The sequence below is a fragment of the Bufo gargarizans genome, chromosome 8, assembly GCF_014858855.1.
Source record: "Bufo gargarizans isolate SCDJY-AF-19 chromosome 8, ASM1485885v1, whole genome shotgun sequence".
NCBI lineage: Eukaryota > Metazoa > Chordata > Amphibia > Anura > Bufonidae > Bufo > Bufo gargarizans.
This window is the reverse complement of record NC_058087.1, coordinates 10,405,574-10,466,593: the sequence shown is the minus strand read 5'-3', so window position 1 is coordinate 10,466,593 and position 61,020 is coordinate 10,405,574. Positions and strand designations below refer to the sequence as shown.

General features: G+C 46.5%; 2 protein-coding genes across 6 annotated transcripts; one reads left to right on the top strand and one right to left on the bottom strand.

Annotated features, from left to right (window-relative positions):
• Positions 1-6,499: 6,499 nt before the first annotated feature.
• Positions 6,500-33,982, bottom strand: LOC122944808 (FAST kinase domain-containing protein 1, mitochondrial-like). Its single transcript, XM_044303466.1, is given in 17 exon segments — positions 6,500-6,635; positions 7,655-7,769; positions 10,542-10,683; positions 11,575-11,688; positions 12,351-12,482; positions 13,947-14,075; positions 14,330-14,444; positions 17,096-17,470; positions 17,472-17,586; positions 18,868-18,999; positions 20,074-20,184; positions 20,947-21,236; positions 21,238-21,346; positions 21,764-21,889; positions 26,716-26,784; positions 26,864-27,352; positions 33,805-33,982. Coding segments are annotated over 16 exon segments (2,502 nt in total). The 5' UTR covers positions 27,199-27,352; positions 33,805-33,982; the 3' UTR covers positions 6,500-6,542.
• A 207-nt stretch (positions 33,983-34,189) lies between these two features.
• PPIG (peptidylprolyl isomerase G) lies at positions 34,190-53,244 on the top strand. Of its 5 annotated transcripts, none has more exons than XM_044303775.1 (14): positions 34,190-34,410; positions 37,196-37,264; positions 38,095-38,169; positions 38,595-38,702; positions 39,074-39,118; positions 39,826-39,913; positions 40,272-40,301; positions 40,389-40,534; positions 42,013-42,199; positions 44,485-44,652; positions 45,065-45,134; positions 48,763-48,899; positions 50,199-50,751; positions 50,869-53,244. In XM_044303775.1, the coding sequence occupies exons 2-14, from the start codon at positions 37,204-37,206 to the stop codon at positions 51,439-51,441; spliced, it is 2,241 nt and encodes a 746-aa protein (XP_044159710.1). In that variant the 5' UTR covers positions 34,190-34,410; positions 37,196-37,203; the 3' UTR covers positions 51,442-53,244. The 5 variants fall into 5 exon arrangements, with proteins under 5 accessions (XP_044159710.1, XP_044159708.1, XP_044159709.1 ...); XM_044303773.1 differs by having other exon boundaries at positions 50,791-53,244; XM_044303774.1 differs by having other exon boundaries at positions 34,191-34,410; positions 50,199-50,928; positions 50,968-53,244.
• Positions 53,245-61,020: the final 7,776 nt, after the last annotated feature.

The window sequence follows — 61,020 nt, the reverse complement described above, 5'->3', positions numbered from 1 at the left end:
AATGCACCGTTTGTCATCCGCGTCCGTGATCCGTGGTTCTAGTCCGTCAAAAAAATATAACCTGTCCTATTTTTTTCACGGAAAACGGTTCGCGGACCCATTAAAGTCAATGGGACCGTGAAAAAATGCAGAGGCGTACAAGATTGTCATCCGCGTCCGTTTTTTCCCTATCATTTGCATGGCAAACTTGTCTTTTTTTTTACTTTCCTTCATGTCTGGAGATCCTCCAAAAATAAAGGAAGACACACGGAAACGGAACAACGGAACCCCATTTTGCGGAACGGAACACAAAAAGGTCGTGTGCATGAGGCCTTAGGGCTTGTTCGCACGAACATAAGGGCTCCGTGCCCATGCTGTGGATCGCAAATTGCGGTCCGCAATGCACGGGCACCGACCGTGGGGCAGCCGCATGCGGATCGCAGACCCATTCACTTGACTGGGGTCCGAGATCCGTCCGTTCCGCAAAAAGATAGAACAAGTTCTATCTTTTTGCGGAACGGAAGCACGAAACGGAACACCACATAAGCACTCCGTAGTGCTTCCGTGGGGTTCCGTTCCGTGCTTCAAGTGAATGGGTCCGCATCCGTGATGCGGAATGCACACGGCTGGTGACCCGTGTATTTCGGAACCACCGTATGCAGCCCGCAGCACGGAGCCCTTACTTTCGTGTGAACAAGCCCTGAAGCAGTGCATGCTGTGTGTGCAACATTCTACCCTGAGGCTGGGTTTGCATGTAGCTTTTTTTTTTTGGGCGCAGTTAAAAAAAAATCAACAAAAATGTATTTTTGCAATGTAGTAATTGCACACGCACACAAAAAATGCAGCATGTAATAAGCCGAGCTTTACACTCTGCTCTGTTTATATAGAACATGACCCCAAAACGAATACAGACACCGGATCCTAATAAGGCCACAGATCTAAGGACCCTCTAAATATAGACCCCTCAGGCCCCCGAGACTAATATACAATGCAGACTCCAGATATTCACTTCTCCTGCCGTTCTCTTCACTCCCAAGCTGGACCCCACAGACAGGAATGAAGAAGACGGAAGGAACAAGGAGGGACGAGTCAAGGTCTCAGGCAAACAACCGCAACTGTTTTGCGGTCAGCAAATTGCAGATCCATAAAACATGAAAACCGTCCCTGTGCGTTCTGCAGCTTCTTGTTCCGCACGTCCTGCCCGCTGTTAAGAATGCCAATACTTGTCTGCAAAGCGGACAAGAATAGGACATGTTCTATCTTTTTTGCGGGGCCACAGAACGGAACTACAGATGCGGACAGCATGCGGTATGCTGTCTAGGTTTTTTGCGGCCCCATTGAAATGAATGGGTCCACATCCAACCCGCAAAAAATGCAGGTCAGATGTAGATGGTCTTAGGGCTGGTGTTTTTTATTTATTTATTTTGAAAAAAAATTTTGCATTTATTTGGACTTTTTATTTACTAAAAAAATGAGAGGTGGAATCTGATTGGTTGCTGATCAGCTCACCAGCGTTTCCCCTTATAGAGAAGGTAATGTGAAAACTCCTGTGCAGAGGTCATTGTGCAGGGAGGGTGGTGAGGTAAGCTGTGGCCATCGCCTATTGTCAATGGTGGCTCCTGCCTCTAGCTTTATAATCCTGGTTCCGTTTTTTTTAACCTGCTATCACTGCGTTATTTAGAAACTATATGCCCACCCCTCTCCAGGTTACATATGAAAAGGAGGAGGGGATCGCTAATGACATTAAATGGTCTGAAGAAGAGATTGTTAAATTCTCATTTCAGGATTGCACCAAACTCTGCACTAAAGGTGCTTTATGCAACTTCATCCTCGGAGACAGCGCCGCGGGATCCTAGCTTTCCCGTCTCCGTTTACATTGTTGCTCCCTTTCCAACTCCGTTGTTATAAGATAACCAGTGTTATTCACTGCACCGGTCAGGAATATTAAAGGGCTTTTCCATTTTAATATTGATGACCTACCCTCAGGATGGTTGGAGAGAAGGCCGCTCTTGGGATCCAGGATCCTCGGGAATTAGCTGGTTGAAGAGACGGCCGTGCTCCGTGCAAACGCAGGATTCCCTTCATTGTTTACCTGCTCGCTGTCGACATCGCAGCGATGAGCAGTGTAATTATAAGAAGCCGTCCCTTTCACTTCTATACACTTGAATAGGGACCGAGCCGCCCTATTGAGATGAATAGGGTAGCTTGTAATTACACCTGCCCACCGCTGCGATGTCCGACAGCGAGCAGGTAAACAATGAAGGGAAGGCTGCACTTGCACAGAGCGCGGCATTCCCTCCAACCAGCTGATCGGCGGGGGTGCTGGGTGTCGGACCCCTGCCCATCTGAGGATAGGTCATCAGTATAAAAATCCCAGAAAAAGAAACCTTTAGGCCTCTTTCACACGACCGTATGGTTTTGCGGTCAGTTTTAAATGGATCCGTTTTTCCGTTTCAGTAGTGTTTCCAGTTCGCTGGAAGCGATGCCGGCGTCTTCTCTTCCGGGTGTATGCGATGACGTCATTGGTGCAGGCGCATTGAGGATGAAGCGCCGAGCAAGCGGCCGCCTCTCAGTGCGCCTGCACCGATTGAAGACAGGTACGGCGCAGGCGCGAAATTTGGAATTCAAACAGGGCCAGCAGAGAACGATTCCGTTCCCTGGCCCTGTCAATCACACTGCGGAGGGGGCGTCATTAGGATCGGAGGATGCGGCTGCTACCAGCAAGTAGCCGCCCTACTTGCTGGTAGCAATGTAATTTACATATTATAAAAATAGATTTTTAACAAATTCTACTGAACCAAAATGAATATTTAGCATATGTATAGGGAGCTCGCAGTATAGGGATTAATATTAACCAAAAAAAATAAAAACAGTTTAGTGGGCTGACAGAAGCCCTTAAGCATCCCATAAATTCTTGACAGTAATCCCTGTTTGCACAAGGAGAAAGTAATAAACCGTTCAAAGGGGGTGAAGTCTAAAGTTAAGTTCTGAGAGTAAAGAAAGGAGAATATTTGGTTAGCATTATATGACTCATTATCTGGGAGTGCGTATTTGTCTTTAAAGTCACTTAGGGTATCATCTTTCCCCTGATCAATAACCTATGGAGAGAGGAGAATCCATAACCCTGGGTTCAGACCTGAGCGTTCTGAAACGAGCGCTCTGTATGCGCGATTGTACGGGCGTTTACAATCGCGCATACAGAGACAGGCGTGCACACATTGTCGCGCATTCCCGAATATCTATGTGCGGGAACGCGCGACAAACGCCCAAAAAAAAGCTCAAGAACTTGTTTGAGCGTCGGGCGTTTCACAGCGCGATCGTACGCGCTGTAAAACGCCCAGGTGAGAACCATTCCCATAGGGAAGCATTGGTTTCTCCTTGTTGAGCGTTTTACAGCGCGTAGGAACGCGCTGTAAAACGCTCAGGTGTGAACTTAGGGTTAGAAATCCACCACTGAAAAGTATCTGTCCGGAGACCCGGGGGGAAAGCCGGATTTCCAAACAAGTAGAGAAGTGGTGAACATCTGGATTGTAACCTAGCCTTGAACCTAACGGACCTCCAGTCCAGAGTATTAGAGAGTGATAGGATAATAGAGAGTAGGTCCGAATTCTTGGTGGCAGGGGGGGGAGACCAGAGTAGAGCTTTCCACGACCAAGGACTAAGAAGGGATTGTTCAAGGGAGACCCACAGAGGGTGCGCTTCTGGCTGCTGATGTGTTAGGAATAACTGGGCTAAGCTCGCCACTTTGTAATACTTTGCAAAATCGGGGACTGAGAGATCCCCTTGTGATTCATGTCTACACATTACAGTACGGGAAATGCGGGCTCGTTTATTGCTCCAGATACATTTCATCACATCTGACTGCAAACTACGGATATCCTTGCTGGGTATTTGAACTGGAAGGGTCCGATACAAATATAACAGCCTGGGTAAGATCACCATTCTGACTATGTGTAGTCTACCGATCCAAGAGACTGGTAGTGAGCTCCAGGTTTTGAGGTCTTCCCTGACTTTTCGGTATAATGGGAGGTAATTAAGTTTATATAGGGTGTTTAGTTGGCAAATAAAGCAGGTGATAGAGGGCAGCCCTGACGTGTTCCCCTAAGGATCTGGATGGAGGTTGGATGTGTAGATGGGAGTTTGAGATAAGCTACTGGGGTAGAATAAAGGGAGTGGACAGCTTGTAGAAATGGACCTCTAATACCCATAGCCTGTAATACTCTATACCAGGGATCAGCAACCTTCGGCACTCCAGCTGTGGCCAAACTACAACTCCCAGCATGCACACCTCCTTGGTTGTTTTCAGAACTCCCAGAGAATTGAATGGAGCATGCTGGGAGTCGTAGTTTCACCACAGCTGGAGTGCTGGAGGATTCTGATCCCTGCTCTATACAGATAATCCCATGAGTCAAAGGCCTTTTCTATGTCTAGGGCCAAAATAGCTAACAGGAGTTGTTTTATTATTAGATACTTGTATTATAATAAGGACCTTTCAGATATTATCAGGGGCCTCCCTGTCTTTATGTATAAGGCTGGGTAGGAGAGTATTAAGACGTCTGGCCAAAATGGAGAACATTTTTGTGTCTAAATTCAGTAAGGATATGGGTCTGTAATTGGATGGTGATAGGGGATCCTTTTTTGGTTTAGGAGTGACTGATATTGGCCACCAGAAAATCTGGATGGGGAATGTTACCCTTCAGTAAATGGTTGCAGAAGTTGGTGATATGTGGGGTTAGTATGGGGGCAAATTTTTTATAGTAAAGAGCTGAAAGGCCGTCGTCCCCAGTTTCAAGGCTTGCCTTTACATCTTATAACAGGTACAAAGCCATCCTGGAGAAGATGCATCTAGGGACCAATCAGATGGAAAGAAAAGGTGGAATCGCTTTAATAGCTCCAGGTCAGATTCGTCCTGACCTCCATCTATCTTTATGGCCAGCCTAAGGCCTCTTTCACACGACCGTGTGGCTTTTTCAGTGTTTTGCGGTCCGTTTTAAACTGATCCGTTGTTCAGTTTTTTGTTTCCGTTCCGTTTTTCCGTATGGCATATACAGTAAATTCATAGAAAAAAATTGGGCTGGGCATAACATTTTCAATAGATGGCTCCGCAAAAAACGGAACGGATACGGAAGACATACGCATGCATTTTTGCGGATCCATTGACTTGAATGGAGCCACGGAACGTGATTTGTGGGCAATAATAGGACATGTTCTATCTTAAAACGGAACGGAAAAACGGATATACGGAATGCACACGGAGTACATTCCGTTTTTTTTGCGGAACCATTGAAATGAATGGTTCCGTATACGGACCGCAAAAAACGGCCCGCAAAATGAAAAAAAAAAACGGTCGTGTGAAAGAGGCCTAAAGGATATGTTCACACTCGGCAGATTTGTTGCAGCAGTTTCTGAAAATATCTGATAAGGCCTCATGCACACGGCCGTTGTGCGGCTGTTCCGTGCATTGGGGACCACAATTGCGGTACCCAATGCACGGACAACATCCGTGCAGTGGGCCAGACCCATTCAACTTGAATGGGTCCGTGGTCTGTCTGCATCACAAATAAATATGACATGTCATATTTATTTGCGGTGCAGAACAACGGAAAGAAACACCACGGAAGCACTCTGTAGTGCTTCCGGTGTTCCGTTCCGCATCTCCGGAATTGCCGACCCATTCAAATGAATGATTCCGCATTAGTGATGAGTGGTGCACACAACTGGCGGGCCGCAATACGGCCACGGCCGCCCAACAGCCGTGTGCATGAGGCCCAACTGTAATGTGACTTGCAGACATCCATGCACATGTTGTGGAAACTACACCTTTCAGATGCTGCATGTGAAAATACCCCAAGGCCATGTAGAGTCCACACTAATTTAATCACATTTCTGTCAGGTCTTTGTTTTCTTCACTTCTGTAAGACAGCAGCCATGTTTTTCTTAGGCCTCTTTTACATGACCGTATGGATTTTTCAGTGTTTTGCGGTCCGTTTTTCACGGATCTGTTGTTCCGTTTTTTGTTTCCATTGTGTTTCCGTTCCATTTTTCCGTATGGCATATACAGTAATTACGGTACATAGAAAAAATTGGTCTGGGCATAACATTTTCAATAGATGGTTCCGCAAAAACGGAACGGATACGGAAGACATACGCAGTACATTTCGTATGTGTTCCATTTTTTTTGCGGACCCATTGACTTGAATGGAGCCACGGAACATGATTTGCGGGCAATAATAGGACATGTTCTATCTTTCAACAGAACGGAAATACAGAATGCATACGGAGTACATTCGTGTTTTTTTTTGGTTTTTTTTTTCGGAACCATTGAAATGAATGGTTTCGTATACGGAACAGAAAAAAAACGGCCCGTAAACAGAAAAAAATAAAAAATAAATCGGTAGTGTGAAAGAGGCCTTATGCTGTTGAACCCCTTTAAATTTTCTTTGTACTTTCATAAAAAAATCTTGATGCTGCATCCATTTTTTAAACATGTTCTGCACACAGATCTATATATATAAATAAATGAATAAAAAACTAGTTTATTTACACAATTTGCATAAAACATTTTACAGCTCATTAGCAAAAATCTTCTTCCTGAGGTAGTTAATCCAGGCATCCTTTGTTCCTAGTTCCATTGAATTCCATTCAAAACTAGGGATCTGTAAAACAGAAAACGAACATGAAATGTGGGAGTCACAACTAGGCCCCTTTCACACGAGTTTCAGCAAGAGCACCCGTCCTGACCTCCCAGCACTGCTGGGGTCGCATAGCATTGTATTGATTTAGGATGCTATATAACCCTTACAGTTCTGGAATGTATTGGATAACACTGACAGCATTATGTTAGTGTTATAGAATACATTCCAGAACTCTAAGGGTTCCAGTGCATCATAAATCAATATAATGCTATGCGACCCCAGCAGTGCTGGAAGGTCAGGACAGGAGCTGCTGCATACTCACGCTGCGAGTCCAAAGCGTGGAGCTCGCTCGTCGGAAAAGGGCCTTAAGGTGGCCATACACATTAGACCACTGTCAGCCAGACCCACCAATGTGAGGTGTATGGGGGCCTCCTGACACTCCCTTGACAGCAGAGGTAGGGAGAATGATGGATCAGGCAGGTGGGTCAGACCTGTTGAAACCTTTTTGTTCTGGGGGGCGATAAGCCGCCAATAGAGGCGCCTGACGGTAGTTTACTTCCACCTGTCCATTGAAAACACATGGATGTTTGGTTGACCTAAGCAGGGAAGAACAGATCTCCGCTAATAGGGTATTTTAGGTATATGGCTGCCTTTACAGTATTTATCATCTCCGGGTAATTCTTATATTGATTAGTAACTGGGCAATGGGAATCGTCAGGCTTTAAATCCTGAAAGCCACAGATCCTTCCCCTGGTGAGCAGCGAGCGGCGCTGCCTCTACAGCGATCAGTGTCTGTATCTAAAGAATAAGCCAGATGCAGCTTGAGACCCAGAACGGGTTCTAAAATGATCAGCGGATCACCCGGGTGTCCATGGCCTCTGCAGGAGAAATGTGCTATTACATGGTTGTGCTAAATCCCTCCGGATACTGAGCGCGGAGGCTTTATGGAACCACACCTTTGTACTATTTACTCAGAATTTACCAAGTTACAAGACTTAACCCCAATGGTCCCAAACCGAGGACAAGAAACTGTAACCAACCTGCACTACATAGTACCCCAGAATCTCCAAATGTCTCTTCTTCATGGCATTTAACCCTTTAATCTTGGAAGAATTTCTGCAAAATGCCACTGGATTAAGAAACTCAATAGCGACTCTATAAAGATGAAGGAAAGAACATTTGTTACATTGTAACTGTAGAGACAGTGGGGGCAAGTGTCTTTGTAATACACTTTATTAGGGAAATATGTTCATTTTTATTACACAAATGTATGTAAAGTCTCCCCTCTGAGGGTTGTTAAAGGAAATCTGTCACCAGGATAATCGCTATTGCAGTAAAGCCATGGCCTAATAGCACTGAGCACCTTATTTCCAGATGTGCCTTTGTTCCAGCAATAGATGTTTGCTATCTTCTGAAAATCCAGTTTATTGGATATGCAAATGAGCCAATAAGGTGCCCAGAGGGCGTCACTCTTGCAGGAAGGAGTCCAGGCACACCCCCTGCCACAATGTGCCCACCCACCCCTCCTACATCACATTGAAGCCATAACTCTGCCCCCCTTTTCCCTGCTCCCAGCACGAGGGTGGGTTTGGGCACTAGCAGGAGGCATGTCTGGTCTCCTTCCTGCAAGAGTGACGCCCTCTGGGCACCTTACTGGCTCATTTGCTTACCAAATAAACTGGATTTTCAGAAGATAAAAAACATCTATTGCTGAAACATAGGCACATCTCGAAATAAGGTGCTAAGTGCTATTAGGCCATAGGCTTTAGTTCAATAGTGATTATCCTGGTGACAGATTTCCTTTAAGGACTACCTGTCTACTGAACATGACAAATAACTGATGCGGAGGCTACTCAGCCTGCTTCTGTTCTCCCCGTCCTAGCCACTGTCTCATTACTCCAGCCCTGCCTCCCTAAATATGCAATAATGTACTAATGTAACATGCTTCCCTGCAGACAGTTCTACCGTCTCAGAGTGTCTCTGGTTAGTGCTGGGAAGACAGGTAGAGGAGCAGGGCTGCAGCAATCCGCTCTGGCAGGGAGATGCTGAGAAGGGAGAGGGGGACACTGCTGCCAGGGCCGATCACAGTCTTCAGGGAATCATGTAGCATTACTTTAGTAACTTTCACACTGGCGTTTCTGGGTCCGCTTAGGAGATCCGTTTCAGGGCTCTCACAAGCGGCCCAAAACGGATCTGTTTAGCCCCAATGCATTCTGAATGGATAAGGATCCGTTCAGAATGCATCAATTTGGCTGCAATTGGCCTCCGTTGCGTTTTTTAGACGGTCACTAAAACGCAGCTTGCAGCGTTTTTGTGACAGTCTGACTATGCGGAGCCTACAATGTAAGTCAATGGGGACGGATCCATTGTTCACTGACACAATATGGTGCAATTGAAAATGGATCCATCCCCCATTGACTTTCAATGTAAGTCAAGACGGATCCGTTTTGACTTAGCCTTTTTTTGAATGAATAATGCAAACGGATCCGTTAACGGATACAAGCGTTTGCATTATTCGTGCGGATCCGTCTGTGCAGATACAAGACGGATCTGCACAAAACGCGAGTGTGAAAGTAGCCTTAGCTCTATTACATTTAGGAAGAAAGAGGCAAGCTGAGAAGCCTGTCTCTGCACCATAAGGTTATCTGGCATGTCCAACGTTCTGTCTGACAGTTGCTAGGGGGAGACTTTACATACAGTTTTCTAACAAATATTAACATAGTTCCATAATAAAGTGAATAAAAAAAATAAACTATTGCACTAATTTTAACTCTGATTTATCATGCCTTCACATGCCAAATTCTGGATAAAAAAAAAAAAAGTAACAAAATTTGGCTTTTTTCCACCACTCCAGTTTTGCAATATGGGTGGAAAAGCGGGTGTGGTTAGCCATGTCAAGGAGTTTCACTCCCGATTTATTATTGAGACTTTTTATTTTAAAAAAGTTGCAAAAACATTCACAATCTCTCCACAGGAGGAGGGAGGGGTAGAAAAACTGGAGTAGCTTTTTCTAGAAAAAAGTGTTAGGTTTAAAGGGATTCTGTAACCAAGTTTTGGGCTATAGAGATCACCGCTAGCATGTCCGCAATATACCTGTCCTATAGGGCTGTGTGCTTTTATTTTCTTTAAAAAAGGATTTTAGAGATATGTAAATTTGTCTTGTAGGTGCCCAAGGGGCTATGCGAACCTTCCTGGTGCCCAGCTGTGCCCGCCTGTGAAGGAGCCCAGCACCGCCTATGTCCTCTGAATCTCCTCCTTTCATCAACGATAGATTGCCGTAATCTCGCGATGCGCGAGCTCGCGCAGTTCTTTCCCTGAGGCTGATGCCAGCACAGGGAAGGAACATTATACCGGCACTGCGCATGCGCGAGCTCGCGTATCGCAAGATTACGGCAATCTATCGTTGATGAAAGGAGGAGATTCGGAGGACATAGGCGGTGCTGGGCTCCTTCACAGGCGGGCGTGGCTGGGCACAGCTGGGCACCAGGAAGGTTCGTATAGCCCCTTGGGCACCTACAAGACTAATTTACATATCTCTAAAATCCTTTTTTAAAGAAAATAAAAGCACACAGCCCTATAGGACAGGTATATTGTGGATATGCTAGCGGCGATCTAGCCGTGCATGTCCACATCTCCATAGCCCAAAACGTGGTGACAGAATCCCTTTAAGGACAAATCAAAATTATCAAATATGTAACATTTGATAAACGTGGCATAAAGTACGCCAATGCAGGTTCCAGCAAAACAGACTTCAAATATTCCCCTCATGATAAGTTCTCCCCATTGTCCCTACTGTCCCCAGAGCAATTTGGTTCATAACAATATAAGACATTGGCTCAATCAAATGGGAGGTATGGAAATATCCAAGCGAACTAAAGTTGCACTGGGATGGAGCACCATGCTTCTACACACAGAAGAATCACTAACCTCTGAGCCCCTTGTGGTAAGGACTTGTTATCCCATATCTGACTCTCCAGGCCCCACTGTACTTCTGCCACATTCGAGGAAAGCTTGTTCTCTTCCATATATGCAATAGGTTTTTTATTTTTGCTCAGTATGCACTCAAAATCTGCAGGAACCAATCACACCATGTTAGGAGATCCACAACATAAGGCCTCTTGCACATGACCGTATGGCTTTTTCCGCTTTTTGCGGACCGCAAAATACTGATCCGCAAAAAATACTGATGACGTCCGTGTGCATTCCGATTTTTTTGCGGAACGGAACAGCTGGCCCCTGATAGAACAGTACTATCCTTGTCCGTTATGCGGACAATAATAGTTTTTTTGCAGATCCATTGAAATGAATGGTTCCGTATACGGAACTTTGTGTGCAAGAGGCCTAACACCTTCAGAAACTTGTAACATTTAAAAGGGTTAGGCTAGTCTCACATTGCCGGCATAGCTCTGGCAGGCTCTTCTCTGCTGCAACTATCTGGATCCGGAATTGCCGGAATGCCTGCCGGCCCCTTTGACTATCATGGGGTCTAGCGGAGATCTGGTTGCTACCCAGCAAATATGCCAGGATTTGACCAGATCTCCACTGGACCCCATTATAGTCAAAGGGGTCGGCGAGCATTCCGGTAATTCCGGAACAAGACAGCTCTGGCAGTTCTCTGCCGGAACTGTGCCGGCAATGTGAAACTAACCTTATCTCACAGGAGGCAAGAGAAGCCGTTCTGGCTATAAGATAATTATTACAGATCTGCCTTTTGTAGTCCAATTGTCTTTGCCATACATGACAGCCAGGACCTCTCACCATAACATTAATATGCCCCAAATAATGAGCTGATCGCCGGCTGCCCTGCTGCTGGCACACCAGTGATCAGCAGTCATCTGTAGGGAACAGCAGCAGCAAGTGATAGATTTCCCTGCAGCGCCACCACAGGGCAAATGAAGCATTACACTACTGAATTTAATTTGCTGTCAATGTAATGCACACACATATTTCTAAATCTTACCTACTGTATAGTAATAGGGGGTGGTTACAAACATCTTGGCATAGTTAATTCCTCCAAAGAGATCTCCCAGAAATAGGTGAATCTGATGATATATGGATCTCTTGGAGTTGGCATCTGAGGAAAATTAAATCAGTTCTTAGAGGTAAATGATTCTTACAAAATGTAGTTTTGCAGTTATAGATATTCAAGGGGGTTATTCCATAAAAAAAAAATATATATATTCCGTATTTTTCAAACCAGCACCTGGATCTGAATATTTTTTGTAATCGCATGTAATTAAAAAATTGTGTGTAACAACAAAGTAACTCAATAAAATGTGTCTGTATAGCGCCACCTGCTGTTTGTTCTTTTTGTTATGTCTGTTCATCTCACTGAAGTGGTCGCACATGCTCAGTTCCATCTTTCAACTGCCACCATCTATATCTGCTGTTAGAAGCTGTGACAATCACAGGGTGAGAGCTACAGCAGAAAAGGCACCCCCCTCCAAGAAAGGGCACAATGCCAGCCTCCCACCACCACATGAGAAAGGGCACGCCCCCAGCACTTCAGGCATCACATAAAAAATTTTTTTCGGAAGACCGAAAAATTTTATTCCCCTAACTCAGCGCCACTCTTGGGCTTTTGTATTGAAGCTCAGCCTCATTCATTTACATAGGGATGAACTGCAATACCAGGTACAGCCACAAGTAAGAGTGGCACTGTGTACTAAAGTCATCGAACCACTTTGTCTTGTTAGCATAATAAATCAAGGAAAATCAACGGAGCTAGCCCCGCACCTCTTTGCTTCATCTGCCGGCAGTATTCTTCATGAAACCAAGGAACCTGGTGTTCAGGGCACTCGAGACAGACCGCTCGATTTAACTGCATCAGACGCATTCGTATCTTGGAGCTTCTGTCAGATGGAAAAGCTATGAAGCAAAGACAACACAGAAAACATCAAAGTGCTGAACAAAACTTCATTCATTTAGCTGTTTGTATGATTGGGTGTGCAGATCGGTCCTTCGGGTGCAGGTAAAAGCTGCCCACACACATCAAGACTGCAGACCCCGACTGTATGGGAAAACCAGGATTGAATGTCTAATTTCAACATGCCCAATCTCTCTCCCCATGGAAATAAACAAGCAAGATGAGAGCGCATTAACAGTTCTGTGGAGACAGATTTTGGAGAAATGAGACCATCAGTCAATGCTTATTCAGCCAACAGCTATCAATCTCAACTCCCTCAAACACGTGCCCGCTAGGCCGAGCATGCATGTATTTTTAGTAGTAAGTGGAAGCCGCCTCTGGCAGTTCCTTATCTTTCCGATAATAAAAGGATTGGTCTGAACCTTATCTCCTCCGACATCCGACAGTGGGGTAGAGTTAGATACATTAGATCAGGGATGGACAACCTGAGGCCCTCCAGCTGTTGCAAAACTACAATTCCCAGCATGCCCAGACTGCCTACAGCCATCAGCCTACAGCAGGGCATGGTCGGAGTTGTAGTTTTACAACAGCTGGAGAGCCGCGGGTTGTCCATGCCTGCATTAGATAGTTGGACGGGCCCACCAAAATCAGCAGGTGCAGCCAACAAATATTTATTTTCCGCACTTATATAGCGCTACTATATTCTCAAGCACTTTACAGACATTACCTTCAAGCTGTCCCCAATGGGGCTTACAACCTGCGTTCCCTATGAATATGTCTTTAAAGTGTGGGAGGAAACCGGAGAACACAGAGGAAACTCATATAAACACGGGGAGAACATACAAACTCCATGCAGATGTTGTCCTTGGTCGGATGTGAACCCAGGACCCCAGCGCTGCACGGCACCAGCACTAACCACTAAGCCACCATGATACTCTGATATCCAACATGTATGGCCAGCTTCAGGCTTGGCCCATCTAAAACATTGGTGGCCTTCAAAGTCAGATAGGTTTGGGTCCCACCTCTGGGACTCACGTCTTTCTCTAGAACAGGCCTCAATAAACATGCGCGGTGTGCTTTCCATTCACTTCCATTGGAGTTCTGAAAACAGCAGAGTGAGGGCGGTCAGCTATTTTCAGAAGTCCCATAAAAGTGAACGGAGAGCACACCAAGCATGCATGGTCACCTGTCCATTCACTTCTATGGGACTGCTGGAAATAGCTGAGCCAGCGATCAGCTATTTTCAGAACTCCCACAGGGTGGTTCTCTCTCGTTCACTTTGGGAGCCCCGTTCTACAGATAGTTGAAGTGGGACCTGCACTTATATGACATTGGTGGCATATCCTAGTGATAGGCTATCAATGTCCAAGAGGAGACAACCCCTTCAAAGAGTATAAGGCTAGTCAAAATGAATGACCTAGATAGAAGACAAGGGGGCGAAATGCAGAAAAATACACTGCACTTACTGTCAAGTTCAGAATCCAGTTTGGTTAGGAATCCAATGTTAAAAATTGATTTAATCAGCTCTTCTGGAAAATATTGTGCAACAGCAAGTGTGAATCCAACCAGAACCATGAGATGAGGAGGGAAAGAATCTGGAAGGTGAAATAAGACACCATCAGAGGATTTCCGACTTACCCCCCACACTGCACAGACACAGACAGCATGACCTTCTGGCCACGTATCCACATTGCTGCATAAAGTCATCCCAAGTGGGGGAACCTACCCTATGAGGTTTACCGCCACAGTCAAGGCTTTTCTCGACACAACCCCATTCATTTCTCTGTATTTATAAATGGGGATTTTGCAAAGGTATCCCCCCAAAAGGTGAAACCCACAGAATACTTACTCAGATTCACGAGTATATGCTGAATGCACAGATTAAAGAACTCTTCTTCTCGCGGGGGATCGTAGTTCAGATTGATAAAGGCATACAAAATTCTGTTCAAGTCAGTGGGATGAATCTGGACACAATTAGGAAACAGCAAATCAGAAGACGGTTTTGATAACGTCTCACATGTCTGTATAAAGGCTTTATACATCTTGTACAGGCCGTACACATTACGTGTTCCTGAAAATCAACTTCGAAATTCCATGAAGGTTCATATAGGGTCAAGTGGAGGGGAGATGAAGAGGAACTGCAAGTTAAGGCTTCATTCACATGACTGTATTTTTCATCCACGTGCTAGCCACAATATTTTATCGATAGCACACAGACCCGTTCATTTCTATGGGGTCTCATGCACACGTCTGTGTGGCCGTTCCGCAAATTATACGGGGTCCTATCTGTGTCCTATATTGCAGATGAGAACAGCCCTTTCTATTGATGGGAATGAGGAAAACTATGGAGCTGCAAACGAAAAGGTACCGTCTTGTGGATACGTTTTCTTGCAGAAATACTGACACGGCCGTATGGCGGCACTAGAACCAAAACTTATATTTGAATAGCAGGAAATTGCATGTACAGCAATTTCCCAAAACATTAGTATTATTGGGACTGTCCCATTGCTATACTCAGAGGAAGACTGGGAACTTAAAGGGGTTATGCAGTTTTTTTAAATTGATGATGCTATCCTTTGGATAGATTCATGAGCATCTGATCGGCGGGGGTCCGACACCCGGGGCCCCCTGCCGATCAGCTGGTTGAGAAGGTAGCGGCGCTGGCAGTAGTGCCGCGGCCTTATCGCCGTTTACCGCAGGCCCAGTGACGTCACGACTAAGTATCAATGCCCTGGGCGGGGCTAATCTCTGTTAACCTGACATGGAGCTTAGCCGCGCCCAGGCCAGTGATACTAGTCGTGACATCACTGAGCCTGCAGTAAACAGTGAGAAGGCCGTAGCACTACTGCCAGCGCCGCTGCCTTCTCAACCAGCTGATCGGCGGGGGGCCCCGGGTGTCAGACCCCCGCCGATCAGATTCTGATGATCTTTCCAGAGGATAGATCATTAGTTTAAAAATCTGCAGAACCCCTTTAACAGGGTTCTCTAACATTTTAATACTCAGGAGTTATTCTTAGGATAGGTCATCAGTATCTGATCGGTGGGGAGGGGGTCCGACACCCAGGACCCTCGCGATCAGCAGTTTGAGAAGGCAGCGGTGATCCTGTGAGCGTTGAGGCCTTCTCGCAGCTTACCAAGCACAGCGCTGTACATTATATAGTGGCTGTGCTTGGTATCGTGCCCAGTCCCGTTAACTTAAATGGGGCTGAGCGGCGCCTAGGCCACGTGATTGATGAACGTGTCATCACTCGGCCTAGGAAAAGCAGAGAGAAGACAGCGGTGCTACTGATCAGCGGGGGTCCCGGGTGGCAGACCCCCACAGATCAGATACTTATCCACGGAAAACCCCTTTACAGTGGCCCTGGAAAAAAATAAAGATGGCCCCATATTGTAGGTGGGGCCCAAAATGACAAAAGGCAAGGCCAACATAAATAGGCAGGGACAGTAAAAGTTGGTGGGGCCAGCAATACTTTGGTGCAGTAACAAAATACCGTCCCAGCAGAACCAAATACCACAGTGCAGTACAAATACCCCGCCACAGTATTCAACTGTATCACCGTCCTGAGGATGGCACTTTTCGCTACCAGTCCTGATCCTCCTAGCATTATGTAATGCTCGGAGCATCAGGTCTCTATGTACCCGGCCGGTGGAGGGCTTAGGTAGCCCCCTCCCTGGGCATTAGCCCACTGGATAAATTCCCCGTGGAGTCTATGACCAGTCTGTCCCTGTATTCAATATCAGTGCAGAAAAAGAAAAAAAGCATTAATTCCCCATCCCTGTTCTGTTAGAAGAAAGCAAGCCAGGGTTTACAGCAGACTGGGAACATCAAAGTCAGGACAAAAAAGCCTGGCAGCGAGGACAGAGCGCAACGCCGCAGAAGCACAGTAGACTGCGCACTCCTATACAAAATGCAGAAACATATGCCGTGCGGTATATATTATTGGCTAACCTCTGGCACTCCGGCTGCGGTGAAACTACGACTCCCAGCATGCTCCATTCATTTCTATGGAGTTCTGAGAACAGCCAAGCAGATGTACATCTTGGGAGTCGTAGTTTTACCACAGCTGGAGTGCCGGAGGTGAGCCATCACTGTAATGGCACAGAGGACCCTATGGGCCTCGCATGCCTCAGAGTGAAATCTGTTGGAGCCTCCTGTCGAAAATATAATCTTCCAGATGTACACCGCCAACTAAGGCTAAATGCACACGATCAGGATTGCGTGTGGATTTTGTGCGGACTTGCTTGCGGAAAATCCGCTCCGTAGGTCACGTATATTGTAGTCTATGAGAATTTTGAATTCTCATGCACACGATGCGTATTTTTACCTACAGCATGTCAATTTATAATTTTTTTTTTTTCCTGACCGGATTTTCTCTATTCACTTCAATGGGGAGAGTAAAATCCGTTTGCGGAAAATCCACACCAATTGATGCGGATTGATCACATACGGATTTCCCTGCGGATTGTCCGCACATAAATCCTAAACGTGTGCATTTACCCTAAAGGTTCAGGTGCAATGTGCACAGACCATTCCCCAATCCTGCGTGATAATCCTCTCATTTCTGTGACAACTTGACAAACTCTATGAGACAAAGCGGCTGCATGCGACTACTACCTTTGTAACATTCTCCATGGTGACTTCGGCAATCTTGTCCAGTACTGGAGGACACAGAGTATTACAATAACTTATAACCAGCGCCAGAAATGGGGCGTTCCTCCAGGTGACCTGATGCAGCAGGCGCTGGCAGGAGTGCAGGATGTCGTCTAGAAGCATATTGTGAAGCCACTGGCCATTCATCATGTACGTCAGTTCATTTAGAAGGTTATCAAGGTTGTCTATATTTTTGACTCTCTCCAGTCCGTGTCTGCTCACTTTATGGAGGAGCTTTTCATACAGCCCAGATTTATTCTGCCTGGACACCCGGGCCGGCTGCAGCCACCGGATGACGCTGTTAGCAATGCTGTTCAGGTCACTGAGATCGCACTGGGGGAATGACCGCGTCGATCTTAGTCAGGATGGCCTCATCCACTTTAGTAAGGGTAAGTAATGACAAGGACCTGGTCATCATAACCAAGATGGTGGGCACGTAACACGTCTTCATGTAGCTATGGACACACAAATGAGAAACAAACATTAAGTAAACCTAAAAAGCCAAAATGTCCATTATTACAACTCCTGCAGGGTGGTCACACCGCTCCCACCCGGGAGCTTTGCACTCAGCTTCTCTAGAATCCTGAAAACCAATGGAGTCCCTTATTAAACTGCTGTAAAGTAGTACAGGCTTAGTTGCCCCTAGCAACCAATCAGATTCCTCCTTTCATTTTTGACAGCTCCTTTGGAAAATGAAAGGTGGAACCTGATTGGTTGCTATGGGCGACTAAGCCTGTACTACTTTACAGCAGTTTGATAAGGGACTCCATTGGTTTTCAGGATTGTAGAGAAGCTGTGTGAAAAGCCAGTGGTAGCGGAGATAGCAACAATTTTCTAGAAAATAACTAAAACAAAAATATCTTTATTTTATGCTTCCTGCATCTTTTTTTTTTTGTTATGCCATTTTTTTGGGCTTGTAAAAAACGCCATGAAATTCATGTGTATTTGCAAGTGGGTTTTTTTCCCCACAAATTTTGACAAGCATTTTTTTCGGCATTTTTTTTCCCCCTACAGAAAAATCACCCGAAAAGAAGAAAAACCAAAACAAAAAAAAGCCCACCTGCTATTATGGCACAAAAGTGGTAAAAAATGCACAAAAGTACACACATTTGGTATCGCCAATATCGTACTGACCTATAGAATAACAGTAACATGCTAGCTGTGCCGTCGGAAATTTAAAGTGAAAATACACTGGTGGAGCTGCTTTTTTTTCATTACAACCCCAAAAAAGGTAATAAACTTAATAAGTTATATGTACCCCAAAAGGATGTCACTAAAAAAATACAGTTTGCCCCGCAAAAAAACAAGCCCTCATACCGCTACATCGACAGAAAAATAAAAAAGTTATGGCAGGAAAAAATAAATAAAAAATACCCACCATCTTATTTCATACTCTTCCTTCACTGAAAATACTCCTCAAAAATGCTAAGAGGAGTATTGTTACTCTTCCTGGAAAAATGTAGTGCGTCCTCTGCCCTGGGATATACCATTACCTGAACTGCTCCCTTTACAAGAGGAGCCGTTGAGTAGAATATCACAGCATGTACATGGAAATCCCACCCATCTGCTCTTCTCACCTCCATTACCATCATACAAGAACGGTTCACAGCCCCCGTATTACATCCAGGGAGAGAAGACGACGACGGCATCCCGAAGTGCAGACCACCATCCATACAACCCGGATGCCTGCATTCAGTGTCACATACATTTTTTTTCCCCCCTTTAGTTACACTTACGCTGTCAGACGTTTCTGTAGGTCGGCAAACAGTTGATAATTCTGGCAGGGCAGGCAGACCAGGGCATCTGTTATTTTACATAAGTACAGTCGCTGATAATGATCCAGATTATCCTGGATGGTGGAACAGATTCTAAATAGAGAAGAAAAAAAAAAAGAAAGAAGGGACAATAAACGCGTACGTCTCTATTCACACGTCATCATGCAAGCTGTGAATGTAGGAGAACAAGACTCTGACCACAGCCGGGTGGTGTAGAATAAGGCCCCTTTCAGACAAGCGGGTGTCACGCCCCGGACCCGCAGCTCAGCTCCCGTCCTGAACTTCCAGCACTGCCGCGGTCCCATAGCGTTATATTGATTTATTCTGGAATGTATTGTATGCGATAATCTCAAAGACAAGATACTTCAACCCACAAATATTCAAGTGTCTACCAAGGAAATATCACTGCAACTGAGAAAAAGAGACTGAAGGCCTCCTCTCCAGGTGGGAAAGAGGTTGGGGGACCCCCATTCCGGAGATAGGTACAGGTCTCACATGGATATTCTGTAAATGCCCAAGATGGGAATATGCCTTTAAAGTGGACTGCCCATCTCTTATCACATTCATCCGCACAGTACATGTAAGGGTCCATTCACACGTCTGCAAAATGGGTCCGCATCCGTTCTGCAATTTTGCTGAATGGGTGCAGACCCATTCATTTTCAATGGGGCCGCAAAAGATGCGGACAGAACACCGTGTGCTGTCCGCATCCTGCACTTCCGTTCGGCGGCCCCGCAGAAAAATAGAACATGTCCTATTCTTGTCCACATCCACGGACAAGAAAAAGCATTTCTACTATAGCGCTGGTAATGTGCGGTCCGCAAAATGCTGAACGCACATGGCCAGTATCCGTGTTTTAAGGATTGCAAAACAGTTGCTGATGTGTGAATGGACCCTAAGTCAGGCAGAAAAGATGGGGGGTTAGAACCTGGACAGACATCCTGACGGCTTTTACATTGGCATGCATGCAAGTATATTCCTATGCTGACAGAATGATATACAGTCAATAACCCCCAGAACAACTTGTGGGTCAGAAGCTGAACCCTATTCCCCCCATTGAGGTCTTATTCTGCCCATAGGTATGAATCCCGATCCAGCTGATTGTGTGACCTTAACCAAGTGTGAGAAAGACGCACAATGCTTCAAACCAATTCCATAAAACCGTACTTTTGAATAAGCATGGGATTTCTACATTCTGCCTCTGCCATGGTCTCCAGGATATACACCAAGCTGATATGATGGATCTTATCTGCCAAGATTACAAGGTCGTCTTCAAGCCTGGAGAAAAAAAAAAATAATAATTATGAAGGTCATACCTTTAAGGGTCCATTCACACGTCCGTTGTTTCTTTCCTGATCTGTTCCGTTTTTTGCGGAACAAATCTGGACCAGATCTGGACCCATTCATTTTCAATGGGTCCTGAAAAAATAAATAAAAATCAGACATTCTGCTGTCCGATTTTTTTCAGGACCCATTGAAAATGAATGGGTCCAGATCTGGTCCAGATTTGTTCCGCAAAAAACGGAACAGATCAGGAAAGAAACAACGGACGTGTGAATGGACCCCAAGTAAGCCATATGCTTCAGACAGCTGTCTCTCCTAAACTCCCCATACATGCATGCTCAGCCAAGTGTGCATGTGTTGTGAATAGGTAAAGTGGAGTAACCTGCTGCCAGAAATTGCTGGTGATGGTTTTAGCAGGTTTTGTGTTAAACGGGTTGTCCAGCCTTTACTCATCGATAGCCTATCCACTAGCTGATCGGCAGGGTTCCGACGTCCAACACTGCCAATCAGCTGTTCAGGTGTAGCTCTATCACTGGAAGTCGGCACTGGAACTACACAGCTCCGTCAACCTTGCAATAGACAGCGTTTGTCACTGCAGCGCTGCTCCCAGTGACTTCAGTGTTGGACCCCTGCCAAAGAGCTAGAGACGACCTATCCTGAGAATATCATCATTTAGTAAAGGCCGGACAACCCCTGTGACGTTTTTCTGGTGGTTCAGGGGCGACACACATTATACGGCTTTGAGGGGCCACTTACTTATTTCTTGTCTCTTGGGAAGCCATGGGAAATAAGGCACAAAATATTTTCCCAAAATGATCAGCAGTATTCCACAGGTCAGAAAATTCGAGCAGAGCCGACTTTGCCATCACCTGGAATTCAAACTGCTTGAAGGACATTTGTCGGTACAGAGAGGTGACGATGCACATGGTGTCCGTGCTCATCTTCTTTATGTCCCGCACAAAAACCTGGTTGCATTTGTCCAAGAGGGGCTGGTAGTCATACTTCATGGAGAAGAGGAACTGGACAATCCTGCGGACGCTGTGCACATCGACGCGATTCACTCGTCTCCATCAGGGATTCCGCCTTTTTGATCAGTCGATGCTGCAGCCTTGTAGAGGTGACGGGGAACGTCTTGACCATAAGATTGGACAAGATTCTGGTAAAGGATTTAAAAAAAAAAAATAAAAATCAGAAGATGATCCAAAGTTATCAGTTATATGATTTCTTAAGAAAGTATGAAGAGGGTGAAGCAGAAAACGTCCTGCTCCTACCATCTCTCATAATGCACAGGTGGATCTTAAAGAGGTTGTCCACCCACCGATCACAAGAACTGGGTTTCCCCGAGTCCTCCGAGAGCATTGAGCAATGGTCATACTTACACACTGCTGCACCACCTGACTCTATGGGATTGCTGAAGGGAAGCCGATCACAGCACTTATCAATCCCATAGAGGTGAATAGAGCAGCAGTGTTTGTGTGATTTGACCACGATGTGTGAACTCCTCCCCAGGTTCCTAAAAATCACTAAACATCTTCTTAATACAACATTATTGGGTATACTGATGGATTCTTACCTGATGTTTTGTATATCATCCAGATTTGTGCTCAGCGCATTGGTTACCTCTCCCATCAGCGGACTGGTGTCTAGGTCAGTTTTCTCCAAGCAAACAGAAAATTTCGATAGAGTCTCTGGTTCAAACCTAAACAGGAGAAAAGATGAAATCTGTCACTAGAGTCATAGCAAAACATAAGCGGAACAATAGGAATATTGTAAAATCCTGCAGCAATAACATCTGGTTCTATTACTGCAGATTCAAGCTGTAGTGAAGCCTCCATAGAAATGTAATAAAGACCGAGCTACACCAACCCTACAAACACATGTACAGGTTATAGTCCATTCAGATGTCCGTAGTTCAGGGACCGCATCCGTCCCACAATTTTGCAGGATGGGTGCAGACCTATTAATCTCAAAGAGGCTGCAAAAGACCGTCTGCTGTCCACATCCGTAGTTAAATTCCACTGCCCCACAAAAAAGATAGAGCATGTCCTATTCTTGCCCGCATTTCAATCACAGAGCTGGCCATTTGTGGTCCGCAAAATGCGGAACGCGCACGGCCGGGATCAGTGTTTTGCGGATCCACAAATTGTGGACGTATGAATGGACCCTTATACAGGCAATTAAAAGGAGATTATCCAAGACTATGTACACCTTTAGAGGCAAATTTTGTTTATGATTGCATTTTACTCATTTTTGGCTAAAAATCTTATTTTCAATTGGCCTTTATTAAAAATATTGAGCCGCTCTAAACTACTGTGAGGTCATAAACACTTATTTAAGCCACATTCTTATCAGTAGGATAAGAACTGAGCTATACTGAGTGCTTATAATGTCAGAGAGCAGAGATAAGGAGCCCATCAGCTCCCCAACTGATGGAAAAGAGAGAAAATCTAGAGGCTGCTTCTAGAGCATCTCAGCTTTGTACAGAAAAAAAATACTCCATATTTTTAATACGACCAATTAAAAAATATATTTTTAGCTCAAAATGAGTACAATGCAATAATAAAAAAAAACATTACTGAAGATGCAAAGTTCACACTTCCAGCAAACAGCATATTAATAAGTTAAAGAGTACCATGACCTATTGAACAGGTGATAACTGTGGAGGTCCACACGTTGGGACCCTCACCGATCATTATTCCCATCGTGGACATGCAGGCCTTTTCTCAATAACTAGGTTCCCATCAGTAACACCCTCATCGATCCAACAACTCTCACCATTAACATTTTGTTATCCGTGCCAATTTAATGATAATTTAATTGTTTGCATAATTAACTTACTTTTTACGACTAGTTCTTTCATGATCCCATAATTATGAGCAGTGCAGGCCTTTTTTATATTTTTTTTACAGCACTGATCGGCCTGTGCAACTTGGCTCATGAATATAATCTTATGACATGTACATTCAAGAGGGAAAGGTTATATGATGGCGAAAACCTTTGGTAAAGGAGGGGCGCTACCATGAAAAAATGTTCTCATATTATCAGCCTATATGTAAAAATTCTATGGATTTCACTTTTTTAACAAAAAAAAAAAAAAAAAAAAAAAAAAAAAAAGGGGTTGATGGTTTTCTGGATATAATATTTTAGGTCTCTCCATGTATTCTACTTCCCGTCCTGGATGTTCAACTTCCTGTTTCTTAGGATTTTTAGCAGGGCAGAGAGCCTCACTTGACTTTCTCACTTAAAGGGAACCTGTCACCGGGATTTTGTGCATAGAGCTGAGGACATGGGTTGCTAGATGGCCGCTAGCACATCCGCAATACCCAGTCCCCATAGCTCTGTGTGCTTTCATTGTGTAAGAAAAACAATTTGATACATATGCAAATTAACCTGAAATGAGTCCTGTCCCTGACTCATCTCATGTACAGGACTCATCTCAGGTTAATTTGCATATGTATCAAATTGGTTTTTTTTGCACAATAAAAGCACACAGAGCTATGGGGACTGGGTATTGCGGATGTGCTAGCGGCCATCTAGCAACCCATGTCCTCAGCTCTATGCACAAAATCCCGGTGACAGGTTCCCTTTAAACCAGGCATGTCCAAACTGCGGCCCTCCAGCTGCTGCTAAACTACAACTCCCAGCATTCCTGGATAGCTTACAGCTATTAGGGCATGCTGGGAGTTGTAGTTTAGCAACAGCTGGAGGGCCGCAGTTTGGACATGCCTGCTTTAAACCATTCACTCCGACCAGACAGGTAAAGGGATGAGTGACTCAATTAGAGCATCACACATTACACTGGTCAATGCAATGCTCTTCTGTGGGCATCTTTATCTAGGCCTATATAGAGGACAATACAGATGTCATACTATTATTCCAATTCTACACCTACTATTACACTGGCAGATAACATCTTCCTCTCACAGCAGCAGTAAACTGACAATGCATTATCTATCTGAGTTTTACTGCTTCAGATGGAGAATATTTAGTATTTATTTTTCAAAAGCATAGCACTGCCGAAATTAAAAAGAGCCAAAAATTTATTTTATGAATATGCATAAAAAACTCTGATGCAAGTCTCTCTTTAAGGGCTGTTTCAGACGAGCGGATGCCGTGCGTGACATCCGCTCCGTGAAAGAGTGCCTCTCTGTGACCTCTTTACTACGAAATCACAGTGAGATAAAGTTGTCACTGTGATTTCGTAGTAAAGAGATCACAGAGAGGCACGGCGCATTATCAGTCATGTTAATGCTCCGTGCCTCTGTAGTCTGCATCGGGTCTTGGCACTCTTTCAAGGAGTGGATGTCACGCACGGCATCCGCTCGTGTGAAACAGCACTAATCCAGAGCTGGACAAAAGCCAAGCAGCTAATGCAGTGTTAGGCCTCATGCACACTACAGTATTTTTTCACAGTCCGCAAAACGGGGTTCCTTTGGTCCGTGACCGTTTTTTCGTCTGTGGGTCTTCCTTGATTTTTGGAGGATCCACGAACATGAAAAAAAAGTTGTTTTGGTGTCCGCCTGGCCGTGCGGAGCCAAACGGATCTGTCCTGAATTACAATGCAAGTCAATGGGGACGGATCCGTTTGACGTTGACACAATATGGTGCAATTGCAAACGGATCCGTCCCCCATTGACTTTCAATGTAAAGTCAGGAGTCCCTTTTATACCATCGGATCGGAGTTTTCTCCAATCCAATGGTATATTTTAACTTGAAGCGTCCCCATTACCATGGGAACGCCTCTATGTTAGAATATACTGTCGGATATGAGTTACATCGTGAAAACTCATATCCGACAGTATATTCTAACACAGAGGCGTTCCCATGGTGATGGGGACGCTTCTAGTTAGAATATACAACAAACTGTGTACATGACTGCCCCCTGCTAGCACCCGATCTCTTACAGGGGGCCGTGATCAGCACAATTAACCTCTCAGGTGCCGCACCTGAAGGGGTTAATTGTGCGTATCATAGCCCCCTGTAAGAGATCAGGGCTGCCAGGCAGCAGGGGCAGACCCCCCTCCCTCCCCAGTTTGAATATCATTGGTGGCCAGTGCGGCCCCCCCCTCCCTCCCTCTATTGTAATAATAACATTGGTGGCCAGTGTGCGGCCCCCCTCCCTCCCTCTATTGTAATAATAAACATTGGTGGCACAGTGTGCGGCCCCCCCTCTATTGTAATAATAACATTGGTGGCACAGTGTGCGGCCTCCCCCGGCCCCCCCTCCCTCCCTCTATTGTATTAATAACATTGGTGGCCAGTGTGCGGCCTCCCCTCTCCCCCAGATCATTGGTGGCAGCGGAGTTCCGATCGGAGTCCCAGTTTAATCACTGGGGCTCCGATCGGTAACCAGGGCGCTACTGCAGTCCTGGTTGCCATGGTTACTTAGCAATAGTAGAAGCATCATACTTACCTGCTGGCTGCTGCGCTGTCTGTGACTGGCCGGGAGCTCCTCCTACTGGTAAGTGACAGGTCTGTGCGGCGCATTGCTTAATGATCTGTCACTTACCAGTAGGAGGAGCTCCCGGCCGGTCACAGACAGCGCAGCAGCAAGCAGGTAAGTATGATGCTTCTACTATTGCTAAGTAACCATGGCAACCAGGACTGCAGTAGCGCCCTGGTTGCCATGGTTACCGATCGGAGCCCCAGCGATTAAACTGGGACTCCGATCGGAACTCCGCTGCCACCAATGATCTGGGGGAGAGGGGAGGCCGCACACTGGCCACCAATGTTATTAATACAATAGAGGGAGGAAGGGGGGGGGGGGCCGGGGGGCGCACACTGTGCCACCAATGTTATTAATACAATAGAGGGAGGGAGGGGGGGGCCGCACACTGGCCACCAATGAAATTAAAACTGGGGAGGGAGGGGGGTCTGCCCCCTGCTGCCTGGCAGCCCCTGATCTCCTACAGGAGGGGTTAATTGTGCTGATCACGGCCCCCTGTAAGAGATCGGGTGCTGCCAGGCAGCAGGGGGCAGTCATGTACACAGTTCGTAGTATATTCTAACTAGAAGCGTCCCCATCACTATGGGAACGCCTCTGTGTTAGAATATACTGTCGGATCTGAGTTTTCACAAAGTGAAAACTCAGCTCTGAAAAAGCTTTTATGCAGACGGATCTTCGGATCCGTCTGTATGAAAGTAACCTACGGACACGGATTCTAATCTTGTGTGCATTCGTGTTCTTTCACGGACCCATTGACTTGAATGGGTCCGTGAACCGTTGTCCGTCCAAAAAATAGGACAGGTCTTATTTTTTTGACGGACAGGATACACGGATCACGGAGGTGGATGACAAACGGTGCATTTTCCGAGTTTTCAACAGACCCATTGAAAGTCAATGGGTCCGCAGAAAATCACGGAAAACGGAACAACGGCCACGAATACACACAACGGTCGTGTGCTTGAGGCCTTAGTGTAATGACATATTGACTACCAGGGTGACCTGCTTGGCTTCTAAAGGCCACAGTATTTTATCTGACATAACCAGAGGGAGTATTGAGTGAATATTTCACCATGCTTTACCTTTCTAGCCTTCTCCAGCCTTCTACTAGCAGCTGCTGCACCAACGAATCATGTGCTTCCACATTAAACCTGGAAATATAAAATAGAGAATGAGAAGTCACATAGCAGCAGAGCAAAGGAGCAAATAATAAAGGCCCTGACAAGTTACCTTATTATGGCGTACAACGTATTCACCAAGGTGGTGTCATTCATGAAGTCAATCTTATTCTCTGCCAGGATGCGAAGAGCAATAAATTCCGGGTGATTCCGGATGGTTTCAAAATTTAAGCTTTTGCTCGTTGTCTCCTTCTGAATCTCCCATAACGTGTTGATTGCGCACCCCACGTGCTGAACTGTAAGTTTGGACTTGTGGATCCCAACAAGTTGAAAAATCTGGAATTGGTTCGTGCAGGTCATCAGCTGGTGCAGGAGAGGATCTGAGCTTAAGCTGCGCATCGGAAAGAAGCGCAGCGAAAGGGGAAACGCCCTCTTCCAGCAGAACATGTCTGGACTACAGGAAAAGGACGCTTACGGCTTTAGAGAAATTGAATAATTTTTGGCTTTTTCTTGCACCATCTTCTTGGAACCTCAATATTCTTGGCTCTGGAGGAGATCATGTTTTTTTTAAGATATGACGACACATTTTGACTACAGCTATCTGTAAAGGAAAACGTAAAAAAACATGGAGCATTTACAACCTGTATATAAAGCTCTGCTCAACCACAATCGGACAATCCAGCTGCATTTTTAGCGTGTTTGGTATATTGCATATATACGAATCTGTAAAATTTGAAAGGGGTCATCCTACGTACAACATTTAGGCTCCATTCACGCGTCCGCAATTTTCCTTCCGCATCTGTTCCGCAATTTTGAGGAACAGGTGCGGATCCATTCATTTCAATGGGGGAGTAATTCCTGTCCGCATCAGCACTTCCGTGAAAATGAAGCATGTCCTACTTTTGGCCGCAAATTGCGGTCCGCGGCCCCATTGTACTCAATGGGTCCGCAAAAAAGCAGATGACATGCGGAAAGACACCAAATGTCATCCGCATGTCATCCGTTTATCATCCGCATATCATCCGCATTACCCTAGCAGCATGTATTCCTCCTTCCTTTTTTATTTCTGCGGAAACACGGAACAGATGTGGATGCACTTTTGTAAAAAACTGAAGGTTTTTACAGAAACACGGATCCGCAAAAAAACGGACCGTAAGGAATGGTGGCTGTGGATTTGGCCGTAGTGCCCGAGTCCCTGTGTGCATGGAGTGGTAATGAACGGGTGTGGCCACTACTCATTTCACAGTAATGGGACTGCCAAAGATAGTCAAGCACTGTACTAAGCAGTCCCATACACTGGGTACAGAGCACTGATCACGCATGTGCAATCCCTCTCCACTCCCAGGGGATTTGGGAACCGTTCATGTGATCTGTGGGGGTCCAGCGGTCAGACACACAGCGATTATACACTGAACACCTATCCTTTGTATATATGATATTGTTCATAGTCCTCCGGTTCAAGAAAAAAAATAAAAAGTCACATTAACTAGGGAAGAACAGCACACTTACCTTACTATCTAATTTGTATCTTTTCTGCTGCAGATTCTCCAATTCCTGGGCTCCTCTTCGGTCATCCTTGATGTTACTGTGCATCCATGTTTATCCAGCCCTGCTCTTGGATTGGCCTACACCACTCACATGTCAGCAGAAGTATCGTTAATTTCTAACGATAATTTGTTTTCCCTTAGTCCTAACAGTGGCACAGATGGGGTATTCTGCCCCTGTGGACTGGTTAGGACAGGTGGAAGTTTAATGAAACATAAACATAAAAACACTGGCATGCACACGCCCTCCCTGCCCCCTATAAAGAGGGGCGTAGCCCTCATGCTGTTGTGTAGTAACAAGTAGACAAAACCCATAATTAAAAAACAAGGGGGGGAAATTTGTGTGCCACTGTTAGGACTAAGGGAAAACAAATTATCGTTAGAAATTAACGATTCCCTTACGTCCTAACCAGTGGCACAGATGGGGATTTAGCAAGTAGAAACCCCCATGGGAGGGTCCTCATGCCTGGCGGAAGATAACACTGTCCGGCCAAATGAGGAATAACTATGTATTCTAGTATCCACTCTATAGTGTGAGATAAAAGTGGAGTGAGAACTCCAAGAAGCTGACTTACAGATCACATCCAATGGGATCGAGCTTCTCTCTGCAAAAGAAGTGGCCACTGCTCGAGTAGAGTGGGCCCTTACAAATTCAGGGGGCTCCGAGCCCTGAGACATATAAGACTCCCGAATTGCCTCTTTAATCCAGCGACTGATGGAGGGCTTAGAGGCTTTCCTCCCCTTATGGGTACCGGAAAAAAGGATAAGGAGGTTTTCATCCTTCCTAAATACCTTGGAGCGTTCCAGGTAAATCCTAAGACATCTCGCAATGTCGAGGGTATGGAGCCCTCTTTCCTCAGAGGAGGGGGATGGAGCCAATGTTGGTAGGGAGATCACCTGGTTAATATTATCAAAGGAGGGAACCTTTGGGATGAAGGTGGGTAAAAACTTGAGGAGTACCCGATCCTGCAGGAACTTTGTATAAGGCTCAAAGGCAGAAAAAGCCTGGAGTTCCCCAACTCGCTTTGCAGAGGTAACAGCCAACAAGAAGGTGATCTTCCAGGTCAGGAACCTGAATCCCGCCTCCTCTAGGGGCTCAAAGGGGGGAGATGTTAACCCCCTGAGCACGACCGATAAATCCCAAACAGGGATAGGTCTGATTACTGTAGGCTTTAATCTTGAGGCTCCCTTCAGGAATCTCTTGATAAGGGGGTCTTGAGAAACCGCTCTGTTGAGACAAGCAGAGATTGCTGAAATCTGCACTTTAAGGGTAGCAGGTGATAGCCCTTTATCCAGACCGTCCTGTAGAAACTGTAGGATCATCGGGATGGAAGCTTCAGCGGATGTTTGCTGATGCCTAGCACACCAGCACGAAAAAATCTTCCAGATTCTGGAGTAGGCCTTGTTGGTAGCTTCCGATCTGGAGTGCTCCAGGGTTCTCAAGACAGACCCCGATAGCCCTTCTATCCTTGGAAGGGACTGATCAACCTCCAGGCTGTCAGGTTGAACATTTGAAGATTTGAGGAGACCTGGGTGCCCCCCGACACCAGTGCTCTCTCTGGGGGAAGCCTCAGAAATTGACCCCGACTCATCTGTAGGAGTTGGGTAAACCAAGCTCTTTTCGGCCAGTATGGGATAATGGCGATAACTGACGCTTGGTCCTGCCTGATTTTCATCAAGACCCTTGGTATCAAGGAAATTGGAGGGAAGATGTAGGCCAGCCTGAACCTCCATGGGATTGACAGTGCATCTATTGCCACCGGGTTGTCCTCCCTGTAAAGGGAGCAATACCTCTCCACTTTGGTGTTGAACCTCGTTGCCATGAGATCGATCTCTGGCATGCCCCACCTGAGTGTTATCTCCTTGAAGACCTCTGGATGAAGTGACCATTCTCCGGTTGGAAGACCTCGGCTCAGGCGATCCGCAATCACATTGTGAACTCCGCGAATGTGAACGGCTGATAAGTGGGTGAGGTTCAGTTCTGCCCAATCCAAAATCACCCCTATCTCTCTCAGGAGACTTTGTGACCTCGTGCCTCCCTGCTTGTTGATATACAATACAGCGGTCATGCTGTCTGATTGTACCTTCACTGCCTTCCCCCGAATGATGGGAGCAAAATGAAGAAGAGCTAGCCTGATTGCTCTGATCTCCAGGAGATTCGATGACAATAACCTCTCCTGAGGTGTCCAGGTTCCCTGGACTGTCTTGTCCTGAAGATGCGCACCCCAGCCTACTAGGGATGCGTCTGAAGTAAGTATGATCCAAGAGGGCTGGATCAGGGACTTGCCGTCCGTGAGGTGGGACCACCACCTCAGAGAGGACCGGACTTTGTAAGGCAGGGAGAGCACGGAATTGAGTCCCCTTGGACTGTGATTCCACTTGGCTAATACTTCCGACTGGAGCGGACGTAGATGCCATAATGCCCAAGGTACCGCCTCCGCGGTTGAAGACATTAGTCCCAACATCCTCATCCATGTTCGGATTGTTACCCGTTTGGGTACAGAGAGGGAATGGGCTGTCTGTTGCACGGATTGCTTTCTTTCGGGAGTGAGATGAATCATCATCCTGACTGAATCCACCATGAACCCCAGGAACCTTACTGAGGTGGCTGGTTGAAGCTGGGATTTGTCCCAATTGATCACCCATCCTAACTGATGTAGGAATGTAACAGCCTGTTGGATGTGTTGGGACAGGATCGCTTGGGAAGGGGCTCTGAGGAGCCAGTCGTCCAGGTATGGAACTATACTCAAGCCTTGAAGCCTTAGTGCGGCCACCACAGAGACCACCACCTTGGTGAAAGTGTGTGGGGCTGAAGAGATCCCAAACGGGAGGGCCACAAACTGAAAATGCTTTAGGACCCCCCCGATATTTACCGCGATCCTTAAAAATCTTCTGGACCCAGGATGGATGGGAATATGGAGATAAGCATCCTTGAGGTCCAAGGTTGCCAAGAAATCTCCCGGCATAAGAAGATTGGTCACTGACTGGATAGTTTCCATACGGAACTTCTTTTGTCTTATGAAACGGTTGAAGAACCTCAAATCTATAATCATTCTCCACCCTCCTGTACTCTTGGGTACCAGGAAAACTGGGGAGTAGATACCTGTTCCCCTCTCTAGGAGAGGAACCTCTTCTAAGGCCCCCTTCTGGAAGTATTCTAGTACGTAACTTTCTAGAATCTTCTGCTTGTTGCTGGGAAGAAGCCTTGTCTGGACAAATTTGTCCAGAGGCCGACTGCTCAGGTCTACAAGGTAGCCCTGGGAGATTACACGCAGGACCCAACTGTCCTGGATATGATCCTGCCAACAAGGTAGAAAGTGTCGTAGGCGACCGCCTACGGGAATGTGGGGAGAAGGGAGCCCGAGATCTCCAGTCAGACCGGCAAAATACCAAGAGCCTCGAGGAGGCCCGCAATCAGAGCGCCGAGGACTTCTTGGGGGGTCTAGAACCCCGAGAGGATTTCCCTCCTCTACGGGAACCCCAATTCCTCTGGGGTCTGGGTTGTGGTTCCGCTCTGGAACCATACCCTCTGCCCCGACCACGAAAGGACTGCTGGGGAAGGGACTTGCCCTTCTTGTCCGACAGCCCCTCCATTATATGGTCTAGCTCTGCACCAAAGAGCTTGCCGGGTTCGTACGCCATGGCACAAAGATTGTGCTTAGAGGTCGTATCTGCCTTCCAGGGCTTCAACCAAAGCGGACGCCTGCCCGCGGTTGACCCCAAGCTGCGCTCCAGGAGACTGAACCTGGAGCTTCACCAGGTTTAAATAGGGCTCTTGGCGCCAAAACGAAAGTCCCGCCCCCAGGGGGGCGGGGTAAACCTCCGATTTTAACTCCTTGAAAAACAAGGAAAAAGATCTCTGTATTAGGGCCCAGAAAGGGATCCTGCACATATTAAAGGCCCCTTGGCCTAATTTCACTAAAATACACCTCCGGCCGCGCTAACAAACGGCCGGAGCGAAAAACCGGAAGTGACGTTACTTAACGTCACTCCCACAAGATGGCGGCGCCCAGCAACATGCGGGACGCCGCTTCGCCGCTCCAGCCAACCATCCGTCGGCCGGAGCGAAAACCGGAAGTGACGTAACCCGACGTCACTTCCGCAAGATGGCGGCGCCCAGCCGAACATGCGGGCACCGCTACCGCCGCTCCAGCCCGGACAGAGGAACGACCTAGACAGGGCAAAAGGAGACCAGCTAAGGCCGGAGGGTATCCTCCGGCCGCATAGGGGGAGCGGCACAGGTCCTAGGAACCTAAAAGAAAAAAAGGGAATCGCACTCTCTCCACCACAAGGATGGAGGAGTGCACCACCCGTCCCGTCCTGTCCGCAGGACAGAAAAAAACACAACAGCATGAGGGCTACGCCCCTCTTTATAGGGGGCAGGGAGGGCGTGTGCATGCCAGTGTTTTTATGTTTATGTTTCATTAAACTTCCACCTGTCCTAACCAGTCCACAGGGGCAGAATACCCCATCTGTGCCACTGGTTAGGACGTAAGGGAATCTTAGAATACCAAATGCACAGTCTTCATCATGTAGTCTGAGAAGCGATGCGACCATCTTGGATGACAGAAGAGGAGCCAGGAAATCAGAAGGTCTGCAATTGAAGAGAAAAAAAAAAAAAAAGTTTTCTGTTCATTATCCCATTCATCTGAATATTTCGCGTCAACTGGAGGTTCTCTATAAGTACACTGTAGGATGTTTAAACCCATCTGGTCATAAAGACAAACATATTAGATCACATTGAAATCATCATAGACTATCCCCCCACCTTAGGGCATCCCGAACTTACAGACGCATACTGCTGTCACTTCCTTTTTAGCAATTAGCAGATACTGGTGCTGCGCTTAAAACATGGCTGCTGATGGCGGCCTGCATTCACTAACACTGGGGACGGACCCTCCATCAGCAGCCATGTCTCGAGCGCGGTGCTGGCATGCAGGTCAAGGGACTTGCGTGTAAACTTGATTTATACATATTAAACTACTCAACACATGGGCGGACTGGACATAGACTCTACAGGGAAATTATCCGGTTGGCCAATGCCCTGAGAGCCCCCCAAGCATTCATCTTGGCTCCATGCCAGGTACATAAAGATCTGAAGCTTCCAGCATTAATTAATGCAGGCAGTAATGTGTGCTGCACTATGTTATTTTGCCCCGATTATTGCTGGCACCACCTCCTTCTGTATCGTCATCTTCTGTCACTTTGGACCCGCCTAAAAACATGGGGCCACTTTGAGGTCTTTTCCAGAGCCACTTTGAGGTCCCAGTCCGCCCCTGGTTCCCAGCCCATGGGCAGCTAGTCATATAAACTGGACAACACCTTTAAAATCATGCCTAAAATGTACCAAATATTCTCCTAATGGCTGGCAAATCTGGAACAGTTTGGGTTAAATCAGAAAAATTACGAATTGTCTGAAACATTAGCTCAATTCTACACCCAATCCACTTCCAAATCCCCAGGTCTAATCTGAAGGGACACTGCACCACAGGTCATAATAACAACAGACCTAATAAATAGAAAGCCGAGCAGGCATTGCTCCAAATAGCAGCGCCATAACGTAGCCTTACACTGCGGCTGCTGTGGCTAATCCCTCAGAGATTATTTTCTTTCTAGATGTAGAGGACAACTCCAACTCCTGCAGAAGTGTCAAAGACATGTGTTGGTCTCATATACAAGTCACACACTTCCTGTCGCACAGCTGACGTCATCCTGCAAGTCCTGCATCATTCCTCGCAGCCACGCCAGCAGGTTTGGTTGAAGAGCAGAACAGCAAAAGTCAAAGACGTCACCACATACTCTCGCGAGACCGTCAGGACCACGGTCTCCACCAGTCGATGGCCGATCGTCTCGTTCGCTTTTAAGCGCAGTTTGGGTCACGTGACCGACATCAGAGCGGCCATCTTCCTCAGCAGACTGCAGTAGTTGAGGGAGGGGAACGATTGGATCGGCGCTTGCCAGCTCATGTCTGTGTGGTCTCCGCGCTCAGAGGAGGGAGGCGGACTGGGCCGGATGGTGTTCTGCTAGTTGGAGGTCCCGCACGCTTCTGCTTCCGTGACTGTAGGAGAAGACGCCCCGGCCCTCGCCTTCCGCGGTGTCCACCGTCCGGACTGAGGTGAGTGCCCGGGACGTATTTTAATGCATGCACACAGCGTTTCCTGCAGCCGAGCTGGCCGTGGCCGACTCCCGAGCTCAGGACCGCGGGTTCCAACCTGAGATCAGTCCGGGCATCCCTGACTATCACTCCCAGCGTGCACGTGTGATCCAGGGCCATGGCTGGATGCCCTGCGGTACTACAAGTCCCAGCATATGCTCATATCTACAGCCTTTCATTCATTGGTGGGGATTACTAGTACTACAAATCCCAGCATATGCTCATATCTACAGCCTTCCTTTCATTGGTGGGGATTACTAGTACTACAAATCCCAGCATATGCTAATATCTACAGCCTTCCTTTCATTTATTGATGGGGATTAGTAGTACTACAAATCCCAGCACGTGTTCATATCTACAGATAGAGCAGCCTGTGGCTCTCAAGGCATGCTGGGAGTTGTAGTTATGTCAGCTGAGATTGGACCTCTCTGCTGTGCACTACAAGTGCCAGAATATACAGAGATCTACAGCCGGGTGGAGGAGTGGAAAACTCCTTTAATAAAACAGATCCTTAAAAGGGAACTCCATTACCAGCCAGTTCCTTGTAGGCACTGTGGCCCCTTTAAGCAGCTGATTTCGAGGGTTGTAGTCACCTTTATAGGGATTGGCCCTCAAAATTTTGATCCTGGAAAACCTCTTTGAAGCTATGCTAAGGCTTGTCAGCCTCTCTGACTGCCCCCTGCCTTACTGGTGTGATGGGTATAGTTGGCACCGCTTATCTTGGGCACCTTCAAATGTAGACAGTATTGTAAGGTGCCCATATACCTCAGATGATCAATTTTGCCAAGACCGGATGATTATCTGATGTATATGGGGGCGTCCCAAGTAAGGATTGGACATGTTGGATTTTCAGTATGCCCCATCCTTTGTTGCCGCAGGAGTCTGGGAGTGGCCACTGCCATTCTCCCCATTGAAAACAGACGCATAGGGGATGGGTAGGAATATAAGGTGCCTAAAAATAAATAATCTGTGCTTGACCTCTTGTGAATCCTGAGCAAATGTTGCAGATTTCACTTTCACTGTAACACATGGGAAAAAGATGCAGAATCTCGCCAAGATCCACAGCGGACAATCTGTCCTGTGTAGCTGATCTTTTAAAGGTTTTTTTTTTTTACCAGGTAAATGTGCCTCCATAAATTATTCGCCTTGGTTTTCTTACTGGTTCGCCGCTGCCGGTCGTGTCTCCTATTGCTCCTCCGTAGAGCCACAGTCCATATTGATGAAGACGCTGTGAGCTGCCGGCCCCCTCTGTGGTCTTCCATCCATAGTGATGGGATTTCATAGCCATTTTAAATAGTAAAACAGGAAAAATCTATCCCAGATAAAATTTGTGCTGAATATACAGTGTTCACGCAGAGGGATGTGGTCTTAAAGGGAACCTGTCAGCGGGATTTTGTGTATAGAGCTGAGGACATGGGCTGCTAGATGGCCGCTAGCACATCCGCAATACCCAGTCCCCAGAGCTCTCTGTGCTTTTATTGTGGAAAAAAACCAATTTGATCCATATGCAAATTACCCTGAGATGTCTTCTGTCCCTGAGATGAGTCCAGCGTGAAGGAGCGCGGCCCCGCATCCTCAGAATCTCCCTGACGTCAGACAGCCAGAGCGCCGTAATCTCGCGATGCGCGAGCAGCTAGCGCATGCACTGTTCCTTCCCTGAGGCTGATGCCAGCACAGGAAAGGAACACTATGAGGACACTGCGCATGCGCTAGCTCGCGCGTCACGAGATTACGGCGCTCTGGCTGTCTGACGTCGGGGAGCAAGGAGATAAATTTTTATTTTTTTTTCACGGTAAAAGCACACAGAGCTATGGGGACTGGGCATTGCGGATGTGCTAGCGGCCATCTAGCAACCCATGTCCTCAGCTCTATACACAAAATCCCGCTGACAGGTTCCCTTAAAGAGAAGCGGTGACCTCGCCTGACATGTCAGTTTTAGTAACTACATTTGTTCCCCATGTAATAACAATTCTGGAGCATCTACTCTGTTGTAGCATTCCTGTTATTTCTACTAGAGGTTTGAGTGAATTACTAGCGGTTTGCATTAAAGTTACAGATAGGGTGTTATCAGTTGGGGGGGGGGGTCCCTGCAAAGTCTAACCCTATCCAGTCAGTGACAGGGACACACACCCAGCTGTACTCCATTCATAACTTCTTGCAGGAAAAATAGAGGAATGACTCAACATAGTCATAAGAATGGAGGATCCACAATGGTTATTACACTGGGGATGTAAGTAGTTACTGAAACACATGTCAGGAGAGGAGAGGGCATCTCTTTAATAGGTATGTACCATAAAAAACAAAAAAACTTTTGTCAGAAGTTTGGGTCCAGGTGCTGAGACCCCAGCATTTCCTGAAACAAGGGGCAGTATGGCTCGGCTCACCTCTGTCGCACAGCGTATGGATTTATAGAAGGTCTCAGTCCGTACATGAATTGCTCCACAGAGAACAGGGTCGATCAGAAAGGAAGAGGCACCTGCGTTCATCTGGGCTCTTCTGACCCTTAGTGTCACCAATCGCTGGGATTCTCGGCCCCGGGCCCCATTGATCAGAACTTCTGACAGTTCACTGTGACACATGATACGTTTTTTTTTTTTTTTTAAATGGCAGATAGACTGGAGGCAGTCAGCTGACTGGAGTCACGTGTAATGGGGGTAGGAAGGGTCTCTGTGTGATGTATACTTGCTATGTTGCCGTCTATTGCAATTGTCTCACATAGTTATTTTTTTTTCTTTCTTTTTTACAGTGGGAATCATGGGGGTCAAAGTTCAGCGTCCTCGTTGTTTTTTTGATATTACAGTCAACAATGTACCTGGTAAGGCTGATATGACCATGTCATACCGTATTCTGTAGTTCTATTCTGTGCGTTGAAAAAAACGTTAACACGTCAGTGACAAATCAAAGGCTCTGATCTGTGGGGGTCTGAGCCGGAGACCACCCCTGATCACTAAAAAGAGGAGAGAGAAGCGCTGTGTGCGGGAGATGGACAATCCTGAGCCCATCTGCAGCTGGAGGGAGTGTGTGAGGTGAACGCTTCTCTCTCCTCGCTCTAGTGATCATTGGGGGTCTCGGCACTCAGAGACCTCTGTATCAAAACATATGATGTATTAAATGTTATTTACAACTACAGAAACACTTCAAGGCCTCTTTCACACGAGCGATAAGGATAGTTTCGGGATCTGTTCAGGGAATAACTAAATGCAATCAGTGTTTCGGTTTTTTTTGGTGTGAAAAAAATAAAATAAAAAAAAACACTGAAGAATAACAATCTACATCTAGTAACCATCAGTGAAAAATGCATTGCATCTAGATGCCTTATGTTTTATACACAAGCTCCATTCACTTCTATGGGGTCAGGGCTGCACAGTATAGAACTTGCTGTGATTTCAGTCCAGATGCCGTCCGTTCACAACATGCGTCGGACCTGGCTGGTAAAACTCGCTCATGTGAAAGAGGCCTAAGGGATCTTTCTTGGCCAGTCAGCCCAGTGGGAGCTGTCGCTTTGCATTCAGTGGCCAGGGACGGGTGCTCGTTGAGGGAGCACCCACTACACGAGGGCTGGTGGCTGAGAGTTGAAGACCTTTGTCCTGCGTTCTACACGATCACTCAGAGGTATTCTTAATGGTGTTCTCTCTTTTCTTGCAGCTGGAAGAGTCATCTTTGAACTGTTTGCAGACATTTGTCCAAAAACGTGTGATAATTTCCGATGTCTCTGCACAGGTTGGTTGATGCGCCTTTGTCACAGGCTCCATACTGACATTGTGTCATTGACGAGTTGCAATAAAATTATGACATTATTGCAACCTCATTATAGGAAGAAGAAAAAAATGCCACCATTTGAGGAAGTCAGAGTGTTATGCCAGACCTTATTGCTCCCCCGCCATAGGCAAATGTTGAGGTTGTGCAGTTTGTAGTAGTGCCGCCTTTGTACACCGCCATAGACCTGTAGACTGAATAGTGTTCTTGACCGTATTGTGGTGGACACTTGGCATTCTGGTGACTGGTGATGGTTTTTAGGCCACATGCACAGTGTACCTGGAGGAGGGCCACATAGGACCGGGACTCCTTTCCCACATTGTTCTGCAGTCAGACATTAAAATGCTGTGATTTTATATGGAACACGTGTCTTCTCTTTCACTACCTAGGTGAAAAGGGCATTGGGAAAATCACACAGAAGCCATTGCATTACAAAAACTGCATGTTCCATCGAGTGGTGAAAGAATTCATGATCCAGGGAGGTGATTTTAGTGAAGGTAAGCACTTGTTTCTCCATTTAGCTAGGTCTTGTTTGTGCTGCAGTAGTTGTTGCCTGATTCTTCCCCCCCCCCCCCCCCCCCCCCCCAAAAAAAAAAAAAAAGTTACCAGCTGCAATTAAGCTCTTTGAAAAAAATGTAATGGGGGGGGGAGGACTTTTTGAAAGCGTCACCACAGAGTCATGTGAATGAGTACAGCTGTTAACATGTTCATGGATGGGACCTTATCACTTCTGGTCCGCTAGAAGCCTTGGCACGGAATGGAGGGGCTTTCAAAAGGCAATTGTTGTATATTATTATAATTTTTTTTGAGGGGGGGGGGGGGGGGAGTTACACAACTTTCTTTACACTGTACATATTTTTGTTTTTAGGAAATGGAAGAGGTGGGGAGTCTATCTATGGAGGCTTTTTTGAAGGTATGTAAACCATTGGCAACCACAGGTGGTTTAGATCTCTGCACTGTGAAGTTGATGACTTATATTACGATACGTTAGTCTGATTTCTTGTTGTGCACTTTCTTCTTTTTAAAGGGGCATCTGTCAGCAGATCTGTACCTATGACCCTGGCTGACCTGTTACATGTGTGCTTGGCGGCTGAAGACATCTGTGTTGGCCCCATGTTCATATGTGTCAGCATTGCTGAGAAGTGATGTTTTAATATATGGAAATGATCCTCTAGGAGCAACGGGTGCTCAGCTCTCTCTGCAATGGCCATGCCCTCTGCACTTTGATAAGACCAGACAGTATAAACGTTATCACGCCTGGTCCTGTCAAAGTGCAGGGGGCGGGGGCAGTTGCAGAGAGAGCAGAGCCTCTAGGTGTAATGGTAACGCCCCCGTTGCTCCTAGAGGCTCATTTCCATATATTAAAACATCACTTTTCTCAGCAATGCGGGCACATATGAACATGGGAACAACACAGATGTCTTCAGCTGCCATATGCACATGTAACAGGTCAGCCAGTGTCATAGGGACAAACCTGCTGACAGAGGTCCTTTTAATTAGTTATGATTATAAATCTGCTGTAAATTTGCGTCTGCCGCTCCTGTGCAGACCTGAGCGTAGTCTGCAGCCATGTGCCACTTCTCTCTGGTCTTGCTAACAATAGTCCTGTCTTTCTTACAGATGAGAACTTCTCAGTTAAGCACAACAAGGAATTCTTGCTGTCCATGGCCAACAGAGGCAAAGACACTAATGGGTCACAGTTTTTCATGTGAGTAGTCGGATTACTGCTTGGGGTTGTCATTTCCCAGTCTGTGTCCTCTTAATGCATTTACACATTGTAGAGTTGGGTCTCTGCCTTGGACTTGTCTGATCAAAGTGTCTCTCCAATCTGGAGGAATCATAGCTGTAATGTATTACACTTGCCACTCTTCCATTCAAATGGTGCCCTCTAATACTATATTACTCTCGTAGTGGCTCCTGATGGAGAAATGTATGACCAAACCCTTGTCCCCAGTAAATCAGTGGATATAATATCCTTTGTGTGTGTTGTATTATGCAATTAACTGTGTGTTGTCTTGTTTCCCTCCTGCTTTGCTTTATGCTTCCATTTATCTGAACCCCTTCAGAACAACAAAGCCAACGCCACATTTGGACGGGTAACTATCGCTTTTGTATGGCTTTTACTTAGCCTATTTCTTCTTGGTATGCTTGGTTTGACTCCCTTTTTTTTTTTTTTTTTATAGACTTCATGTTGTTTTTGGACAATTGATATCTGGACAGGAAGTGATCAGGGAGATTGAAAGTCAGAAAACAGACGCCTCCAGCAGGCCAACAGCGGAAGTCAGGATACAGAATTGTGGAGAGCTCGTCCATGTTCAGAAGTCAAAATGTGAGAACCTCTTCTTTTTTATTATGATTAAATTGAAAAAAAATATCATGACCTGCTCTGTTAGATAGTGAATTACTTCTCCCATAGAAACATTGCTAGTACCGAGCAGTAGGAACTTTTGATTGTGTTCATGCCCGGAAGAGTATTATTTAGAAGTAAGGCAATCGTACATTATGTGTACACCAGTTGCCTAAATTGCAGTTGTCGGAGCCAAAGCAGTTTGGTTGGGAGAGCAGCTTGCAGGTATTTAAGTAGTGAGTGATATCAGAGGCGGCGAGGGATCACAATCATGTTCTCAAAAGCTGCTCTTCTGGTGCTGTTGCAGTGCGAGCACCATTTGGCAGGGAGGAGGTGTTCTTGGGGATTATAATTTCCCAATAAATAAATTTTCATACTTGGACGTTTGGCTCGTGTATGCGCTAAAAGGTGTCAACCAAACGGGTGGGTGGAAGTCCTTCCCGCTGCTATATCTTGTTCATTTCTACCTCTTGAGGGCTGGACCCTGTTTCAGAGAGGAATCCTGAAGACACCGGCAGCACAGGCCCCTAGGGGTTCTACTGATGCACACATTAGGCCCCTTTCACATGAGCAAGTTTTCCGCGCGGGTGCAATGCGTGACGTGAACCCATAGCACCCACACTGAATCCTGACCAATTCATTTCAATGGTTCTGTGCACATGAGCTTGCTTTTTATAAAAAAAAATTTTATATATTTTTTTTTTTACGCATCAGTTCTGTGTTGCGTGAAAAACACAGCATGTTCTATATTCTGCGTTTTTTCACGCAGCCCTGGCCCCATAGAAGTGAATGGGGCTTCAGTGAAAAACGCATTGCATCCGCAAGCAAGTGCGGATGCAATGCGTTTTTCACTGATGGCAGCTAAGAGATGTTTTTTGTAAACCTTCAGGTTTTTTTATCGCGCGCGTGAAATGCATTGCACTCGGGTGGAAAACAAAAATGAACTGAACGCAATCGCAGACAAAACTGACTGAACTTGCTTTCAAAATGGTGCGAGTTTCGCTGAACACATCCGGACCTAATCCGTCACGCTTGTGTGAGAAAGGCCTTAGTGTTGTCTAAATTTGCACAACAGGACAAGATGAGTAGTATTCTCTCACCTATTTAATCAATTATCAAAACCAAATCGCCCTGTGAGCACCAGCCTCTGTGCTTTCTCGTTTGCCACTGCAAGCCTGACTGCATACTGGTACATAATACAAAAAAAATATGCATACATATCTCTAGTATTATAAGGGGTGGTTCCTTGATGACAACCCCTGTCCATGCGCTCTGTGTTGACCTGGGACGACTTTAGACAGAGTGATGACGGCAGATTACTGCAGCTACCAGATCAACAACTATCAGCAGGTTCTCATTTTGGGAAAAGCTTGTGATCAAGTTATGTGTATGTTGTATATCATCTAGGATGGAACCTTCCATAAGAACTGCTTTATGTTCTACTCTATCAAATCCATTAGCTAAAAAAGAAAAGAAAAGACACAAGTCCTCATCTTCCAGTGACACTGAAGGTTCAAGTGATTCCGACTCGTCTTCTGATTCGTCTTCTGACTCGGAGGAAAAAGCCAAGAAGAAAAAGAAGAAACATAAGAAAAATTCAAAAAAGCAGAAGAAGGAGAAAAAAAAGCGTAAGAAGACCAAGAAAAGGTAAAGTCACTTCGGAGTGATTTTCTGTTATGGTTACAGTACACAAATCGCTGCTGGGAGCCCCACCAAACAGGAGAACAGGGGTCCTGTGAAATACTTTAAATAAATTTAAAATTTACAAGCTAAGGCCTCCTGCACACGAACGTTTTTTTACACGGTCCGCAAAAACGGGGTCCGTAGGTCCGTGATCCGTGACCGTTTTTCCGTCCGTGGGTCTTCCTTGATTTTTGGAGGATCCACGGACATGAAAAAAAAGTCATTTTGGTGTCCGCCTGGCCGTGCGGAGCCAAACGGATCCGTCCTGAATTACAATGCAAGTCAATGGGGACGGATCCGTTTGATGTTGACACAATATGGTGCCATTTCAAACGGATCCGTCCCCATTGACTTTCAATGTAAAGTCTGGAGTTCTGTTATACCATCGGATTGGAGTTTTCTCCAATCCGATGGTATATTTTAACTTGAAGCGTCCCCATCACCATGGGAACGCCTCTATGTTAGAATATACTGTCGGATATGAGCTACATCGTGAAACTCATTTCCGACAGTATATTCTAACACAGAGGCGTTCCCATGGTGATGGAGACGCTTCAGGTTAGAATATACAAAAAAACTGTGTACATGACTGCCCCCTGCTGCCTGGCAGGTGCTGCCAGGCAGCAGGGGGCAGACCCCCCCCCCCCCCTGTTTTTAACTCATTGGTGGCCAGTGGGCCCCCCCTCCCCTATTGTTAACTCGTTGGTGGCCAGTGTGCGCACCCCCCTCCCTCCCTCTATTGTAATAATAGCATTGGGGCCAGTGTGCGCGCCCCCCCACCCCCCCCCCCCTCCCTCCCTCTATTGTAATAATAGCATTGGGGCCAGTGTGCGCGCCCCCCCAACCCCCCCCCCCCTCCCTCCCTCCCTCTATTGTAATAATAGCATTGGGGCCAGTGTGCCCCCCCCCCCGATCATCGGTGGCAGCGGAGTAGAAGATTCATACTTTGCTGGCTGCTGCGATCTCTGTGTCCGGCCGGGAGCTCCTCCTACTGGTAAGTGACAGGTCTGTGCGGCGCATTGCTGTCACTTACCAGTAGGAGGAGCTCCCGGCCGGACGCAGACATCGCAGCAGCCAGCAGCCAGGTAAGTATGAAAATCTTCTACTCCGCTGCCACCGATGATCGGGGGGGGGGGGGGGGTTGTGCGCACACTGGCCCCAATGCTATTATTACAATAGAGGGAGGGAGGGGGGGGGGGGTTGGGGGGTGCGCACACTGGCCCCAATGTATTAAAACAATAGAGGGAGGGGGGGGGGTTGGGGGCGCGCGCACACTGGCCCCAATGTATTAAAACAATAGAGGGAGGGAGGGAGGGGGGTGCGCACACTGGCCACCAACGAGTTAACAACAGGGGAGGGGGGGGCCGCACAATGATATTCAAACTGGGGAGGGGGGGGGGGGTCTGCCCCCTGCTGCCTGGCAGCCCTGATCTCTTACAGGGGGATATGATAGTGCGGCACCTGAAGGGGTTAATTGTACTATCATATCCCCCTGTAAGAGATCGGGTGCTGCCAGGCAGCAGGGGGCAGTCTTGTACACAGTTTGTAGTGTATTCTAACTAGAAGCGTCCCATCACCATGGGAACGCTTCTGTGTTAGAATATACTGTCGGATCTGAGTTTTCACGAAGTGAAAACTCAGCTCTGAAAAAGCTTTTATGCAGACGGATCTTCGGATCCGTCTGTATGAAACTAACCTACGGCCACGGATCACGGACACGGATGCCAATCTTGTGTGCATCCGTGTTCTTTCACGGACCCATTGACTTGAATGGGCCCGTGAACCGTTGGCCGTGAAAAAAATAGGACAGGTCATATTTTTTTCACGGCCAGGAAACACGGCTCACGGATGCGGCTGCCAAACGGTGCATTTTCCGATTTTTCCACGGACCCATTGAAAGTCAATGGGTCCGTGAAAAAAAACGGAAAACGGCACAACGGCCACGGATGCACACAACGTTCGTGTGCAGGAGGCCTAAGGAGGCGAGAGGTGCAAACAAAAAAAGTAGGAGCTCAGGTATTGTAGTAATCCTTGTTGATGTAGGTGGATTATTAACGTTTCCCTGCAGACAGGTGATACTTTTTCTTTGAGTTTGGTATGTTGTGGCTTACAAGTTTTGTAGGTTGTTTATGATGGTTTTGTAGCCCTACCTGTTACTACAGTGGAATATATAGGCACTCCAGTATAGTAACTAACATGCTTTTTTTTTTTTTTTTTATTTTTTATTTTTTTTTTCTCCCCCCCTTAAGTTCTGAGAGTGAAAATGAAAATGAAGATCAAGAACTTCAAGTGACATCCACTGTCCGTCCAGAAGAGATCCCAACTGTGCCAGAAAACAAGTTTTTGATGAGAAAGAGCCCTCAAAGAGCTGAGGAACAGGAAAGCAGAGTGAACAACAGAGAACGTGAGCGGGAAAGGTAAGTGTGTACAGATCAAAGCTTGAACTGCTGACATTTTTCCTATTTCATCTCCCCGACTCCTCAGTAAATGACCAATGTGGTAATCATCTGAGTATGCATGTTTTTCATTACCCCAGTTAGAGGGAGGCAGCTGGCAGACACTTATGGTGCCACTTAGCCCTGTACTCACTGTCTCATGAGGTATGTTAAAATCCAGGGTGCCCAAGGGTGACTGCATTGGTACAATGTAGCTGACCATGTTTCTTCTATCGCATAAACTTAGAGGCGTGTAAATTTCTGAAATGGACCCGAGAACACTTAAGTGGATTCGGCATGCCTTCTTCGTACTGCAATACATGTTGCTTATTTCAGTGTAATTTTTTGGGCTGTTTCATATAATAAAATATTTTATATATTTCTGTTCCATCAGCAGTTCGCTTTATCAGAGAAGACTCTTAGTAACCAGGTCTGGAAGGAAGATCAAGGGTAGAGGCCCAAGAGTAAGTTTTTATTTCTCTAATGGAGTTGTATTTAACCACCTGATAGTTTTGCCTGAGCACTGCTCATATCTCCAGATTGGTAGGAGCTAGAGCTATGGGCCTGTTCTTGCTGGAAAGCTGACATTCCAAGTACATCACAGCATTATCTCAAGCACATCGGGAGAGTTGGGAGTAAAAGCTGAAAAAACTAGATTTTTGTACTTACCTTAAAATCTGTTTCTCTTCAGTTCATTGAGGGACACAGGCTTGACCCGTGGGTACAGCTGCTGTCGCTAGGAGGCGACGCTAAGCACAAAAGTGTGAGCTCCAGCGATACCCTTTTTACAGGGACTAAGCAAAACAGTTTGTGCAAAAGCAGTAGGAGAAGCAAAAGGAAAAACAAAAAAAATAAACTATGTACAAACCCAGAATCACGCAGGCTACAACGAGGCCTGTAACCAGAGAAGATGGGTGGGAGCTGTGTCCCCCAATGAACGGAAGAGAAACTTATTTTACGGTAAGTACAAAAATCTAGTTTACTCATCCGTATCATTGGGGGACACAGGCTTGACATTGAGCAGTCCCAGGGGTAAGCCATAAACTGGGACAGGGTGAGAGCCACTTGACTGTGGAGAAGAGCAAGAGGAGATCCAACTGACCAGATGGGAATTTTGAGCAACAAAAAACACATGCAAAATGTCGCACAGAAGAGACCGCCGGCTTTGGGGCCTGGGTTCGGACATAGTAAGTACCTGTAGTGAAAGGTAGGAGGGCTAAAGTTAGACCCTGTCGGAAGGGGGGAAAGGGCTTACCCAGGCTGTGTCCCTTTACTGCAGCCTGTCTGGGGGAAAAAAAGCCTGATGCCAGAGTCCGCAGAGGTCCTCCTGAGCAGGAGATAGGTGGAGTCAGGAGAACAAGCGCGAAGAATTTGCACCAGGAAGCTAGAAGGAGGGGGAAGCAGGGAGAACTTGTGAACCGCCCCCTAATGGAGTCGGCCGCCTGCGATAATTAAAGGGAGCGCTGGTGCACCAACTGGAGGTCTCTCCTCCCCACTCCCCGTATAGCGGTGCTGCCGCAAGGAGCCCCGGCCAAGGGGATGTGTTGGCCAGGAGAGAAGTACCGCCGCAAGCGGATCAGAGGTAGGCTGCAGTAGAAGCTGGGACCTTTAATTTACAAGCGGGGGTGGGCGACAGATGTTTGGCAAGCACAGAGGGCTACCTTTGCCTGGGTGGACAAGGCTTCGTGGGGGCCATCCACAGCAAGTAACCTGAGAGAGGGGTATGGATCCAGGGGAATACTTACCAGTCTGATGTGTTCTGCCCCCCCCACCCTGGGTCCAGCCGGGTCGCCACCTTTGGTGTGTGGCCCCTTGGGCAGGACTGCTACACCAAAAACGGAGGGGACTTGTCGCGGGCGGCCTTGGTAACCCGAAGGCTGGCGGGATGCAGAGGCTTTAGGACCCTCTGGTCCTCCTTGTCTTTTGGAGACTGGGAAGGAGCAGCGGGCTTGGGGACCCCCTGGTCTCCCGTCTCCTGGTTGGGAGTGCAGGCAGCTAGGACTGCCTGTAATCCTGCTAGGAAAAAAAAAAAAATCCAAAAGGAAAAAATCAGCAGACCTGCAAAGCAGGGAGGTCTGCCTCCTACAGACACTAAGCTAAGGCTACTTTCACACTTGCGGCAGTGTGATCCGGCGGGCAGTTCCGTTGTTGGAACTGGCCGCCGGATCCGCCGATCTGCTGCTGACTGAAAGCATTTGTGAGACGGATCCGGATCCGTCTCACAAATGCATTGCAAGGACGGATCCGTCTCTCCGCTTGTCATGCGGACCGACGGATCCGTCTTGTACATTTTTCTCATTTTTACCGATATGCGCATGCCGGAACGACGGATCCGGTATTCTGAATGCCGGATCCGGCGCTAATACATTCCTATGGGAAAAAATGCCGGATCCGGCGTTCAGGCATGTCTTCAGTTTTTTTCGTCGGAGAGAAAACCGTAGCATGCTACGGTTTTCTCTTTTTGCCTGATCAGTCAAAACGACTGAACTGAAGACATCCTGATGCAAACTGAACGGATTACTCTCCATTCAGAATGCATGGGGATAAAACTGATCAGTTCTTTTCCGGTATAGAGCCCCTGTGACGGAACTCTATGCCGGAAAAGAAAAACGCTAGTGTGAAAGTACCCTAAAACAGTTTTAGCTTAGTCCCTGGAGGGAGGAGATCGCACTTTTGTTCTTGAGGTCGTCTCCTAGTGGCAGCAGCTATACCTATTGTCAAGCCTGTGTCCCCCAATGGTACGGAATGAGAAACCTGCTTTTACTTCCACTTTCAGCTGCATTCACTGCAAACCCGATCTCTAACAGCAATATCTTCCATGGTCCTTGCCTTCTTTATATTGTCACCTGGATGCTATGATTATTACTTTTTACGAGGATCTATGTTCTCCAGTGATGACGCCTTTTTCTGCTGCTCATTCTTTATGTATTGATGTTTTTAATATGTGATTATTAAATGAAGATCCCCATATTTTTCGATGACTTTGGTATGTTGTGGCTTAGTAGTTTTGTAGGTTGTATATGATGGTTTTTGAGTCCTACCTGTTACTACAGTGGAATATATAGGCACTCCAGTGTAGTTACATGCTGTGGATTTGCTGGATTGATTAGGAGTGCTTTTACTCCTGGGTTTCAGCCCCCCACCGATCTGATATTTATGACTTAACTTCTCGGAGCCAATACATTCTAATACTGTACAGAGCTCCTGCTCCGTACAGTATTGGAACAAAGTTTTATGCGAATTGACTTTGGATGTTTCATCCGAAGTCAATTCGCTCATCCCTAGTTATGACCACTCTGCAATCCATCAGCGGTGGTCATGCTTGCACACTATATAGGAAAAACCGCCGGAATCTTAGTGGCCGGGACTATGGGAGAGCACATGAGCTAGTGCTTTTTCCTATAGTGTGCAAGCACATGTATTATATACAGGAAGTGAATGCAAGCCACTTACTAATGTATTGCGATTGTCCATATTGTTTCCTTTGCTGGATTGACTCATTTTTCCATCACATTATACACGGCTCATTTCAATGGTTACAACCAGTGATGGTCAGTTCGCAGGCAGTTCCGAGAACAGCCGCCAGGGACCTTCATCGGGCTGTTCTCGGAACTGCCTGCTCCCGGTGACTGCATTAGATTTCAGATCGGCTCCCGGCAAGGGCTTACCTGTGCATCGCCGGATGGGTGAGTCTACCTTACTAAAGATGGCAGCCCGCATGTGTTCAATGCCGAACACTGCGAACTGACCATCACTGGTTATGACCACCTTGCAGTCCAGCTCTTCAAACAGCTGATCGGCGGGGTTGCCGGGAGTCAGACCCCCGCCGATCTAATATTGATGACCCATCCTATATAGAGACAGCAATCACATCAGTCCTGTTTGCAGAGCTGCTTACTGTGTAGTTCCTTTACACCCCCAATTTTATATTAAGCCAATCGATTTGTTTTTCACGTGTGGCAGGAAGTCACAGAAAACTCAGTTCATCTTTCAAACAATCACTACTGGAAATCTTCTTTTACTTTTATCTTGGTTTCGTTCGTAGAGCAGATTAGATTTCTAGGATAAAGCCTTCTTTCTCTTTGTTTTTAGCGCTACCGCACACCCTCAAGGTCTAGGTCTAGGGATCGGTTTAGAAGAAGTGAGACTCCCCCGCACTGGAGACAGGAAATGCAGAGAACCCAAAGAATGAGATATTCTAGTGGAGAACGTTGGATCAAGGGAGATAAGTATGTTGTATTGATCAACGACCATCAAAGTTTCTTTTTTTTTTTTTTCCCCCCGCCCTTTTCATTTTACTGTTGTATGCACATACCACTAAGGCTACTTTCACACCTGCGTTCAGGTGTCCGCTCGTGAGCTCCGTTTAAAGGGGCTCACAAGCGGCCCTGAACGCAGCCGTCTGGCCCTAATGCATTCTCAGTTCAGGTGTCCGCCTGGCCGTGCGCAGGCGAGCGGATCCGTTCCGACTTATAATGGAAGTCAATGGGGATGGATCCGCTTGAAGATGACACCATATGGCTCAATCTTCAGGCGGATCCGTCCCCCATTGACTTTCAATGTAAAGTCTGAACGGATCCGCTCAGGCTACTTTCACACTTAAAAATTTTTCTACGTTATAATGCAGACGGATCCGTTCTGAACGGATGCAAACGTCTGCATTATAGGAGCGGATCCGTCTGATGAAACATCAGACGGACCCGCTCCGAACGCTAGTGTGAAAGTAGCCTTAGGCAGTCAGGATTCTGCATTGTCGTATGCACACATACTTTACGGGTTTGTTCCTTTTATCCAAACCTCCTTTTCCAAGTCTTAGCACCACTAGCAAGGCTTTACAGTATTTGGGTTCCACAGATTTCCACATCTTGTGGAAACCTGCCTGGAACTAGTCTATCACAAAGAGCAGTTTCACATGTTCTGTTTTCGAGGGGCTGTCCCCTGATGTTTTCAATTTTTTTTTGCGGTGTGTTTTGTTTTTTTTTTTTTTGGGGGGGGGGGGTTTATTTATTTTTTTCACAGCTGTTGGTGCAGGAAAGGTATAGACCACAGGCCCCCACCCAGAGCGGTCAACAGTTTTGTAAGGTCAAAATATTTGACGCACTTCCTTTAAAGTATTTCATGGGGGGGGGGGGGGGCAGCTTGTAATACGGGGCCCCCGTTCTGAGGATTGCAGTGGTAGGACCCCCCACCGATCTAATAGTTCTTCTCTATTCTGTGGATAGGGGATACATTTATATAACTAGAATACCCTTTAAACTTGCGGCAGGGCCTTTGGTTGCTGTGCTTGACAAGGCAAGACTCTTACTTTAAAGGGAGAGTTAAGTGTTTTGACCCTGCAAAACTGACAGTTTCATGCTGATAATGCTGCAGTAAAGATATGACTGCCAACCTCACTCTAGCCTCTACCTAGTGCTCTCTCAGTAGTTTTGCAGGGGTCAAAACTCCTGACAGTCCCTTTAGGTGCCAAAAATCCATTTTGTGTGTGTGTGTGTGTGTGGATAGATCTTTCTTTTTCTTTTTTCCTACAGGAGTGAATTGAATGACAAGGATAGCCAGAAAAGCCCCGTCCGTGGAAGAGAAAGGAAACATTCTGATCAAAGAGAAAATTCTGAGAGTCCACACAAAAAAAGTGATCACGGGAAGAGAAGTAAAGACCACAAACGAAGCAGCAAAGACAGGGAATCTAAAGATGCTGAAAATGAAGAAAAACGGAATAGAAAAAGAACAAGATCAGAAAGGAGTGAAAGCAAGGAGAATTTAAAAACCAATAGGGATAATCCAAGCAAACGTAAAGACAGAAGCAGTTCAAGAAGTAAGGAAAGAGGGCACGAGAGGGGAAGAGATAAAGAAAAGCACTCTAATAACAAAGCAAAAGACAAAGAGAGAAGCAGGAGTAAAGAGAGATCGAGGCACAGTACTTCAAAAAATGAGAGAGGGCGGAGTAAAAGTAAGGAAAGGGATAGAAGCAAAGAGCGAGGTAAAGGCAAGGAGCATGATAAAAGCAAGGAGCAGCATGAAAAAGCAAAGAGCAAGGAAAGAGAGTCTGAGAAAGCAAAACATAGATCTAGTAGTAAAACTAAGGAACGAAGCAAAAGCAGAGAGGCTAGTAGTAAAACTAAGGAACGAAGCAAAAGCAGAGAGGCTAGTAGTAAAACTAAGGAGCGAAGCAAAAGCAGAGAGGCTAGTAGTAAAACTAAGGAACGAAGCAAAAGCAGAGAGGCTAGTAGTAAAACTAAGGAACGAAGCAAAAGCAGAGAGGCTAGTAGTAAAACTAAGGAACGAAGCAAAAGCAGAGAGGATAATCGAAGAGCTCGCTCAAGAAGCAGAGATAATGACAGAACCAGGAGTCAAGACCATGCAAGAAGCAAGGAAAGAGACTCAAAGCGAAGAGGTCGTACCAGATCCAGAGACCGAAAGGGAACTCCAGAGAGGTCCAGAAATAGAAGAAGTAGAAGTAGGAGAGGCTCAAAATCTTCAGATAGAGAGGGCAGTCAAAGCAAAAGCAAAGACTCCTCCAGAAGGGAGGAAAGTAGCTCTCAGAAGAAGAACACAGAGAGGGAAAGCCATAAAAGGAGGCATTCTCGTAGCAGTAGTCCAGACAGTAAACTGGGCCGGAGGTCCAGTAGAAATCATACTAGTCCAGACTCCAATACAGTACATAGTACTCACGGAGAAGACCGTTCATCCCACCGAAGAAGCCAAGACAAGGAGAAAAAAAGGTCTTCACATGGCAAGGAAACCAGCAAAAAGTCTTGCAGTCGTGAAGCGTGATTCTTCCAGCGCAAAAGAAACAAAATTAAATAACCTGTCAAGTCCTAAGAGTATTGATAACAACAATGAGAAATGAAATATAAATACTACCTACCTAAACTTACCCTAAAGGACATTCAGCTTTCTGTTTTTTTTTTTTGTTTTTTTTTTAAAGCAAAAACTTTAGGTTCCATGTTTTTGTTAATCCTCAGTCTGAATCATTTGTATTCATGACATTTTAATGAACTTTCCAAAATTATTTTTAGATGTAAAACCGTGTCAAGCACAGGATGGCTTTCTCCTGAGTTGTGTATGAAATTTGGCTTGATTTAAGAGAAAAATATATTTTCTGCAGGCGTATAAAAAAAGTGCATGTTCTATAATTAAAATAATGCTATTAACAAACGTCATTACCAGTAACCCTGTTTTAAAGGATTGTCCAAGGTGTTTTTGTTTTTTGGTTTTTTAGGCAGGGAGCCTATTGGAATAATAAAATATTGTACTTACTGTCTCTGATCCCCCACTGTTCCTGTGCAGCCGCTCTATCCTCCCTGCCTGGCTTTGTTTTCTTTACTGCAGTGATGATGTGGCTGTATACCGCATGTGACCGCTCCAGATACCATTGAGGCCAGTGATTGGTCACGTGTGGTATAGGGACACCTCGTCACTGCAGCCAAAACTTGATATCATGGCTGCAGTGATGGGGAGGACAGAGTGACTGCTGAAATGGAGGGGTTTAAATGGTAAATCTAACTTCTTCCTCTTTTTTTTTTTGCTATAATGGGTTCCCTGACTTAAAAAATAATAATTAACTTGGACAACCCTTAACTGGTATGCTCATGGTAGAAACGGTTTATTGTGCGGTACTGTGCATTAAAGGCCAGTTCTTCAACCTGGAATTAGGACTTTTGGCTGCAAACAGGTGATGAAAATACACAGTGGCTAAGTTCTACATTCTCAGTGATCAGTGTAATCTAAGGCTTCGTATTTGGCCTATGAGAGATCCATTGCTTTGTTTTTCTGTTTTGTGCATTTTTATGGCGGTCAAGGGGGCTCAAATGGATCCAAAACAAAGGGAAAGGTGAATGAAAAGTAATTTGGTGTACACTGTTGATATGGAAAGTGTAAATTGCCCATGAGTCACTATAAAATATTTTTTATTTATTTTTTTTTTTTTGTGGATGGGGGGGGCACGCAGACACTTCATTCCCATGTGACTAGTAACCATATGTGAAAGAAAGTTGCAAGTGACTTTGCAGACCACACCTGAGTTGCAGTGACTTTGCAGTTTTAAGCTTTTCACAATGGGAGCCTATTGGTACGTATGGCCATGGATGCCTATACAGTGGCATACGTTGCAACCCTCCTTCGGAAATGTGCATTGGGAAATTCTCCCGACATATACCTTAGAGGGCTCCAATGGTATGTGAATAGAGCCTTATTGCAATTTGCAGATGACTCAGTGGAGCCGAGGATCCCCCATATAAAAGCTAATGTGAGTCCAAGAAAGAAATATTTAGTTAATTGTTGACAAGACTCCAAGGAGAACATATCCCCGTCTTCTGTGAGTGTCTCATACTTTTTTTTTTAAATAGTTAGCTGATTGCTTATTTACCTGATGTCACAATCTGCTTTTGTTTTCCCACAGAACCTTATTAGTTGGTTTCAAGATTTTTTTTTATTAATGATGTTCCAATGTTTCTGTAAAGTACAAATCAATTGTTTGCTGTATCCAGTGCTGTTTGTTCTTTAGCAATGTATATAATCCCTATGAGGCAGTACCATTAAAGGTGAGACATGTAGACATGTTTCAGAATTTAGGCATTTTGGTTTGTATAGTCTTATTCTGACTATTATGCTGTTTGTTTTTTTTTTGTTTTGTTTTTTACAGCTATACAGACCTTTGTGTTTTTATGGTAAACAACAAATTCAGTGTATTCTGATCTACTAAATACAAAGAAGAGCAACTGAATCTCAAAAAAGGTGATCATACATATTAGGCTACTTTCACACTAGCGTTCGGGCGGATCCGTTCTGAACGGATCCGCTCATAATAATGCAGACGGAGGCTCCGTTCAGAACGGATCCGTCTGCATTATATTAGCAAAAAAAAGCTAAGTGTGAAAATAGCCTGGGACGGATCCGTCCAGACTTTCAATGTAAAGTCAATGGGGGACGGATCCGCTTGAAGATTGAGCCACATTGTGGCATCTTCAAACGGATCCGTCCCCATTGACTTACATTGAAAGTCTGGACGGATCCGCACGGATCCGCACGCCTCCGAACGGCCAGGCGGACACCCGAACGCTGCAAGCAGCGTTCAGCTGTCCGCCTGTCCGTGCGGAGGCGAGCGGAGCGGAGGCTGAACGCCGCCAGACTGATGCAGTCTGAGCGGATCCGCCTCCATTCAGACTGCATCAGGGCTGGACGGCTGCGTTCGGGTCCGCTCGTGAGCTCCTTCAAACGGAGCTCACGAACGGAAACCCGAACGCTAGTGTGAAAGTAGCCTTAGTGTCATTGGGGGACACAGAACCGTGGGTATCGCTGCTGCCACTAGGAGGCAGACACTAAGCCACTCCTGCCAGCTATACCCCTTCCTGCTGGAAGAGAGCTAACCAGTTTTGATGTACTTCCTGCTATAAAGGGCCCTTTCTGCTCTTGTTGTTTTTGCCTTTCTTTTTATGTGGGAATCGGGGTTCTCCTTGCCTCCCTGTATCACGTGCTGGGAGGAAAGATGGTGTTGGCCCCCCTCAACGTTCTATCATTCCCAAGAATGGACGTTTTTTTAGTTTTTTTTTTTTTTTCCCCTGTGAGTATGTCCTCCCTCCCTCCTTCTTCTTCTTTTTTTTTTTTTTTTTTTTTTTTTTTTTTTCTTCCCCCTCTCTGGTGTTCTCAGTAGAGGTTTTTTCTTCATTCACCCCTACTCTATCATTGCCACCATTTGTGCTGTGACTGCTTCATTCTTGTAGGGACCAGATGCCTATCCAGAGCCCATTCATGGCTCTGGTTTCTTGGTGTTCTGATCCATCAGCAGCCACTTCCCGGTGGATTACTATTTTATGAGTTCCCAGCTTCTGAAGCCTACTAGGCCTCAACATCCCAGCCACTGGGGGGGGTTTGCGTTCCCTCACACTGTAAAGTTTTCTCCAGGCAGAGTGGAGTCTCTTCTTTTCCTGAGCTTCACCAGGGGTGGTCTCTCCTCAAACATGCAGCATGAGACTTTGCCATCTTCGAGGAGGCACCAGGACAGGGATACAGCCTGCCATCTGAATAATTTTATTTTTGCTCTTCAGGGCCTTTGACTTGCTTCCTGGTTGGGCTCTGCTGCTTTGCTCTTCTGTTTTCTCCCTCTGCTGCCCTCCTCTTGCTTAAGCCAAGTAAGTCTGCGGTTGCATTTACCTTGGCAGCCATGTTCAAATTTATGGACACACTTTCCCATCCAGCAGCAGTCCCCACCCAATACGCCTGTACAAAGTGTAACTTAAAGTTCCCTCCCACCACTTTGTGGCAAGGTCTGGACATGTACTTCGGACTCCATGCCCTTATAGTCCTGGTGTTTGCCCTGGCATTCAAGGCACCAATTAAGACTTTTCTTCATGGGGTAGCCCATTCTGTTCACCCCTATTGTTCTCCCTCTCAATCATGGGATTTGAACTTGGTCCTTGTTGCTGTTCAGTCAGCTCCCATTGAGTCTTTCTGGGCAATTTCACCTCCATTTTTGTTCCCTTTACTTCCATTAGATGGGTGTCGGAATTGGGGGCCTTTTGCTGCAAGGCCCCCTTTCTGGTACCTCACCAGGATAAGGTAGTTTGTTGCTCGGTCCCATCTTTTTCTCCAAAAGGTTGTATACCCTTTTCATCTCAACGAGGACATTGGCTTTCCTTCCTTTTGCCCTTCTACATGCCATCCTTGGAAGAGTTCTCCTTCCGCTACATGGACTCCTTGTTTGTCCTTTCTGACGGTCTGCATAAAGCTTTGACGACTTCCAAAGAAACCATCACCCATTTGATTCTGCTGGCTATTTCTAATGCCTATCACCCAAAAACACAAGGCACCCCCTCTGAGAAAATTCTCATTCAGCCATGGCGCTTGGGCAGTATGCCACTGCTCATCAGCTTTCAGGTGTGTAAGGGGCTATATGGTTATCTCTACACGCACTTACAAAATTGTACAGTTGCATCCGCAGATGCTTCCCTGAGTCGCAAGGTGCTGCAGGCTCCTGTGCTCTAATTGTCCGTCGGTGTGGCTTTGCTCTTTGGGGTTCCTTGTTCTCTTCCTGCCCTGTGGACCGCTTTTGAAATTCTCATGGTCCTGTCTCCCAATGACTTTTTTTTTGTGTGTACTTGCCTGTAAAATCTCTTTCTTGCCAAGTTAATTGGCGCTTTACTGCTTCTAGTGCTAATGTACAAACTGGTTAGCTCTCTCCCTGCAGAAAGTAGTATAGCTGTCAGGAGATGCAAACAGTTTTTTTTTGCTTGGTGTCTGCCCCCTTTAGTGGGGGTCCTGTGTCCCCCAATGGACTTGGCAAGATACATTTTACAGGTGAGTACCCAAAAAAAAGATTTTTTTTCATCCAGAAAGATCGACTGAAGACTGTTTAAAATGTTTTTCCGATAATCACTATTACTTGATAGTATTTGGTGCAATATGCTGTTCCACAAGTGATCGTTCGAAGAAGGAATGTTTCATGATGAAAGATTGTTTGTCCTGGGCTCAGTACTGCTGAACTTGTATGGCCATATGAACAAAAATGTGTGCCGTGATTTATTCCCCACTTGTTCAACCATCTACCTACTTCTGTCAAATGTGTGTGATCACATTAGGGTACTTTCACACTTGCAGCAGTGTGATCCGGCGGGCAGTTCAGACGATGGAACTGCCCGCCGATCTGCCGCTGACTGAAAGCATTTGTGAGACGGACCTGGATCCGTCTCACAAATGCATTGCAAGGACGGATCCGTCTCTCCGCTTGTCATGCGGACAGACGGATCCGTCTTGTATATTTTTTCACATTTTTACCGGTCTGCGCAGGCTGGAAGGACGGATCCGGTATTCAGGCATGTCTTCAGTATTTTTTCGCCGGAGATAAACTGTTTTATCTTTTTGCCTGATCAGTCAAAACGACTGAACTGAAGACATCCTGAACGGATTACTCTCCATTCAGAATGCATGGGGATATGCCTGGGTGTCCCCACTGATCAGATACTGATGACCCATCCTCTGCACAAGTTATCAGTATTTAAGTCTCAGAAATCACCTTTTAAAGGTGTTGTCTAGTTCAGAAGTCCTTTTCATACACACTAGTTAACAGAGCTGGGTCCCAAATTACATTGTATGTTTTTTTTTTTTTTTTTTGTCTTCATGGTTACAACCACCCTGCTATCCATCAGCAGTGGTCATGGTTGCACACTACAGAAAAAAATAAAATACACTAGCCTATGTGACCTCCCATGGTCCCAACCAATAAAGAGGCAGGCAGATTTTCCTATTGTGTGCAAGCACGTCCACCGCTGATGGACTGCAGGGTGGTCATAACCATGGAAACGAGCAGTGTATATTTTGATGGGAAAAATGAATCCAGCCAGCAAAGGAGGCAATATGGATAATAACAATACATTAGTAAGTGCCTTGTATTAACAATGTCTGTATGAGAAATGCCAATTGCTGAAGTGACGCAACCCATTTAAAGATGCACCAAATTTATTAAACGTCATGCAAAATCTGATAAATTTGGGTCAAATTACGGCAGTGTAAACTCTTGCAAATCATAAGTCTCCCCCATTGACTATTGAAAAACTTCAGTATGCTTGGGTTTATTTAGTGGATACTGTATCTCCTTTATGGATAGTGCCTAAAGGGCTGAGGAGTCTTGTATGCCAGGCAACACTCCTTCTGGGAAGAGGTTATGCAAATGAGCTCTTAGGAACACTTACTGCATGAAATGAAGGACTTGGGCAAAGAGGGTTGTGAATATTAGTTTTCAGGACACCACTAGGAATATGTGTTTCAAATTATGCCACATGCCTAGGTAGAACTCGACTTTGCAATAGAAATGTTGAAATACGCTGCAAATCTGCATGTAAGATTTTGTGGTGTATTAGTCCATGGCGTCAAAGTTCAATATGTATGCATCCTCCCTTAGATGACACACGCCGAATAACGTACTCGACCATGTTCTTCCTCTACAATTAATCAGTTTACCTGATACATGATGAACAGCTGTACCCCCTCCAGCCTGGAGAGAGCGCTTCATTTTTTTTTTTCTAGTGTCAATAGGAGGCAAGACCATCAGGAGACCCCTGATCTCCTGAAGATTTTTTTTATTTTAGTTTATTTTTTTTTCTCTTCTTTTAGGTGGGAGACAGTGGTTCCCTCGCCTCCCTGTTCTCCCAGGGGGAGCACGCCAGCGTTGATCCGCCACGCTGCCTCCTCCCCCCACAAGAAGACAAGGTGGACCAGGGCAGGCTCTCTCCCGCCAGCCAAAGGGTCACCTAGGTCTGCCAAAGAAGACCCTCCCGCCATACCAGACTCCTGCCACGCCAGTGCCAGCTGCTGAGGAGGTGACCCAGCTGGAGAAGGTCACTTTATAGGCCCACTTAGGGAGGGTGAAGAGAAGAGGAGGAAGATGAGGGGAGTACACAGGATTAGGTGAGTATGTTAACCCTCTCCTCCCCCCCTCCCTCTTGGTGTTAAAAGAAGCTCCACTCAACAGTCATGTGGATAAGCCCTAATTCGGTATTAGGCTGTGGGACATCTGATCAGAAGATCGGAGGTTCTGGTCCCCTAAGGGTGCCTAGAAGTTTTTCTAGGGTTAACAGGGTGGTAATGCGCCTTGAATATAGCCCAGGACCCCTTCTACAGTGGAGTTGCTGTCAGCTACGGGCAGTTAGGGGGTTAATAACCTGACAGAGCGGGAGGCCGGGGTGCACCGCTGCGGACCGGGACCATGCATCGGTCGGACAGGCAGGGAAGGAGCGGAGGAAGCTCCACTATATGTAATGCGCAGGTGAGGGAGCGCGCTGCCCTCTCGAGCACTGTTTTGTCCCCGGCCAGTCCCGCAGCTACGTCCGCCGCTCCGGAAGGGTGATCGGCCGGGCACTGCAAGAGATCCGGCCCCCGCTCTTCCCAGCCCGCTGGGTGAACACCCCCTGACTATTCAGGTCCCTCTGCGCCCCGGCCGCCAGGCTCCCGGTCGGCCGTGCGCATAAACTTAGGCCCTGGCTTCACTACTTACTAGGCCGCAGCTATATCCACATGTATGGGGGTGGGGTTGTAATCCGGCGCAAATTTTTCCCGCCTCACTCCCCTCAGAAGCCGCTGGGCCCTGCCCCCGGTCCTCTAAAAGGCAGCTTAACCCTTTCTGGCCAGCCACCTCTCTAGGTCTGCAACAGACATTCTGAGGGTTCTATCTCCAGTGCAATGTGCCTTAGTTGAAGCAGTTAACCCCTTCCTGTCTCTGCCCATTTGATGCTGGGCATCCTAGTTTTCAATAAAATAAAAAGCGCGTTATACGGGCTCCCCTCAGCCCTCATGACCGCAGGACCACTTTGTCTATGTGGTACCAGGCTGGGCCCGTGTCCTACACCGGACTAGGGAGGACCTCTCAGTTCCCAATCCGCCTCTAGGATTATCCTCCACCTGCACAGATTCAGGGAGAACAGCTGAAGTATTCCAATCCTCCCTCTGGGTCATGTGGTTGATAGTTCCCTAGCGCACTTCACAAGGACCTCCTAGATCCGAATCCGTCCTCCAGGGCCGTCTGGTTGACAATTCTCTACCTGCGCGATCCAGTGCAGAAACTCTGGAAGTTCCCAATCCATCCTCTGGGGTCGTTTGGTTGACATAGCTCCGTCTACGCAATCCGGTGGATGAACCTCTAGTTCCCGCTACACCCTCTGGGTAGTTTGGTTCATATATTCCCCACCAGCGTAGCCTGCAACTGCCACAGGCAAGTTTCATAGAGGTAGAACTGCGCTCAAGCGGGCCAGAGCAAAACATATATTTCCACTTCACCACCATGATGGCCCAGAGAGATTGACCCTTGACCTCTGTAGGGGCAGGAACAGAGGTTTAAAAGGACCTCTCCCACCACCATTCACCAGTGTGTTCCTGCCCCTATAGTGGCCAGGACAGAGTAAAAGTCCTCTCTGGCTTTCAGGGAGGTGAAGTGGACCTCGTTTTTATTATTTTGAAATACCTGGGTGACCGCATCGGGGGTGCTCCTTGCCTCCCTTGCGGGTCCTTTTCACCCAGAGATGCGTCCCCTGCTCTCCGGCGGACTCGTTCTCAAGCTGACAGGGGACGCCGGGGTCACGCTCCCTGTTGTGGGAAGCCTGCCCTGAGCTGCCGCGGGTCGCCTACCTCTCAGTAAGTAGCCGACCGGAAAGACGCTCTGTGCTGTCGCGTGCGTCTGACGTCACTTCCGGGCCGCAGGCCGAAACCCGGAAGTGGATGGATTTTTATAAGACGCTAGCAAGCACTTTCCCGCTGCACTCTCTGCATCGCTCTCCTACCGGAAGATGTCGGACCAGGAGAAAGAGCCACAGCAGAAGGAGCAGACCGCTCCCGAGCGCCCTTGCGTGAGTAGCCCACCTGGGCAAGACTGCAGCTTAATAGTTGGCAGAAAGGGGGGGGTGCGCCTTAGAGGGTAACCACTATCCCCTCCCCCTGGTGGTGTCTGCTGGTATGCTGCATCTAGTTGCTCCTATACCAGTTTAACATAAATTTAATGGGCTGCCTCTCTCACGTAGGCCAAACTTACTTTAAAAAAAGTAAAGAAGACCGCCAGATGCATCCAGTGCTCCGTCAGGCTTCCTGAGGATTACACAAAAAAACTGTGCAAGGATTGCATCGCTAAAATAGTGAGAGATGAACAGCCCTCAATTATGCAGGAGTTTAGATCCATGATCCAGGAGGAGGTTAAGTCTTCACTGGCCTCCCTCCTGTGAGGATACCAGGAAGATCCGCCCACTTAAAAGACCCAGGGGGGCAGACATCCCCTCTGACTCTGAAGATTTAGAGGATGATGCCTCATCCTCTAAAAAAGAGAACGACGACCACCTATCTGAGGGCGAGATCGTTGAGGATTCCAGAAAATTTTTCTTCACTCCCAGTGAAATGAGTGACCTTCTAAAAGCTGTCAGGGATACCATGGGGGTAGAAGACATTCAGCAACCCCATACGGTTCAAGAAGAAATGTTTGGGGGATTGAGGGTCAAACGCTCCAGGGTATTCCCCATAAACGATAACATTAAGAAGATGGTGATGGATGAATGGGCCCATCCAGAAAAGAAGCTGGGTATATCCAAGGAATTCAGAAACCGCCTTGCATTTAACCCATCAGACTCTAAAATTTTTGACGAGGTCCCTAGAATTGATGTCCAGGTGGCCAAGGTCAATAAGAGGCGTCCTCAAATGGAAGTGAGGTTCTGTCAGCTAAAGGACACTATGGAAAGAAAGGCTGACAGCTTATTAAAAAGGTCCTGGGAGGCAGCTAGGTTTAGTGTCAAGACAAACATAGCCGCTACTTCAGTCGCTAGGTCTATGTACCTATGGCTGAATGAGTTAGAGGGTCATCTAAGCAGCAAAATGCCTAGGGAA

What these genes read in the sequence shown, in the direction of transcription:
- PPIG (XM_044303771.1), top strand. Translation starts at nt 37,204, where the DNA reads ATGGGGGTCAAAGTTCAGCGTCCTCGTTGTTTTTTTGATATTACAGTC. An exon ending in CCAACGCCACATTTGGACGG is followed by an intron (nt 40,302 to 40,388) that starts GTAACTATCGCT and finishes TTTTTTTTATAG; the next exon opens with ACTTCATGTTGTTTTTGGAC. An exon ending in TCAAGGGTAGAGGCCCAAGA is followed by an intron (nt 45,135 to 48,762) that starts GTAAGTTTTTAT and finishes CTTTGTTTTTAG; the next exon opens with CGCTACCGCACACCCTCAAG.